The sequence below is a fragment of the Carassius carassius genome, chromosome 4, assembly GCF_963082965.1.
Source record: "Carassius carassius chromosome 4, fCarCar2.1, whole genome shotgun sequence".
Taxonomy (NCBI): domain Eukaryota; kingdom Metazoa; phylum Chordata; class Actinopteri; order Cypriniformes; family Cyprinidae; genus Carassius; species Carassius carassius.
Genome location: NC_081758.1, coordinates 1,322,832 through 1,394,920, shown reverse-complemented (window position 1 = coordinate 1,394,920; position 72,089 = coordinate 1,322,832). Strand labels below are relative to the sequence as shown.

Sequence of the window (72,089 nt, the reverse complement as noted above, 5' to 3'; positions counted from 1 at the left end):
TCGTCCTAAAATAACGATGGTCACATGTTTGCCTTTTTTCGTGCGATAAGCATAGGAGAGTTGTTCTGATTTGACACTGGGTTTTTATTTATTATTATGGCATTGAGGGATTATGATGTTGATGTTGTCAAGGTACAAGCCAGTTTTACTAACTGTACTAAAATGGGAATTTTTGAGTGGCTTGATGAATGAATGATGATTATGATTAAGACATTTTCCTTTTCTCCCGCCCACATTTTTTTATTTGATGGTTCAGGTCAAGTTTACAACAAAAAAAATATATATATATAAATATGACAGTATTCGAGCAAAACCTTTGAATGCCGTTAATAATAATTTCCAATTCGTTTTGCATACACTGCCACTAAGAAGACGACTGTTAGTTGACCTCCTCCGCTTCAAAACGACTTAATATGATATAAAGTTTCGAAAAACTGATTTATTCTTTTCAATTGCTCCATGGTTCTCTTTTTTATTTTTGAAAAAAAAGAAAAGTAAAAGGATAATGGCAGATTTTAGTATGCAAACAGGCCCGAATCCAAGTGATTTGCTGCTCCTCACGTGCTCACTTTGAGACTGTTATCAGCTGTAGAATCCAACATTATGTGTGGATATTTCTCGAACTATTATTATTTCTCAGTGAACGTGGTAAACGTTAAGCTATTTGGAGCTATGGGCTAGATGAGATCAAAGTGAACTGGACAGAAATAGCCTCCTAAATGCATAAAAATGCTGTATGTCCTGTTAGCGGCGGGCGACTGCTGGGACTCCGTTGTTTGGGCCCGGTGGGGTGACTCAAATGCACTACTCCTGTTCCTAAAGCCCCACCTGGTGGCTCAAACCGCCGTCCTGGTTTTTGCCTGATGGGATATACAGAACAAGGCAACATCTACCGAACCACAATAAAATCAACTCGGTCACTCTTCTTTAATATACCACAGGGAGAAAACTCTCCAAACAATAAGAAACATTCCCAATTTTACCAGTATCTAGACATCGTTTGTGTATTACGGAAGTGAGTTGAAAAGGTTGTATTTTTGGTGTTATGTCACTCAGAAGCTCTGTGTTCATATTTGGCTTCGTTATACATGTATTTTATTGATATTAAAGATCCGCCGTGCAACTGCAATCTGGCAACTTTGCTCACTTCTCTGAGATGAGATACACCTTGGAAGTGTAGTTCTAATGATGACAATTCATTTAGACCTTTTCCTTTTTGGAAGTTGTAGGTTTGAAAAACAGTGCTACTTTGCACATTTACTTCAAAATCCTGTGCTTAAGCATCGAATTGTTTTACTTAAGAAATTAAATTCTATGATTTTCTTTTCATTGTTTATAAAGGAAATATCTTTTCTTAAAAGCTTGATAAGAGGACTGCATTGTTTTCTTGCATATATGTTGCACTGCTTAAACCAATAAGTGCACTACTGTTACCAGAGATGTTCTAGTTTTTAGAGATAATCTTTTTTTTTTTTTTTTATCAAATATTTGGTTCTGTAGTTCACTTGTGTTTGAATAGCTTTGTTCCTTTTTTGATTAGATTACTTTTTCTTGGCTTTGTTATCATCACTTGCTGTTGTATTTTCTTTGTGCTGTTTATGCAAGCATTTTCTGTACTTCTCCTCTTTATTTATATTTAAAGCATTGTGAGCTTATCCCTGGTCAGATCCTAATGATGTACACCACTTCCATCCCCATCCCAAAACTATCCCAATGCAGTTTATTCATTCAAGCAAATGCTCCGTTTTCCTCTCATTCATACCAAACTAAAAAAACAAACAAAAGCAAAACAAAAAAAACATCAAAACCATAAAACCACCAAAAAAAAACAAACAAAAAAAAAGATTGGTAGTGTATGCATAATTATATGATACATGTCTTTTAGAACAAGTACGTTTCTACAAGAAGGTCTTTGTGCAAAGCTTTTTAGTGCTGTCTAGGGATCAAGCACATGTCTGTATGTGTTTGTATGAGCATGTGTGTGTGTGTGTGTGTGTGTGTGTGTGTCTCTATGTACAATTTGTGATGCCTGAACTGTAGGGCTTCCTTTGCAATATGCAGTACAGGTACGGCAACAGTGACAACAGTTATTTGACATACTTAGGAGTACATTTGGTAACTTTCTCAAGAACAATTATTACAGTGAATAACATGAGGAACGTCATGCTGTTAAGGCCCTTGCTTTATAAGTCTGAATAATATGATCTGGCCTAACCCAATACGATGAATCTGTATGGTTCTCCAGTGCTTTTTAACTCCGTAATGCTGCAAAGTTTGGCCACAGGCTGTGTTGGATCGGTCTGAGGTGCTGCCTAAGACAAGCACACTTGTCGGATCTACATCTTGTGTTATTTCAGCTTGGTGTACCATTTGTCGGTTGTATTGTTGAGTAGCGAACTGAGAAGAAGAAGAATGTTCCATTGGTAACATTCGCTCTTGCTGTTATAGTTTTGATAGTTCTGAATCGTTGTGGTGCACTTGTTATCGTCCAGTAGATAATCCATTTTTCCAATTCAGGAACCGTCCATGTGAATTTCAACTGCAGCAATTCACCGAAACGTTATACCGGATCACACATATATGTGACCCTGGAGCACAAAAACCAATCATAAGGGTCAATTTTTTTAAACTGAGATTTATACTTCATCTGAAAGCTGAAATTCCATTAATGTATGGTTTGTTATGATCGGACAATATTTGGCTGAGATACAACTATTTGAAAATCTGGAATTTGAAAATATTGAGAAAATCACCTTTAAAGTTGTTCTTAGCAATGCATATTACTAATCAAAAATCAAGTTTTGATATATTTACGATCGTCATGGAACATGATCTTTACTTAAAATCCTAATGATTGACCCATACAATGTATTGTTGGCTATTGGCACCCAAGAGACTCAAGACTGCTTTTGTGCTCCAGGGACACAGATGTCTTTAAAAGAAGAGTCAGGCCTGCAGAAAAAAATCACATTTCTACACATTAAAGCACTTGATGAGCGCCACCAGAGAGCAGAGAAATCAATATCACTTCCGAATAGTTTTCTAGATAAGGTATATTGTTCAATTAACATCCATTTGGTGGGGGGGGGGGGCTTATATTGGCCATCAGCTGTGTCTTTACAGATAGCCTTAATCAAGTTTGACTCAAGCGACCAAATGCACTATTGCTTGTGAAGGTGCTGTTGCAATTTCTAGTGTTTCTTTTACACAACCGGATTTATAGTTAAGAGAAGGGCAGAGAAAGCAACCTTGCAATACAGAATTGGATTTATGAAGTACATATAGCTTCATGCAAACAGCTGACTTCTCTTCTCGGTATCGAACCATGCGTTTTAACCATGCATGAAGGCAACAGCGTGACCGGTCCTAGTATCAGGCTTCATATATATAAAGCTTACGATATTAGCTTAAGATATTACTGTTACTCTGTCTTTGTTCATATGTAAAAAAGAAAAGCAACAACAGCAACACAAAACAAAAAAAGATGATTTATTTCACAGAGACTTTGTCTAGCCAACATTGTGTAGTTTGTGAAAGTGTAACAAATGTCATAAATGTCATAGTCTACTATCTGTTGCATCTAGACTGGACACCGAAAAGCACTATGACGATCACTTCTACGGCTAGTTCAGACTTTTTCACATTACTTACAGTATATATATTTACAGTTCATAATAGTAGAGTTAGCTTTTATTTTTGTTTTCTGCTTAAAATTGTAATTTTACAATACATATAAGTTTTCTTCAAGTGTACAGTATAGATACAGCCTTCTCTTTGCTATTACAGTGAGTTTTTGTTGTAGGACTAGCACCTTCTTTTTTCCTTGCTTTTTAACAAAGGTACTTCATTTATAAAGAATATCTATTCCTAGAGTATAGGCTTGTGGGCACAGAAAAGACCTTGGAAAACATCACAATATTTACGTAGGAGCGCAGGAGGTTTAGAGTGAATATTACTTCGAAAAGTTCAATGATTGATTGTGTTGTATGCGCAGAGACTAAGCTTTTCCATAACGTACAAACTATATCATAATAAGACCCCAGTGAAATATTTTAGTCCGATTCAGGCGGTGCATTCTCCCGTCTCCATCCATATTGACTCAATCTAACATCGCTGCATTGAAAGTTGTTTTCTTCTTCGAACGAACAAACACCAAACTAATTCACGACAAGCTAGAGCATCCATGTCTTCATCAGCATCTCCAGCAGATAGTACTGTAACCAAAACAACACCTAACACTGTACACGTGGAGCTTTACAATGCCTCTCCTTTGTAGAAGAAAAAAAAATGATGATGAAGTGCCTCTTTTTACAGATCCAAGCTTAATGAAGCTCACGATAACACTGTTATTTTTATTCTGTAATAATAATGCTTCACGAAACAATAAAAACGAAACAATATCCACTGCCTAAAACGAAACACACACATAGTTTTGTCGACAGATCCCAAGCATGAGGACTACCAGCAATAATAATGACAAAAATAGATCTGAAATGTCACAAAAAGGACGTTTAAGGACCACTAATAAGTAAGGGTGTTTTATTATGTTTTAACCCCTGAAATCACCAAAATGAAGCTTATTTTATACTACAATATACAGTGTTATATTGTGTCCAAAGTGCCCCTGTTAAAATTATGAATAATAATACAAATTTGCGTATGTGTTCATTTAATTTCGTATTTTTCAAACCTGCCTTTAGAATTTTATAAGTCGCGTATTGTAAATGCCCTATTCAAAATGTCTGCATTTTCATATGCATTTTATTGGACGTTTATGTATGTGTACAAAACTAAAACAACAACAAAAAAAAGGTTCTTCCTGCTCTATTTCCTCTACTTCCTCTCTTCTACTCGGTTCTTTCCTATAGATGCTGAATTTTTCCTTTCGAAGATGTTAATGCTGTGTGCTTTTGAGCAGTCGTTGTAATACATAATCAGCATAATATTGTGTGCACCGTAATCGATATTTTCGATGGTTTATGTGAAAGGAGGTCATTGTTGTTCTGTGATAAGATTTGCTGTGTAAAGGCGAGATTATACAGACTACTTTGTAAACTAGAGAATATAAGAGAGAAAATGAATACCGTTTTAATCTTTGTAGTCGGTAGACAACTATATCATATGTTCAATACCAAATTTATTTAATCTTTTTTTTTTTTATTCCCGCCAGAGGCTAGATATGTAAGCATGCTTGTGATTACACACTTTTTCCAGCACTTCTCTTTCTGTGTTACAGCTCTGAATGGTATTCACTATGGATTATATGATATTCTTCTGCTTCTATCATAGGCTCAAATCCAAAGACAAAGCATTTACTCTATTTATGACTACAGAGTTTGTTCGTTTGTTTTTCAGAAACAATAGACAATATATTTACAGGACAAACTACAATGCAGATTTTAACAGGAGAAGCAAGCAAACGTAAAATATCTTTAGATGGATCATATATATATATATATATATATATATATGATATTTCAGATACTGCAGTTTCTTTACTAATCACTCAAGGCATACTTTAAATAATAATGCTGACTACACAGTTTTGAAACATGATGTGCATGAAAACACAAGTGTGCTCATGTCATTTGCCTGTTGAGGATGGCTTTTTCTTGGCCACTGAAACCTGGAAGTCCATCTCCCGTAATGAGCCTAGCTGGGATTTGGACTAAGGAAGCGGATAGTTTGCATGTTTTTAGGGACACCCACAGTTTGCAACAAGGCCATTTGCAAAAAGTACTCAGTGGATTGTATTTGAGGGCCGGCAAGGAATGGACTTAGAGGTCTGTGAGCTACATGTTTTGTGCTTTCTCTATCTTCCCCAACCACTGTATACACGCAAAAGCATCAATCTGCTCTGTTGGATGACACATTACGCCTCAGTTCACCAGTAACCGTGTGTTTCTGTATAATTAATCAAACTATTAATCAACTAAACAGTCAGTTTATGAAACCGATTTTCTTCTGCTACTACAGTTCCAGACTCATAATGAAAAATTCCTAAACAAATACATTTTTCTTATGGACAATAATCTGTTGTCGTATTCACCCGGTTTGATTAAATTCAAGAATAAATGTTTCTTTTTTATTTCAAAAAGGCTTTGGGAAACTTTGCATCATATCATAACCAGTTTTGCATAGTTCCCTTGTATTTGTTTTTTTTTTTTTTACCTTATCCTTCAATGTTTTACCCTTTATTTTAACCATTCTTATTGTACCAAATGTGCTATTGTTTGAGCAACACAAAGCAAACCAATTGAATAGTCCAAAGCCCCTAAAGTCATTTGAACATAATTCATTATTTTTCTTTTTTCTTTTTGCATGTTTATTATTTGATCTCGGACTCTAAAAAGTCAAGTCAGAAAAGCTGAGTTTATGTTAACACCAAAGAATTATGTTGAAGAAACACAATGCATAAAACATACTGAAATTTGATCATATTTTGAGATATGTGCATCATTTTTCATTAAGTGCTATGATAACTTGTTTTTTGATTCCACAGTGACTCCTTTCATCAGTTTTCGATTTGTAAAAGTTAATTCTTCAGTAAATATTATTTGCTTCTGTAACATCAAACATGAAATCAATTGCACTGATGCAAGATAAACTGATGTGTTTATCCTCATCTTTTTCTTTCTTCATTATTTCAGCTGCTCTGCTTCTTGCGGTGGATGTTTAGATCCACATGTTATTTGTCAGCATGGACCAAGGGTTTTATTTCTTTTGTTTGCACGTAACTGTTTCATTTACCAAAAGCTGACGTTTATAGAACAGCTCTAACAAATTTGAAAATGAAACATCAAATGAAATATTAAATACAATTAGTAATGGATTCTTTCTGCATAAATCAACATAGAAGTATGTGAGAGATTAGTATCACCGTTTTATCTTTAAGGACCAATTTCCCATTTTTCTTTGTGACATATTGTGATGATATCATATAATAATAAGTGTAAAGTGTCATGTGAATATTTGGATGGAAACAGTAGGACGTTACCCCTTGACAAATAGACGATGTAGTAAAATAGCTTGTTTAGCTCTGTTGGTCCAGATACACATTAGGAAGACTTTTATCCCTATTTTTGTGCTATAAAAATGTTTAGGTGACTACATAGAAACCTAGCTGATCTAACAATCAAAGTTTTCAAAAAAGATTTGGTATTTTTCACTATTTAAAGCCATATCTTAAGCCTTGTTTTATTCTTGCACTAGCACATCATTTATTTTCACAAATTTCACATTGAAGCATTCAAACTGAGTGAATGTGGAGCTGTTGTAGTAAAGGTATTAAACATCTTACAGTATTCAAGCAACCTTAAAATGAAAATCTGCAGTTGTCATTTTAATTTGCGTTTAAAGTTACTTTGTCCAATTTCTATTATCGTTGTGAAAAAGTTTGTTTGCTTTATAATACCTGCTGTTTAGAGATATACAATAAGGTTTTTTAGAGTGTGCAAAAGGCCATTTTATCATTTATTTTTATATGTCAGACACTGGACTACAATAATTTTTCACAAATTTGTGAGACATCAGTTAAGCCAAGTCAAATTGTAATTTGATTTGTATAGGGCTTTCATGAACACAAAACAGCACAGCACACAGATTTCTTACACGGGGATGTCTACATTCAACTGTCTCTAAATTCACATTTTGTAGGGAAAACGCCAGTTTTCAATCATCCTGAATTTTCCACAATCATTCCACAAAATCTAAGAAAATGTAAGAATTGTAAAGAAAACCCCTCAGCAAAGTTATTGCATGATAAAATGTCAAAAGCAAACCACTTCCACCAAAACAACAACTGAGAGAAACCACTACGCATAAACCACAGTTGATCCCTGTAGCAATCCTCATTGACCACTTATCAAACCAGAAAAGAATTTTGCACTAAATTATTCCTGGTCTTCTTCGATAAATAGCAATAGAACATTTAACATAAACTCGAACCAACCACATATAACAGCGGAGGCTTTCTGTGCTCTTTAAAGATGCTGTTTTCTTTCTTTTTTTAAAAAGACATTTGCGTTATTTGTTTATACAGATACAACAGTGGAGATGTGTAGTGATGCTGAGGCTGTAAAGTTGGGTAGAAATGCTGTTAAAGAAAACACATATAACATGTCCGAGTTTTAGGTCCATTGAATGATATGCTTCCTGTTTCCTCTTGCGATTGTTCTGAACAATTCTTTTACAAGCTCCGAGGAAAAGAAGAAGGCTGTCCCAGAAACATGAAGACACTTCTTTTTGTGGTGTTTCATATCCATATAGGCCAACTTGCTTGTCTCTAGGGAGAGATGTGAGAGTCGGAGACCTTCAGTTGAGTGCAAACATATACTTATTGCTTCATTTTATTAAATGAGTTGATCTTTTCCAAACACTTTGTCAGTACTGTTGTGTTTCTGGGACTTAATTTCAGAGAGGGATGTTTTGTCACAGGTTGGTTTCAAGCCGTGAATTGAAACGGTTCTTTTCCTTTTCGCTACTTAAAGTCCTTATCCATAAAGGAAGAAAGCATGATTGAAACTGGAACGTCAAAGGTTTCCTATGCCTAACTATAGGTGATCAGTAATAACTTCTAGCAATTATACGTAGTGATGGTTTTTTGGTTTTTCTGGAAATAGTGGCTTTCCTGTTAAAACTGCTTCGTGGTGTTGTTGGAAGGTGTTGCAGTTTGTCTCAATATGTTGAGTGTTAGAGGAAGCATAAGTATGTGCCTTCATGTAATCTTCTTGGTAAGCTTGTTTTTATGAAGAAGCTGAAGCCAGCCAGTTGTGTTTGCACTAAAACCAAATTGCTTTCGTGATGTTGGTTATTTGAGCAAGCTTGTTGCGTCACTTTAGCAGTATGCATGAGGGTGAGCCTTGGTAAGTTCTAGGGATAGAGCTTGTGTCTTTTTACTTCTAAACTAGTGCAGCTTAGGAAATCCCCAAAATAGTATCTCTGCTTCGTTCTGTTTCATTTCCACCAAATCATCCAACCACGTCATCGTGTCTTGCAGTGACATATTCCATAATGTGCATACAAAGAAATATAATATTACATACCATACGATATTAGAGTATTTAACACGTCTGTGGAAAAGACTGTCACACATTTCTCTGAATAAGTGGGAGTGCATGAGTTCATGAGGTCGCCTCAAGACTATTGGTCATGTTATTATTGGTTCTTTTGTGCTGTTTTAACTAAGTAAGTTTGTGTTGCATTTGTAATTTATTTCTGTTTTGTTCATTGAAACCTAAAAAAGGCCTACATGCTTTTCAGTCTTACAAATGCACCTTATTCTCACCTGTCTGAAACAGACGGGCCTTGTAATATCTCTAATTTAGCACCTTACTACACAGCATGATTTCACTTTATGCCAGTTTTGCTATACTTCCATGCATATGATTTGAAAGAAAAATAAGACCTTATATATTTTGTGAAAATATTTAAAGGGATGTGCCAAAGTTTGGAGGCGATCTCCCTTGTTTGTATGTTTATGACTTTTTTTTTTTCTTTTCCTTCTGCTTCAGTTATTTCAGTGGTATCTCATGTAATCTTTCTTACAAATGTGTTTAGAAAAGAAAATCAGCAAAACAGTATCATTACTTGCCATTTTACAGTAAGCCCTGTATTTTCACGTATATTTACCAGTGATGTGTATTTGTTATTAAACAGAAAATAGCTGTAAAAGCTTCATTATGTTACATAATATTGTGACTTTTTTCGAAAAACTGTGAAGACTTGCATATACTTTATACAGAAGTATTAAGCCTTAATGCAAAAGACTAAAAAAAAAAAAAAAGAGTGGAAGAATAACTGATTGTTGCAAAGTAAGGATGATTTTTTTGTAAATGTTACCAGCACCTTTTTTTGTAATTTTCACTCTCTGAGGTATTGTAAGTTCACTCTGTTTGTGAAGTTTGAATATGAAGGAATAAAAAAATAGTACTTTCCTGTACATTAAATAATGGAATGTTTTGTGTGTTTATTTCTGGATGTGTGACTGTATTATAGAAACATGCTAACATGCTACTATTCCCTTTAGATGCCATAAACTTTTCTCCTTTTTTAAAAAAAAAGTTTCTGTAACACAGCTTTTGGTGGATTTTGTTCAAATATCAATGTCCATATCAACAGAAGAAAATACAACTAACACATAATAGTCTTAAGTTATATTTAATTTGCATATTTCTCAAGTATATATTTATCAAGTATTCTCAGTTTTCCTAATTAAAATTGTTATAGTAAAGTCACAATCAATAATACTGAACCACTGTTTCATATATATGAATTACTATTATACAGGTTTTCATATATTTTTTTTAATCAGCTCATCAACACAGATCAGAATAGACTGCAATGGAAAGGAATTGATCCAGAGGCCCATTAGAGAGGTCATCAGAGAAAGGTGTTCATTAAAGACATTTTTGTCAAGAAAAGCAGCAAGTTTTAAAGTACACACAGTAACATTTACAATATTGACTATATACTCAGAATTGATATTTGACATTGATGACATTCCAACATTTCATTATGCACTGAATACTATAGATATTGCAAGAACATTGGATTTTTGTTATGATTGGACAATGTAAGTGTTTTGCCTAGTGATGCAACTTTACATTTTCAGAGCTGATCCAAACTGATCAGAACCACAGCTTAAGTGTTTACAATATTTCTCTCTCACACACACACACACACACACACACACATACACACACACACACACACAATGACAAGCACTTTATAAATAAAAATATATAAAAACCTAAACACTATAAATTTATCAAGACCCCACCCACATACTCGGTAAAGCTATAGAGTTTCAACATGGCTATATCTGAGGTCATCTGAGTTCCCTATCAAACAGTCACTCTCGTTGCATCGTTGATGCTAGGGGAATGCATCCAGCAGTGCCATGCTATGAGCAGATGCAGAACTAATCTTGTTCTACAAGCCCAACTCAGGATCACTCACTAGAGGGCCCCGTAAGCCTGAGCCACAGAAGAGACCCAAGTCATTAATCAGAGGTCTACTTAAAATTGTCCTTTTCCATTCCAAGGGGGAATGGGTAGATTTAAGCAATCATATCCATGTATGCAGGGCAACGACATCCCAATTTTAAAATCTAGCTTAGGTAGACGGTGATGACCAGCTGTTGACCTCACAAATCTCCACAATAGAGATCCCACTGGACCATGCCCAGGAGGAGGCCATTCCTCTGGTGGAATGGGCCCTCACACATATAGCGCATTGCAAGCCAACTGCTGCATAAGCCAGGGCTATAGCATCTACTATCTAATGAGAAAGGTCTCTGCTTTGGAACTGGCAGCCCATTTGAGCAACCTCCAAAACACACAAACTGCTTCTCTGATTGTATGAAATTTTGAGCCCAAAATATTGAGCCCAAAGTGAACACAAGAAGCAATCTTGAAATCTGTTTTGCATCTAAAACTGTTCCCAGAAAGGACAGTCTCTGTCTGGGAATCAGAAAACTCTTGCCTGAATTGATACTCAACCAAAGGCACTCCAGGTAGTTGAGCAACAACGACCTGTGAGCGATAAACTCCCGTTCTGATCCAGCAAGCACCAGGCAGTCGTCGAGGTAATTCAGAATGCAGATTCCCATCTGTCTCAGAGGGGAAAGAGCTGTGTCCATGCACTTCATAAAAGTGAGAGGGGCCAAGGACAGTCTGAATGGCATCACTGTGTATTGATAGACCACTTCCGCAAATGCAAATCTCAAGAACGGTCTGTGTCAGGGGGCTATTTGCAAATGAAAGTATATGTCTTTCAGGTCCACAGACAGAAAACAGTTCAATTTGGCATGCCCAGAATGGCTTACCACATGAAAGCCGGTTCTATTTTTATAAATGACAGTGCATTGTGCTGAGACGGGGAAGTGACATACGTAATTAGAGGTTGAGGAGGATAGTGGCTCCGCTATCACAACAGTCATTTTTTGAGGTACATGCTGAGCTTGAAGGATGTGGGGGAATGATCGCAAGCTTTCTTCGAGGGTGTTACATCCCCGGTTAGTCTAGGGCTATAGGACCACATAACAGAATAAGAAAAGGTGATGTGTGGAGGCAGCAAGGTTCGATTCCCAACCCCAGAGCTTTAATAAAAGTCAACAATTGACTCAATATCAAAAACAAGGCCTTTTATTTTACAAATATGGGAGGACGTCAAAACTTCGGGAGGGGGCAAGGCCAACATAACAAACAAAAACCTTCTAACTCTTGGGTAGAAACTAACCAAACTAACAAAGGAAAGAAACCAAAAATACAATAAAAATAAACTAACTCCCTAACTAGCATAAACAGGATAAAAGTAACATGATAAACAAAAATGGCACCCACCTCTCTACTAACTTTCCCAATAAATTAACAATATAAGCTTAATAGATAACAAACAATAACATAAGTACAGACAAACAAATAATAATGTTCAGAACAAACCAGATTCCTTGTCATAGGCTCCAGTTATCACAAGGGTGTTAACACATTAACACTGTAAAGCAGGGGTGTCAAACTCAGTTCCTGGAGGGCCACAGCTCTATAGAATTTCATTCCAACCCTGTTCCAACGCACAAACCATGCAGTTTTCAAATCTGCATGGACTTGATTAGCTGGATCAGGTGTGTTTATTTAGGGTTAAAGCTAAACTCTGCAGGATTGTGGCCCTCCAAGAACTGAGTTTGACACCCCTGCTGTAAAGGAATTAACCAAAATCTCAAGCTAACCAACTAAAGCTTTCTGGGTTGAGAACAGAATCCTCACGATGCAGCCTCCACACACACAGCTTGTGCTGTGCAATTAAAACCTCACGCCTTCCTCTCCTCCTGCAATACCATCAGATCACCAATTATTGGAATCAGGTGGTAGCCCTTACCTCATGCTTAGGGAAAGTAAAGGAGCAGAGAGAGAGAAACGAGGAGAAAACAAAACAATAATGTAACACCCTCACCACAAAAGGATTACAGCCAAAAATTGTAAAATAAAACATATACCACAGGGCAAGTCTCACTAATCCGGAACATAAGTTCTAGACAAAGAGTCCGCAATAATGTTCTCAGCTCCTTTTATATGCCAGATTTCGATGTTATATTCTTGCATAATAAGAGACCAGTGCATCAAACGTTGGTTAGAGTTAGACATTCTCGAAAGAAACACCAATGGATTATGATCGGTATAAACTTTAATGGACCCATCACTTCCATCCAAATATACCTCAAAATGTTGAAGTGCTAACAATAAAGCCAATGCCTCTTTCTCAATCGTACTGTAATTCTGCTGAATCTTAGAAAACTTCTTAGAGAAAAAAGATACAGGATGTTCAATGCTCACTCAATCTTCCTGCAGCAAAACTGCACCAGCTCAACTAGCACTGGCGTCCACCTGCAACTGGAAAGGTACTCCAAAATTGGGAGCAGAAAGGACAGGGCAGGTACAAAGCAGGTCTTTAGCAGCATTAAAAGTACTTATACACTCTGATGTCCACACAAATTTCCTAGATGTACTAAAGAGGTAAGTAAGAGGTGAAACGATGGCAGCAAAGTTTTTGCACAATCCACGATAGTATCCTGCCATACCCAAGAAGCGCCTCAACTTACGCTTATTAGTCGGTGTAGGAAACTCAACAGTTGCAGAAACTTTAGCTTCTACTGGTCGCACCTGACCCTGTCCTACACACTTACCAAGGTATACAATTACAGCTTTAGCAAATTCTCATTTTGCTAAATTTAAAGTTAGTGAAGCATCAGATAACCATCCAAACACTTCATCCAACTTGACCAAGTGATCTTCCCACGAATTGGAATACACCACAATATCATCCAAATAAACTTCAGTATTCTACAGTCCTGACAATACTCTGTTCATGAGTCTTTGAAAGGTGGAAGGTGCATTTCGCATGCCAAATGTCATGACAGAGTATTGCAGAAAGGCATCAGGTGTTACGAATTCGGATATCTCTGAACCACGTGGTGTTAGAGGAACTTGCCAATACCCTTTTAGCAAATCTAATTTTGTGACATAGCGTGCACTACCAACTCGATCGACACAATCTTCCATTCTTGGAAGTGGGAAGGAATCTGGCTTAGTCACAGCATTGAGTTTGCGATAATCAGTACAAAATCTGACTGTAGAGTCAAACTTGGGCAATAAGATACAAGGGGAACTCCATGGACGTTGGAGCATCTTTTGCCATTAATCTCTCCTCCTCAGGGCAATACACTGGGGGCAAAATAACAGTAGTCACAGGTACTGGCCGAGGAGAACTTGCTTCATTCACGTTCCATGCAACATAAGCCTTGAACATGTTCACATGACATACTCTGCTTTTCTTATTCCGATCAGGAGTACAAATTACATAGTTGGTGTCACTTACCTTCCTCTCAATCATGTAAGGTCCTGAGAACCGAGCCTGCAACGCAGAGCCAGGTACTGAAAGCAGGACAAGTACATACTCACCAGGCTAAAAAGTATGGGCCACACTCTTACAATCATACTGCACCTTCATCCTAGTCTGGGAGCAATCTCACAGGCCTTGTAAAGATGTTCACGAAATAACTGACATAATCACGGATGGGCATAGGTGAAGAACTTTGTGACAAGAATTTCTCACTTATCAACTTAAGAGGTCCTTGTACAGTGTGCCCAAACACTAGCTCTGCTGGACTGAAACCCAGTGACTCCTGGACACTCTCCCTTGCAGCAAACATGATTAAAGGTAAGCCCTCAACCCATTCCTTGCGAGTCTCGATGCAAAATTTTCGGAGCATCAACTTAAGAGTCTGATGAAATCGCTCCAATGCACCTTGGGATTCCGGGTGGTAAGCACTTGCCAATTGGTGCTTAACACCATACTCATTTAACATCTGTGAAAATTCTCTAAATGTAAAATTAGTACCTTGATCTGATTGGATCGCCTTTGGTAAACCAAACATAGAGCAAAACTTAATAACTTAAGACTTTAAGCCTGACGTGTAGATGAAAATACGTTACGATGCGTCAACACAAATTCATCCGCTATAACAGCAGCATCAGTAAGATCTTGCACCTTCTGTTCATTCAAATGAACAACAACACTTTCTGGGACTCAGGCTTTAAAATCTTCTAACAAGATTAACTCCCGGAGCTGCTCAAAAATGGTAATCTTGCTAGAAACACACCATTTTTCAAAAAGTGCTCTTTCTTCTCGTGCAAATTCAACATGTGTTTGTCTGGCTGTTTTTGCATGTGCCCTACACTTTTGATGGTAAGCTTCTCGGACCAGTTCATATGCTCGTAACATAGCAGCTTTCATTACATCATAACTAAGAGATTGTTCAATGGGCAAAGCAGCTGAAATCTCTTGCGCTTTACCTGTCAAATTGCATTGCAGAAGTAGACCCCACATATCCTTAGGCCACTGAAGCTTTACAGCCACCCGCTCAAACGCTACAAAATAGGAGTCCACTTCAGTCTCTCTAAATGGCGGCACAAGTCTAATATACATGCTAACATCAAAATTAAAATGCGACTCAGAAGGCATCTCAGCTGATGAACCAGCAGATCTAATCCGGGGTGAAGGGATGGGACTGCTATGTAACTTCAGAGTCTCCATCTCATTTCCATGTCGCTCACTGTCCCGTGCCCATTCAGCTTCAATTACTTGAAGCCTGATACGCTGAGCCTCACATTCTTGTGGTTTTAACTCAAGATCTAATTCTTTTAGGTTAATTGCCAATATAGCATCTGAACCAGAATCTTTTGAATCCATGTTGAGAACAGAATCAGAGCCAGCGGTCTCAGATTCTTTCCCAACCTCCCTATCTGATGCAGCCAAAATACCAGCTTCTACTTGCTTCCCATATAAATCCTCTTTGATAGCCTGTTTATTCGCCTCCTTAAGTATGCTAATGTTAAAGAAGTCTACAATAGCTAATAAATCCCTATTACGACAATGATATATATTTTTTCAGTGGGAAGTAATGTAAACGAGATTAAATCAAACTCGATATCTTAAGCACTAACTTCTCCCACATCAAAAGAGCAAAAACAGCCAGGCAAAGACAAAAGAAAAAAGGAACACTTACCATCTAAAAATTTGTTCATCCACCAGCGGAATAATGTTCAAAGTTGTTTCAAATAACACGATAACATCAATTTGTTAGACGAGCCCCCAAATTCTGTTATGTTCTCAGTTAGTCTAGGGCTATAGGACCACATAACAGAATAAGAAAAGGTGATGTGTGGAGGCAGACAGGTTTGATTCCCAACACCAGAGCTTTAACAACAGCCAGCAATTGACTCAATATCAAAAACAAGGTCTTTTATTTTACAAATATGGGAGGATGTCAAAACTTCGAGAGGGGGAAAGGCCAACATAACAAACAAAAACCCTCTAACTTTTTGGGAGAAACTAACCAAACTAACAAAGGAAAGAAACAAAAATACAATAAAAATAAACTAACTCCCTAACTAGCATAAACAGGAGAAAAGTAACATGATAAACAAAAATGGCACCCTGTGGCATAAGCCAGGGCTATAGCATCTATTATCTAATGAGAAAGGTCTCTGCTTTGTAACTGGCATCCCATTTGAGCGACCTCCAAAACACACAAACTGCTTCTCTGATTGTATGGAAAAAGTAGAGCACTCCACATACACTCTGAATGCCCTAACAGGTCACAGTAAGTTGAGACCCTGCTCACCATCTGTCACGGGGAGTGCTAATAGGGAAATAACCTGGGCTCTGAATGGAGCTGAGAGCACCTTGGGTATGTAACCGCTACGCAGTTGGAGAACTTTCCAGTCGTTAAGCCCAAAGTAAAGACAAGAAGCGTCTTGAAACTAAAAGTGTCTAGATGCAAAATCTGTTTTGCATCTAAAACTGTTCCCAGAAAGGACAGTCTCTGTCTGGGAATCAGAAAACTCTTGCCTAAATTGATACTCAACCAAAGACACTCCAGGTGGATGACCTGTGAGCGATAAACTCCCATTCTGATCCAGCAAGCACCATCCAGTCGTCGAGGTAATTCAGAATGCAGAGTCCCATCTGTCTCAGAGGGGAAAGAGCCATGTCCATGCACTTCATAAAAGTGAAAGGGGCCAAGGACAGTCTGAATGGCATCACTGTGTATTGATAGACCACTTCCGCAAATGCAAATCTCAAGAACGGTCTGTGTCAGCAGGCTATTTGAAAATGAAAGTACATGTCTTTCAGGTCCACAGACAGAAAACAGTTCAATTTGGCATTCCCAGAATGTCTTACCACATGAAAGCCGGTTCTATTTTTATAAATGACAGTTCATTGTGCTGAGACAGGGAAGTGACATGTGTAATTAGAGGTTGAGGAGAATAGTGGCTCCGCTATCACAACAGTAGTTTTTTGAGGTACGTGCTGAGCTTGAAGGATGTGCCTGGCTAGAAAACCTCCACCGCTCAGAAGTGTTCGAAGAGGTGGGGAATGATTGCAAGCTTTCTTCGAGGGTGTTACGTCCCCGGTTAGTCTAGGGCTATAGGACCACATAACAGAATGAGAAAAGGTGATGTGTGGAGGCAGCAAGGTTCGATTCCCAACCCCAGAGCTTTAACAGAAGTCAACAATTCACTCAATATCAAAAACAAGTGCACTGAGCTGACCTGATTTACTCCCCTATTGGCTGACGAAAGCACCATTGGTTTGTGCACCTACACAAACGTACCCGAATCAGGCTTCAGTATCAGAGTAAACAGGAGTTTCCCTTAGCATCAGCAACACAACGAGAGTGACTGTTCAATAGGCAATCAAGATACGGTGTACCGTGTTTGTTCACTGCTGTGTGTGTGCACTTTGGGTGGGTAAAATGTAGAGCAAGAATTATGAGTATGGGTCACCATACTTGGCTGTATGTCATGTCACTTTCACTTTCAAGATGATTGAATCAAATTAGAACCAAACTCTGCAGGCTGTCCAGGACCTCCAGGAGCAGCACTGAAAAGCCCTGATAGTAGTATTAATAAGTATTACAAATGAAATTATATTTACATCTGTGTAACAAATAATGTACATAATTAATCATAACGGGATATTATAAACTACATTCATCTTCAGGAATTACTTGTAGCATTGTAGCATTAATAGTGCAATAAAATTATTTGTTTGTCCGCAGGGCGGAGAGTGTTAATCGTTTATTGAATCTGCTCCGCAAGTTAAGAGAAGCCCAGTTTTTGGGGTGTGGAAGAGGTTTTATTTGGTTTCCCGGTAACAACCCTTTTGGTTGGATTGACCAGTAACAAGGCATTGTCAGGTTAATACTCAGAGGCAGAGGTAAGTGGATTCAACACAGTCTTTATTTAAGGGAATAGTGAGAGGGAAGGAAGTGCAAACTTGGTGCGGGGTTTTCTGGAGTTTGTGTCCGTGAAAGCCAGGTGAGTATGCTTCTGTGAAAGCCAGGTGAGTATGCTTATATATCGAGATGCAAAGCCACACAATACGAGATTCCAATCCTTGTCTCTTCTCTTGCAGTGGGAGTTCAATAGTCGAAGGATCACTTAGGCACTCAGGAGATATCAAGGCACGTAGGGGAGTTCAGATCACGGAATATGCCTGGAATGTTCTGGAGACAGGAGAACAAAGATACACAGGTTATTTTCTCAAATGTGAGTATACTTTACAGCTGGAGTCTTCGTGAAGACGAGGTGAGTCGGAGACAAGTTCACGAGGTCGATCCCTGTTGGAGGCTTGACAATGCATTGGGGTTTCTGGAGGTGTTTTATAGTGCAGGGATAATGGAGATCAGGTGCTGGTGATTAGAATTTGGGAGAGAGTGAGCGCTGGTGATTGGCTGGAACCGGGTCTGCCCGATCCCTGACAGGCATATAGTTTCAGCGGGGAAAGTGTTTCTTTGTCCTGGTGACACCTACATTTGCATGTTTGACTGGCAGGATTAACTGGTACCCCAAACTATGGTACAAATAGTATGATGCATTTTACGATCACATAGTGTACATTATTGTTTGAGGAATAAAAAGATCATTTTGATACCAAGGACGAAAACATGTAGAAGATCTTAAAGCAGAGATACACTCATATACCTGAATATAAGCATTATAATACCAAATGTATTTTCTGTATTTTTATTTATTACCTTTCTGGACATGGACAGTATACCGTACATAAATTTTCAAGGTCTTGCGGGTTTTGAATGACATTGGGGTCATTGTCATTTATTACATAATTTTCATTTTTGGGTGAACTAACCCTTTAAAGCAGAGATACAATCATATACCTGAATATAAGCATTGAGAGTCTAATACAAATAAAGAATTGTAATTAGGCTACTACAATAGTGAAACATACAAACAATACATGCATATACCAGATACATTTGAAACTGATTAATTATAGTCTAAATGAATAAAAGTGTGTGTGTTGTGTATTATGAGAATGTAAGTTGGCTGCTCAGCCAGGCCCCTTTGGTGTCTTGCATCAAGGGCTAGCTAGTTATCACGGAATATGTTTGAAGTTGGATGCGGAGACCTGTTCAGTATCTTCCAGATAATGGGGTAAACATTGCCATTAAGCACTCATATAAATGTACACTATGGGGCCAGATTCTGTAATTTATATGCAAATGTCAAAAGGCTAAAGGAATCCCTACAACATAAAGCCCAAACGATCATACATGATCCTAAGCAGATGCTACAGATTCCCCCCTTTTGGCTGACGAAGTCACCCACAGACATCGTCAGACAAGAGTTGTCATGATGGTCAGACAGCAGGTGGATCATGATGATCGGATGGCAGGTGGATCAGGAGGGCCGGATGGCAGGTACATCCCGATTTGGATGGCTGTCACTTGTACTTTGAAGACTGGAAGTCCAGCTTGCCATGTTGGTGGAGAGGTTTGCTGTTAACCCACAAAACACCTGATCTGGACACTGTGCCACAACTTTGCATCCTTAAAGGGCCATTGACCATGCGGCTTTGGGGCGTTGGTCCTCTTTACGGATGCGTTGGCTGTTGAAGGCCATAAAAATTTGGAGTCTAATTAAAGCTTGGAGGCACTTTCCAGGTTCCATTGTGACTGGAGAATCACTGGATGGTTCTGGAAGTGCAGGTTCTTTTTGTCATCTGAGTAGTTTGTGCTCTGGTGGGAGCATTGTTCTGCTGAAGTAGGCACTCCCTTTAGTTCTGTCCATATTGTTGGTGTAGACCAGCACTAAGGCAGTAGTTTTGTGAATCCAGCTGTCAGATGAAACTCTTTGAAATGAGGGTAAATCAGGCATGGCAAAGAGTGCAGATGCCATTTGAGTTTGATGTTAGGTAGTCTTGATTCAGTCCACGTAGTTAGCATTAGCTATGCGTCACTGCCTCTTGTGAAGAGCAGATTTAGCATTGGCAGTTGTCTCTTCAGAAAAGGGTGTGTGGCTCAAAGTGGGGCTGGGTTCCCTCCATTCTCTTGAAGGTGTGTGGTTGAGGGTTTGGCCACGCTGTCTGTTGAGCTGAACAGCGACCCTTTTTGTATATGCTGGGACTACAGTCTTATAAATTCACAAGAGTAAATGTCTGGTAAGGTCTTGGTAGAAAGTTCTCGCACTTGACAGGGCTTTTCAAGGGAGTTGCGATGTCTGCAAGAAACAGGAAGTAGCAGGTTGAGCTTTTGTTATTTTACTTCAGGTTAAAACGCAGGTGTCCTTGGCAGTCACCATGGTTGACAACAAGACCTCATAGGGAAGCTCATGCACTTGCTTGTGAAGACAGGTCTAGTATGTGCTTGATGCATGCTTTGAAGAGTGTGAGGCTCAAGGCCATATTCTCATCGCTGGCTGTGAGATTTTCTCATGACCTCGGTGACCTGACAGTCTATCTGGGTGAACTGTTTGCCTGAAGTGGCAGGGGTTTTGCACTTCAGCCTTGAGTTAAGGCTGTCTCAAGTTCAGCAAAGGGTCAATGTGATCCAGCAGCTCTTTATTAATGAGAAGGTGGTATGCGTGTATGACTGCATGTTCAGTGCACACCTTTGGGGCCTTAAGAGTTCAGTTCTGTTTCTGAGCTTCATCGTGGGGTCTATCAAAGAGTTAGAGGTGACATAAAAGCTGGGTTTACTTCAGTGTCATCTGAGCTCCAAGTCTCACCTTGTTTTCCAACATGCTGTATCCTGGTTGCTCCTCTTTTGGTTGGGTTCCTCAGGAATCTTAATTCAAGGTTTGTGTGGTGACCGTTATGCTGACAGGTGTTGGATTATCCTGAATGTGCAACCATCAGCTGAAGTGGCTGGGTGATGCGAATACATGGTGATGGAATGGCTGGCCCTGTGGTCAGTGGCGGGTTAGCAAGGATCTGGGGCGTGGGCTGGTCTGACCTTGAGACTGGATTCTCACGACCAGCTGAGATGTAAAGCCTGATTTTTGTGACCTGGCAGTGCACTTCAGACGAGTTGGCTGGCTGGAAAGATGAACATTCCTGCACTTGAGCCCAATTCTATGAATGCTCCAAGTCCATTTGTGTTGTGTACATGGGGTGTACAGTCTCATGGAGCTGATGGTCAGATGCAGTGGAGTTGGCCATGTGTGTATTTTGGCCTGTAGTGGGTGGTCAGCCGTCTGCTGATGTGCTGTCTGGGTGCCATGACCGTCTGGCTTTATGATGGATGTCTCTGTGGTGAGAGACTGTTGGCCGAGATCTGGGCATTTCTCTTAGTAGGAGGGCATTCTGGTAAGTTGTTTGTTTCTCATGCCACTCGTAATTATAAGGAGTCTGCTGGTCTGATCCTGTTTGTCCTGCTGGTGAAGCCACTCTTAGGATCAGTTCCTTTAATGTCTTCAGGATCTTTTCATGCTGGCCCATGTGCTCTTCAGAGTCAGTTCTGGTACTGTGCAGAGATGGGCAGGATTTAAACATTCTCTATGGAGGCAGCGCTGTGTTCTCTGTAGACCAACGTACTGTGGACTTCGGGTGGAGGGAAGGTTCTGGAGTTGAAACCTTCCTCCCTCGTTGCCTGTTCTGTCATCTGCCATAGACTCATTGTTGTAGTGGACTCGTAGTTGTAGTTTTTGTAATCCGCTTTGACAGTTTCAGTCTGCTGGTACAGGATGTTGTTGTGTCTCAAGGCTGGGGGTGATCCTGAGCAGATAGTCTGTCTTGTGTGGTCACATTGGCAGAGTTCAAGCATAAAAGTCCCTGTTTTGCAAGAAGTCAAGTGTTGTGGCCTTACGCAGTATTTAGGTCGACTGTTGTAATGTCTCTGGCCAGCTTGTTTGGTTCTGTGGGTCCACATGGTGTGTGTGTCTGCAGTGAACCTCTGGAAGGGACAATCCCCCACCCCCACTGTGGTTGCTGGCTGGGGATGTATAATGTGAACAGTGGGTTCTCGCCCCCCCTCGCAGGTTTGGACTCTTGGCTGGGGGGCCTGGGCCTGCTTGTCAGGCAAGCATATTTCAGTTTATTTGTGACATTGAGGTCACCTTGGCTTTGTTTGACATTACTCAATTGGTGTTTGGGTTGTCTTGTTGCTGAGCCAAGGACTTGGGTTTCAGCTTGGGCTGCTTGCAGGTGGCATTCACAGGCGTTGTTTCAATTCACCAAGGCCATTACTTAAGAGAGATTCAGCCTGTGGGAGCCTCTCTGGCTTCTATCCAAGCTGCTTTCTATGCTCATTGTCTGTGCAGGTTTTATAAAGGCCTCTTGAAGCTTTCCACTTCCTCTTGTAGCTCCTTGTCCTCTTCATCCACTGTCACTTGCTGGTGGATGTGGAAGATTGGTCTGAGTGAGCACCTGAAAATTATGAGTAACACAGTTGATGGGTGATAACCTAGGGGGTCATTTAATGACTTAGACTATTTGGTTTATCAACATTATTACCAAGTATTCTCTGATGGTTCAGACAGGTTCAATCACTATGAAGGTATCAAATAAACAAACTGAAATAAAATCAGGAAGAGACATAGGGAGAGCATTCCTTATTTAGTTTAGGAGATATGATTATGCAGTTATCACTTGTTAAAGTACTGCAGCATGGTCATAAAACCTATGGAGACTTTTAGCTGCACTAGCAGGGACACATCAAACACCTCAAGGTAATACACAGAAACCATGGGAAGTGTTTCTAGTCTGCTCAGGGGCCTGGTGTAAGGAAGGTTATAGACAGGAATTAGGCTACTAAAACCTGTAGCACTCATTGAATGGACAATAGTTGCTAGAACTGCCAGTGGGGTTTCTTCGCCATGTACTTTAATTCATGCAGCTAATCTGAGGTTCCTTCGTCAGACTTAAGACTTATGCATTTAAAACTGAAAGTGGGGCTTTCTTCGCCCAATATCAGATAACTTTAGTATAAAACTATTTATACACACAGCCTCTGGGATTTCTTCGCCAAATAATGGGGCTTATGTGGTTGTTGCAACAATTTTGATTGAGATTTTAAGACTCCCGGTTATCATTAAGTTCCAACGCTGACCTGCAGTACTTAGATTAATTTTTTTTTTTTGCTCCATGAACAGGTGATGGGGCACACATTAGTTAGCTATGCTAATAGTTAAACCCACGGGAGTAATAGTCTATTTGTATGATATTGGAAGGCGCAATGGCATCAATCAAGCTATACATAATTTAAGGCCTTACTTTTAAGATAGGCGAGGATCATCGCTCGCCATGCTAAAAGAGGGTTTCTTCACTCAATTTAGGGCAGTTAAAATTGCATTGAGACACTATAAAAGGTTTAGCCATTTACAGGGTCAAATTTTATAAACTGCAGTTAACGTAAGTCATTAACATTGGCTGGTTTCTCAGTGAGGACCGCGGGAACTGTTATGGCTCGGGACGTGTATAGCCTTAACATTAATTCACAAAAACATGAGTTTGGATAGTAGTCTTGGTTTGATAGAACACGCATAAAAAACACACCACGCTTACTGAGTCTGCTCACAGAACTAGGTTTAAAACGTTGCTCTAAATTCTCCACCAATTATGTAACAACTTAGCTTAAAGTGAGATGTACATAATGAATCATAACGGGTTATTATTAACTACATTCATCCTCAGTAATTACTTGTAGCATTATAGCATTAATAGTACAATAAAATTATTTGTTCTTCCGAAGGGTGGACAGTGTTAAACGTTTATTGACTCTGAGTAAAATTATTTCTCTGGCCATGAAAAATTATTTTACTACTAATACATTGCTCCCAGAGCATGTAACGAAACCGGAACGTTAAAGTGACCTCTTCCTGTGAGCAGCAAACACAGACAACCAAGTGTGAATACATATGGATATTTATTAAACTACACTACAGGGGAACATGCAACATCTGACTAAACACAAACATACACACATTAAACATAGATGCCAACAAAAGGAAGGCATGGATAGAGAGAGAGAGCGAGAGAGAGAAAGAGAGAGAGCGAGCGAGCGCTCACGTGCAAGAGAATAGAGAGTGATGGCAGTATTTACTCATAAACTAAATCACAACCTGTTAAGAATCATCAAAGAATCTATTTACCTTAATTAAAAGGGGTCAAGAGGCGCATCTAAATAGTTAACAAGCTGTTACTTGTATTGGTTCTGTAGTTGCTGAGAAAAGTGTCCTGGTGCATGTATAATGCGTATATTCCTGTTGATTCCTGTTAGGAGTAAATCCTTCGTCATTTCATCTATGCATTGACTGCTTCGAAGTGAATCAACAAAGTTGCTGAAAACAGCCAGAAGATCGGACTCCCCCGGAAGGGGAGTCGCGAGGTTTCCAAAGTGATGGGTGTGTTAACAGAACCGCAAGTTAAGAGAAGCCCACTTTTTGGGGTGTGGAAGAGGTTTTATCTGGTTTCCCGGTAACACCACTTTTGGTTGGATTGACCAGTAACAAGGCATATAGTTTCAGTGGGAAAGTGTTTCTTTGTCCCAGAGACACCTACATTTGCATGTTTGACTGGCGTGATTAACTGGTAACCCAAACTATGGTATGATGCATTTTAAGATCACAAAGTGTACATAATTGTTTGAGGAATAAAAAGCAGATCATTTTGATACCAAGGACGAAAACATGTAGAAGATCTTAAAGGGTTAGTTCACCCAAAAATGAAAATGATGTCATTAATGACTCACCCTCATGTCGTTCCAAACCCGTAAGACCTCCATTGATCTTCAGAACACAGTTTAAGATATTTTAGATTTAGTCCGAGAGCTTTCTGTTCCACCATTGAAAATGTATGTACGGTATACTGTCCATGTCCAGAAAGGTAAGAAAAACATCATCAAAATAGTCCATGTGACATCAGAGGGTCAGTTAGAGTTTGTTGAAGCATCGAAAATACATTTTGGTCCAAAAATAACAAAAACTACGACTTTATTCAGCATTGTCTTGAGCGCGTTTGCAACTTTGCAGTGTAGTGATGTCATTCGTGAACGAATCATTCGATTTAACCGGTTCTTCTTGAACCAGTTCACCAAATCGAACTGAATCGTTTGAAACATTAATCCACAAATGACTTAAGCTGTTAACTTTTTTAATGTGTCTGAAACTCCCTCTGAGTTCAACCAAACCAATATCCCGGAGTAATTCATTTACTCAAACAGTACACTGACTGAACTGCTGTGAAGAGAGAACTGAAGATGAACACCGAGCTGAGCAAGATAACGAACAACAGACTGACTCGTTCTCGAGTCAAGAACCGGTGGCATTGGTTTTCGGACCAAATGTATTTTCGATGCTTCAACAAATTCTAACTGGCCCTCGAATGCCCCACCACAGCGCCGGCGCTGAATAGGCCTACATTTGTTTATTTAGTTAACGCAGTTCATGTTTATTTATTTACAGTTTTTCTCAATTGCTTTGGCATATTTTTCGAAACAGTCTTAACATTCTCTAAACTGTGAGTGCAAATGTCACAACTGTTTGCAGGAACTTCAAAACTTTATAGCATGTCTGCAAAATGTAGTTACTCATCCAAAACATTTAATTCATGCTTCAAAACCTAGTTATTGTGTCAATATATGCGAAGGCCACCAAAATCTAAAGAATTTTTGTCATTGTGTGACCCACACTGGTAAAAATGTTTAGTTGTTTTTTTCACAACGGTCAACCATGAAAATTAAGGGTTTAAACAAAAATCTCATATTTGTTGAGAAAAGTCAATAGTATGTAGAAAAAAAAAAGTCTATGAACATTTGTATTTTTACAGTGTTTATTTTTGTACTTCATGTGTATATACACAATACAAGTGTATTTACTGTACATGTAAAGTAACTGACAAGAGTAACAAGATTTCACTTTACATTTCATATTTGTGTATTACCAACAAAAAAACAGAGATGTATAGTAACGAAGTAGAACTACTTCACTACTGTACTTAAGTACTAAAAGGCAGTATCAGTAAATACATATTTTCGATGAGTTTAATACTTTTACTCCGATATTTTTTTTATGTGCTGCATCGTTACTCGTTACAATTATAAAAAATGTTACGAATCATTCCATTACAAACCCACATTACCACTGCCAGAACTGTAGATGGCAGGTTTGATGAAGCTGGCACATCATTGAGCGAATCAAGCGATTAAGAAGACGCACGTGCGCGTGCTGACTGAACTGCTGTGAAGAGAGAGATGAACACCGAGCCGAGCCAGATAATGACTCGTTCACGAGTCAAGAACCGGTTGCATCGGTTTTCGAATCACCAGTAGTTCTTTCTGACAGTTCGATTCAATAAACCGATTGAAGAAAACAGTTCACCGGTTCTTTTGCGCTCGAGGTAATGGCGTCATTGGCGTTGACTGCAAGCCTTCGGTTTACCTGGGCTCATAACATTAGCACAGAATCAGTTCAGAATCAATCACCAAAAGAATCAGTTCGGTTCAGACGCTCTGTGTGTCGGTCTGCTTCACGCTGAATCACACATGCACATTATCATCAGCTCCTCGGTTCTCGAATCGGACGCGTCTGACAGAAACGGCTCTTGACTCGTGAACGAGTCAGTGTGTTGTTCGTTATCTGGCTCGGCTCGGTGTTCATCTTCAGTTCTTTCTTCACATCAATTCAGTCAGTGTACTGTTTGAGTAAATGAATTACTCCGAGATATTGGTTTGTTTTAACTCAGAGGGAGTGTCAGCCACATTAAAAAAGTTAAACAGTTAAAGTTAAACAGCTTAAGTCATTTGTGGATTAATGCGTATTGGAGACGCGAACCGTTTAAAACGATTCAGTTCGATTTGGTGAACTGGTTCAAAAAGATCCGGTTACATCGAGTGACTCGTTCGCGAACCGGATATCACAAACTGCTTTGTTTTGAACTTTCTTACAACAGACACGGAAGAGAAGACAATGCTGAATAAAGTCGTAGTTTTTGCTATTTTTGGACCAAAATGTATTTTCGATGCTTCAAAAAATTCTAACTGACCCTCTGATGTCACATGGACTACTTTGATAATGTTTTTCTTACCTTTCTGACAGTATACCTTACACACAGCTTCAATGGAGGAACTGAGAGCTCTCGGACTAAATCTAAAATATCTTAAACTGTGTTCTGAAGATAAACGGAGGTCTTACGGGTTTGAAACAACATGAGGGTAAGTTATTAATGACATAATTTTGCAAATTGGGCGAACTAACCCTTTAATCTGTTTTTTGTTTACAAAAAGTTACAGTCAAAGGAATTGTGATTGTTCTTTAGGTTAATCATTTGAAATAGTAAAAACAATATGTTCAAACTTTTGAGTACTTTCTTTAATAACTACATAACACAATACTTGTACTTTTACTTTCAGTACTTGAGTAGTAAATTTTCAAATAGACTACTTGCAATACTTAAGTACAAAAAATGTTGAATACTTTAGTACTTCTACTTAAGTGTGGTGCTTAAAGAGCACTTCAACTTCTACTCAAGTCATTTTTTTGATAGAGCACTTGTACTTTTACTCAAGTCTGGGTCCCCAGTACTTTATACATCTCTGCAAAAAAACAACAAATAACATTCATGGAAAAATATATATATATATATTCTTGGTGGACATCTTGTTGCTCACGTTGGTCAGGCCAAAGATTTTCATCAACATCACATCTGATGTTTTCCATTGCCCCACACCGTGGAAAAAATCTCCTTGAATGCCGCACCCATCCCCTGCAATGGTCAGCTGTGCAGCATTCATGGCATCCAACAAAGACATCTGATTTTGTGGTCTATGATCATACACTTTCCACCTCTGCTGAAAAAAAAAAAAACTCTTCTATTGGATTTAGGAATGGAGAGTATGGTGGAAGGAATTCCACTGTTATCCTTTCATGTGCAGCAAACCAGTCCCTAACATTGTTGGTTCGGTGGAAGCTGACATTATCCCAGACAACAACATAATTAGGCAAATGTGGCCTAACTAAACCTCTTTCTTGTTCTGGAATCAGGTCTCTGTAAAGTGCATTTAGGAAGGCCAGGAGAAGTTGGGTATTATAGGGCCCAATGTATGGAATATGTGTGCTCACACCGTTCTCTGAAATGGTAGCACACATTGTAATATTGGCCCTACGTTGGCCTGGTGTGTCAATTGTAGCTCGGTGTCCAATGAGATTGTGACCACGTCTCCGGCCTTTGGACAGATTAAACCCAGCCTCGTCCACAAAAACAAGAATGTGGGTCGTTTCATGTACTTCTAACTCCATGATTCTCTTTGAAGAAAAACAGAAATAAATGTAACAGTAAATGTATTTTCTTTTGGGTTTCTTTCTTTTTTTTTTTTATTAGAATATGCAAAATGTACATACAGGGAAAACAAATAAACAAACAAACAAACAAACAGCAAAACAAACAAGCAAAACAAAATCAATACAGTCAGTAACTAACAAATGCGTGCGTTTGTGTGTGTGCGTGTGTGCATGTGTGCATGTAAAGGTAACTGGGTGGACGTGTCACAGTACATACTTTGGAAAAACAAAAGGAAGCTATATATACAAATAAACATACAAACATAAAATGTATAAGTCAGTATATGAAAACAAATAACAGATATAAATAAAACAAATATAAAGAAATCAATCAGTGGTAAGGAGTGATTACTAATACTACTACAATGTCTACTGCTACAACTATTACTTCAACAACCACGACTACTACTAACATCTCTACTTCTACAATAACTGCTACAACTACAGCCACAACTACTACTACAATCTCTACTACTACATTAACTGCTACTACTACTACATCAGCAACTTGAATAATGACAATGGTATAATTACTTGATAGTAATGATAAGATAACAGAAGGATAAATCAGAACAGTAATAATAATAATAAAAACAATAGTATAAGTAATAATATTAATGATAGTAATGAAGAGGTGAGGGGAGGTTGGGAATTCAGGAAGAGGACAAATAATAATAATAATAAAAATAATAATCCTCCTCCCCATTATCCCTTCCCTTGGATATTTAATTTAAGTATCAGACACAATTTCTATCTCTTCCTAACACCCCCCCCCCCCCCTCTTGTTTAAGTACTGATGAAGGTGTTGTTGGGGAATGACTCCTGACAAAGAGGATCTTCAATAGAGATGTATTCTGTTAATAAGTTTTTCCACAATGAAATGTAAATGGTATTTCTTGATTTCCAGTTCATGAGGATAGTTTTCTTGGCGATAGTTAGGAACACCAATAGTAATTGACCATTTGAATTATTTATATCTATTGTGGATATGTCACCTAGTATGCAGAGAGAGGGAGACAGTGGGATGTGACATCCCATAAAGTTGGAGAGTGAGTCGGTAACCTTTTCCCAAAATGTTTTAATTGAGGTGCAATGCCATAAGGCGTGAAGATAAGTGTCAGGAGTGTTTTGTGTGCAATGTGAACATGTCTCTGAGGTGAAACCCATTTTAAATAATTTCTGCCCAGTTAGATGAGTTCTGTGAAGTACTTTATACTGTATGAGTTGTAAGTTAGCATTTTTAGTCATGGAGTATATGTTTTTGCAAATTTGAGTCCAAAAATCAGCATTGGGAGTAATGGATAAGTCTGATTCCCATTTAGTGGTAGGTAGAGCTAATGCGTTGTCTGCTTTTGATATCATTTTGTATATTTTTATCATTATATTTTGTATATCAGATATCATTGAGAGTAATTTTTTGGAGGAAGATATATTAATAAACTCAGAGATTTGAGGGGAAAGGTCTAGATTGATTGGTCGGTTAAGTAATTTTGATTTAATTGACGATTTGATTTGTAAATATTCCAAGAAGCAATTACTCCCAATGCTGTATGTCTGGGTTATATGGGAAAATGGTGCCAGGTTGTTATTATTAATAATGTGCTGTAGTTGTGTGATTCCCTTATCTGCCCATGTGCGAAAGTTTAGTGGCTTCTTGTTAGCTAAAGAATCTGGGTTATTCCAAATTGGGGTGTACAGGTCCTTCTAAAAAAATTAGCATATTGTGATAAAGTTCATTATTTTCCATAATGTAATGATAAAAATTAAACTTTCATATATTTTAGATTCATTGCACACCAACTGAAATATTTCAGGTCTTTTATTGTTTTAATACAGATGATTTTGGCATACAGCTCATGAAAACCCAAAATGCCTGTCTCAAAAAATGAGCATATCATGAAAAGGTTCTCTAAACGAGCTATTAACCTAATCATCTGAATCAACTAATTAACTCTAAACACCTGCAAAAGATTCCTGAGGCTTTTAAAAACTCCCAGCCTGGTTCATTACTCAAAACCACAATCATGGGTAAGACTGCTGTCCAGAAGGCCATCATTGACACCCTCAAGCGAGAGGGTAAGACACAGAAAGAAATTTCTGAACGAACAGGCTGTTCCCAGAGTGCTGTATCAAGGCACCTCTGTGGGAAGGAAAAAGTGTGTCAAAAAACGCTGCACAACGAGAAGAGGTGACCGGACCCTGAGGAAGATTGTGGAGAAGGACTGATTCCAGACCTTGGGGGACCTGTGGAAGCAGTGGACTGAGTCTGGAGTAGAAACATCCAGAGCCACCGTGCACAGGCGTGTGCAGGAAATGGGCTACAGGTGCCGCATTCCCCAGGTCAAGCCACTTTTGAACCAGAAACAGCGGCAGAAGCACCTGACCTGGGCTACAGAGAAGCAGCACTGGACTTTTGGACACATTTTGCATGTCATTCGGAAATCAAGGTGCCAGAGTCTGGAGGAAGACTGGGGAGAAGGAAATGCCAAAATACCTGAAGTCCAGTGTCAAGTACCCACAGTCAGTGATGGTCTGGGGTGCCATGTCAGCTGCTGGTGTTGGTCCACTGTGTTTTATCAAGGGCAGGGTCAATGCAGCTAGTTATCAGGAGATTTTGGAGCACTTCATGCTTCCATCTGCTGTAAAGCTTTATGGAGATGAAGATTTCATTTTTCAGCACGACCTGGCACCTGCTCACAGTGCCAAAACCACTGGTAAATGGTTTACTGACCATGGTATTACTGTGCTCAATTGGCCTGCCAACTCTCCTGCCCTGAACCCCATAGAGAATCTGTGGGATATTGTGAAGAGAAAGTTGAGAGACGCAAGACCCAACACTCTGGATGAGCTTAAGGCCGCTATCGAAGCATCCTGGGCCTCCATAACACCTCAGCAGTGCCACATGCTAATTGCCTCCATGCCACGCCGCATTGAAGCAGTCATTTCTGCAAAAGGATTCCCCACCAAGTATTGAGTGCATAACTGAACATAATTATTTGAAAGTTGCCTTTTTTTGTATTAAAAACACTTTTCTTTTATTGGTCGGATGAAATATGCTAATTTTTTGAGACAGGCATTTTGGGTTTTCATGAGCTGTATGCCAAAATCATCAGTATTAAAACAATAAAAGACCTGAAATATTTCAGTTGGTGTGCAATGAATCTAAAATATATGAAAGTTGATTTTTATCATTACATTATGGAAAATACATAATGAACTTTATCACAAAAGTTGGATCTAAAACTGTGTTGAAATCACCTGCTATTACGATTGGACAATTAGAAATATTTGAAATGGAAGAGAAAAAATTCTGAAAAAAAGATGGGTCATCTGTATTTGGGCCATATAAATTTCCTATTGTGACTGAGTTGTTTTTAATTGAAATGTTAATTATAATAAAATGTCCGTCTGGGTCTGGTAATTTTGGTGTTATGAACAAATGATATTTTTTTATTTATTAGAATACATACCTTTTTCTGTTTCATGTTGTAGTGGGCAGAATATAAATGATACTGTGATGATTTGATTTTGTTTTGATCAGATTCAGATAAATGTGTTTCTTGGAGAAGACGTATTTCTGCTTGTAATTTGTTTAAATGATTAAAAATTTTGATCCTCTTTGTCTGGGAGCCAAGTCCACGGACATTCCAGGATAGAAAAGTGATTGGTGACATTTCTCAAAAAAATACAAAATTAATAAATAAATGATATGTATGAATATTAATATATGGGCTTGTTAGTACTGCATATGTATATATTTGAGTGTATGCATTTGAAAAGGTGTGGTAGTGTACCTGTGTGTGTGTGTATGACAACGCAATGTTATTGTTACACTGATAGACGTACAATTTAGACATGGAGTTAACAAAACGTACATAATAGAACAATGACCAAACAAGAAAAAACTTAAAGACCAACATAATGTTTAAAGGGGGGGGGGGGGACCTAAGTGAAATTGCAAAAACATAACTCAGTTATATGAGGGAGCTGTGTAAAGAAATATTGCAGAGTAATGTGTTCAAAAAAGCCAGGGGGTAATGTCTTTGTCACGATATAATTGTCCATCTATGTTTAATTTGTCCACTGTTATGATTGCATGTTTTCCTTCATTCATTTTCTGTTTTCGGATTGGGAAGAGTTGTTTTCGACATTCAAAGATGACCTTTGGATATTGTTCGTTGAGACCGTAAGCTGTACCTTTAAGCTGTCTGCCTTGTTTTTGAACCAGTTCCTTGTGTTTGTAGTGTTCAAATTTTGCGATGATAGGTCTTGGTCGGTTGTTGTTTTGTTGAGAACGGATGCGATGGACACGGTGAAAGGTGATTCTTTGTACAGTTTCAGCTGGTAGTTTGAGTTGTTTTGTCATAAATTCCTTGATTAATTTTTCGGGGTCGTCTGGCGTTTGATCCGGGATGCCTGTGAACACTAGATTGTCTCTCATACTGCGTGCTTGCAAGTCCAGAATGTTTTCTTTCATTGATTTGTTTTCTGTGACAACTGAGGTGAGCTGAGCGGAAAGTGTGTGAACTGAGTCCTTTAAAAAGTTATTTTCTTTAGTGAGAGTGTCTATCTGTTCTTGGCTGAACTCTAAACTGTGACGTAGTTCTTGGAATTCCTTGTGAATTACTTCTATTAATGAGATTCTTGTGTTGAGTCCGGAAAGTTTGTTTTCAATTGAGCGTAATATATCGCTTACCTCGGCACAGCAAGATGGTGAGGATGGTGTTGAATTTAAACTTAAAGGTGAATCAGAACGGGGTCTCTTGGATATTGAAGTGGGTTTACCTTTGTTATTTGGCGTGTTCATGTTGCAGCCGAGTGTGTTGTAGTGAGCATCGATGTATTCTTCGAGTTGATCCAAGGTGAAAAAAAGGAGAGAAAATAGTCCAGTTGTGTTGATTTAGTCCAATTTTCGATGTGTGGAAGAAAAGAGAACGGTAGACAAAGAAAACACTGAGGTTGTCTTATGGGTTTCTGAAACTTACAGTAAAGTAATACAGGCATCTTAGAAAAACAGGAAAACTCACTAAGTGCACACCAATGGTTTACCTGGACATACTGGTACCGCAACGCCTTGACTCTTTCACTGTTCCTCTCAAATGGCACCTTATATAGCTGTTTCATAGTCATCTGATGTCTTTTTAAAACTCTGTCTATGGTGGAAATGCTGACAGAATTTATATTTCCAAAGACATTATTGTCATTTATGATTGCACTTTGGATCTCTCTTAGCCTGATGGAATTGTTGGCTATGACCATGTTGCAAATGTCTTGTTCTTGCAGTTGGTTAAATACTGCTGCTCTGCCACCAGTGCGAGGTTGTCGTGCAGTTCTATAGAAACAAATAGACTTGCATTTACCTTTACAATATTGTTGTTTATACTGTAAAAATACTTTACATACAGTAAAACAAAACATAAACTGTTTTCCCTACGAAAGGTTTGCACAATTGATGACAATGTGGACCTGTTTACATTAGGCTGTACTCTTCGACCAGCCTCTTCCATTGTAAAACCATGATTTATGACATGATCCACACGTGTGGCTCTGATTTCATCAGAGACTCTGACTCTTCTATTTCCACCTCTTCCTCCATTATTTCTTCCTCTAGCACCACCACGTATTCTTACACGCCTTCCAATTGCTCTTCCACGAGCATGTTGCTGCAGTTCAGGGTTGTGAACGTCCTCCATTCTCAAAAACTTCTACAGCAGTGATTGTGCCGTGAACAATCTACATATATATATACATATATATATATATACTCCCAAAGTTGATCGGTTAAATGGTTAAATGGTTAAATGGTTGATTCATATTAGAGGTCATTTTCAATTAGATTGCAAATTAGATTGGATATTGGCAGAAACTGGAACATGCTGTCATATACGCCGACCCAGAGCATCCCAAACATGTTCAATAGGGGACATGTCCAGTGAGTATGCTGGCCATGCAAGAACTGAGATGTTTTCAGCTTCCAGGAATTGTGTACACATCCTTGCAACATGGGGTCATTCATTATCCCAGCCGGCACATGACCGACCTTCAACGTTGAAATATGGTTGAAATAAGGTCAGTTGTGGTTTCAACGTTGAAACAACGTTGATTCAACGCTTAAAGCCTAATGGTAGAAAAACTTCCAGCACATGACCAACTTTCAACGTTGAAATATGGTTGAAATAAGGTCAGTTGTGGTTTCAACGTTGAAACAACGTTGATTCAACGCTTAAAGCCTAATGGTAGAAAAACTTCCAGCACATGACCAACTTTCAACGTTGAAATATGGTTGAAATAAGGTCAGTTGTGGCCAAGAACACCACCAGGCCCTGCTGGACCTGCGGACCGACCAGGACCACCGGTTCCAGACTATGATGCGGGTCCAGCAGGAGGACCGCGAGCTGTTCCGGAGCTTGCTGGACTGGGAGGGACGGATGGGGACGGCCTCCCCCAGCGCCCCGCCCGCCCACATGCCGCTCACCAAGATGGGACCCGCCGACGATCCTGAGGCTTTCCTGGACCTGTTTGAGCGGACGGCGGAGGCATGTGGGCGGCCGATGGACAGCTGGCCCGTCCGGGTGATCCCTCTGCTGTCAGGGGAGGCCCAGAAGGCGGCCCAACAACTACCCGTCCCGAACCTCCTGGTCTACGCCGACCTCAGACAAGCCATCCTCCAGAGGGTCGGCCTCAGCCCAGAACAACAAATCGCCAGTGCTTCCGGTCGCTGGAGCTGACCGATGCGGGCTGACCCTTTGTGTTGGCGCAGCACCTCCGGGACTCGTGCCGCAAATGGATGCTGGCCGGGGACGGCGACAGCGAGTCCATCATCAACGCGGTGGTGCTGGAGCAGTTCGTCTCCCGCCTCCCAAAGAGGACCGCCCAGTGGGTCCAGTGCCACCGCCCGGCGTCGCTGGATCTGGCCATCCAGCTGGCTGAGGATCAGCTGGCGGCGTGCTCCAGGGTCGGCGAGCCCCTCCCTGCTGTCTCTCTCTCTCTCTTCCCCTGTCTCCCCTTTCCCCCCCGCTCCGAAATCTCTCCCTCTCCCTAGGTCCCGTTGGGTGGGGCCACCGAGGGCTGCACCCCGCTGGAGGGTGGCGATGGAGCCTGCGGCCGGGACACAAGGGATGGCCGCACCCCCGCGACGGGGGAGTGAAGACCATCCGGCTGCTTCCCCACGTCAATTCCCTGAGCCACTTCCCGCCACTGGGGCCGCCGGGAGAGCCGGGCCAGGCTGCTGGCGTTGCGGGGATCCGGGCCACTTTGTGGACAGGTGCCCGATGATGGAGGTGGGGACTCTGGTCCAGATCCCGGACGACCCGCAGGCTGCCCCCGATCAAGCCGGGCTGTACCAAATACCTGTGAGTATTAAAGGGGGTACCTATCAGGCTCTGGTGGATTCAGGTTGTAACCAGACCTCCATCCATCAAAGCCTGATACAATCCGGGGCATTGGATACGGGCCGCATGGTTAAGGTGAGGTGCGTGCACGGGGATATAAGGGAATACCCATTAAAAGCCATAGGCATTCAATTTCGGGGCCAAAAGCATAGTGTGGATGTGGCCGTTAGTCCGCGCCTCCGGCATCCGCTAATTTTGGGGACGAATTGGCCTGCGTTTCAACATTTACTGGGGTGTTTGACAGCGGGTGCCGTCGAGGGAAAGAACCGGCCGGGGATCCACCCTGGGCGTCCGCTATCCCACCCGTATTTTGCCGTTATTAAAGACAGGTTGTATCGAGTGACCCACGACGCTCAGACAAAGGAAGATACAACCCAGCTGTTAGTACCGCGGAGCCGTCGGTAAATGCTTTTCCAGACAGCGCATTGTAATCCTATGGCAGGGCACTTAGGAGTAGCAGCAACACTAAATCGTCTAACGACCCGATTCTTTTGGCCGGGCATTCACGAGAACGTGCGCAGGTGGTGCGCGTCTTGTCGGGAATGTCAGTTGGTAAACCCACCGGCCGTTCCAAAAGCGCCTTTGCGCCCTATTCCTCTAGTGCAGGTCCCCTTCGAGCGAATTGGTATGGACCTGATCGGGCCGTTAGAGCGATCCGCACTGGGACTTGTTTCATTTAATCTCCCGCGTGGGAATCCCAAAGGAGATTCTCACGGACCAGGGCACCGCGTTTATGTCAGGTACGTGCGAATTGTACGGATTGTTGGGCATTAAAGCGGTGCGTACCAGCGTCTATCACCAACAAACGGACAGTCTGGTCGAATGGTTTAATCGCACATTAAAAACCATGATCCGGAAGTTCGTACAAGAAGACGCGAAAAATTGGGACCGTTGGCTAGAACCCCTCTTATTTGCTGTGCGCGAGGTCCCCCAAGCCTCCACGGGGTTTTCCCCCTTCGAGCTTCTCTATGGACGTCAGCCCCGGGGGGTGCTAGACGTCCTGAGAGAGACTTGGGAGGACGGACACTCGGATAGCAAAAATGAAATTCAATATGTCCTGGACCTGCGCGCAAAACTCCATACACTGGGGCGGCTCTCTATGGAGAATTTGCTCCAGGCCCAGGGCAGACAAAGCCAGCTATATGGCCCGTCCGGGTCCAGCCATATAGAGGCCATGCTGGGGATGGGGGTAATCGAGGAGTCACACAGCGATTGGGCGAGCCCGATAGTTTTGGTGCCCAAAAAGGATGGCTCGGTACGGTTCTGTGTAGACTATCGCAGGGTGAATGCAGTTTCCAAATTTGATGCTTATCCAATGCCGCGAATTGACGAGTTGCTTGATCGGTTAGGCACGGCTCGTTTTTATTCGACATTGGACTTGACCAAAGGATACTGGCAGATCCCATTATCCCCCATGTCCAAAGAAAAGACAGCCTTCACCATGCCGTTCGGATTACACCAATTTGTTACGTTTCCGTTCGGCTTGTTCGGGGCCCCGGCTACGTTTCAGCGCCTCATGGATCGAGTGCTGCGGCTCCATGCTGCATATGCTGCAGCCTACCTGGATGATATTATCATCTATAGTGGGGACTGGCAGCGGCATATGGAGCATGTGAGGGCGGTCCTCAGGGCGTTGAGACGGGCAGGGCTAACGACCCGAAGAAGTGCGCAGTTGGGCGGGTGGAGGTAAAGTCTATGGGCTTCCACTTGGGCCACGGGCAGGTGCGTCCTCAAATTGATAAGACGGCAGCAATTGCAACCTGTCCCAGGCCCAAGACCAAAAAGGAGGTGAGGCAGTTCTTGGGGCTGGCGGGATATTATAGGAGGTTTATTCCTCATTATTCGGACCTCACCAGCCCGTTGACTGACTTCACTGAAAAGGAGGTACCGGATACGGTCCAACGGACGGAGCAGTGCCAACGGCCTTTACCCGAGTTAAGGCGGCCCTGTGTGGCGGGTCGCTCCTGCACTCTCCTAATTTTGCTCTCCCCTTTCTTTTGCAGACCGACGCGTCGAACAGGGGGCTTGGCGCGGTCCTGTCCCAGGAGGTGGGGGGGGGGGCGGTGCTGTACATTAGTTGGAAGCTCTCAAAGAGAGAGACTAAGTACAGCACCATAGAGAAGGAGTGTTTGGCCATCAGGTGGGCGGTTCTCACCCTTCGTTACTACCTCCTGGGATGGTAGTTCACCCTCTGCTCGGACCACATGCCCCTCCAGTGGCTCCACCGCATGAAGGATACCAACGCGCGAATCACCCGTTGGTATCTAGCTTTACAGCCGTTTAAGTTCAAGGTGATTCACAGGCCGGGGGCGCAGATGGCTGTGGCCGACTTCCTCTCCAGGAATGGGGGGGGGGGCTGCAGGCCGGATGGCTCCCCGGTCTGAGTCGGGCGGTGGGGGTATGTGGCGGGGGAGGCGTGGTTTAGCGAAGTCTGCAACGGGAGAGCGAGTGAAGAGACGAGCGGCGGTAAGTGGTTCAGGTGAGAAACAAGTAACAGCTGGATCTCGTTGCAGTGATTGGCGTGGGGAACCAACATTTAAGGAGCGCGACAGCTAGCGAAGGACGAGAGAGACGGGGACTTGTGAGAGCTAGAAGCTGGAGAGTGGCTCGGCAAGGACTGCAGTAGTGACTCCAGAGCGAGATTGTGAAGTGCGCGCACCTGCCGCGTTTTTGTTTTGTGTTTTTGGGAAATTCTGTTAAATATAGTTTCTGTGAGTGAGGCGGCTGAGTGTGAACTGCTGCTGGTTATAACTGACTGCTCGGTCGGTCCCGAATTATTTAATATTTGCCTGTTTTTTTTTTTCATTTTGAGCGAATTTGAGTCGTGACATGTCAAAGGAGAACAAAAGCTGTGAACATGAGACGGGTCAGATAGTTGCTATTTGAGAAGTGACTGCTCTTTCTATCGGTTATAACAATTCGGTCTCGTCATAACATTTATTTTCCTCATTGCAACATATGGAAGACACTTTAGCAGTAAAACGTGTGCATGATTACACAAAGCCATATGTGCAGGCGGATAAATCAGCTCTTTCAACGTTGCCTGATACTCCCACCAAGAGTCCACAATCGAAGATGCAACGCCATACTACAGAGCCATTAAAATGCTGTTCTCTTGGAAGCAATTGAGAAACTAGGGAAAAAACAAGACGATTTTTTAGAGAAATTAACGGCAATTGAAAACTCTGTCTCCCGTAACTCAAACCACATCGCTGAACTCGGAACTAAAATGGATGCGACCTCTGACAAGGCCGATTTTGCCGTTACAAACTCCAGTGTGATGAAGGATCGAGTTACATCGCTAAAGACCGAAAACAAACAACTTTGGGAAAAGCTGGATGAATTGGAGGCATACAAAAGACGGTGGAACTTAAGGATTGCTGGTATTCCTGAAGTGGAAGGTGAGAATGTAAAGATGGCTGTGATGGAAATATTGCGCTTTGTTTCACCATGTCTAGCAGATGTTCTCCAGTCTTCCATCGATGTGGCCCACAGGCTTGGGAAGAAAGGGCTCACTCAGCCACGTAGTATTATTGTGCAGTTCACCTCTCGCACGCACCGTGACCTCATCTGGGCCTATGCAAAACGTTCCGACATTCTCAAACAAAAAAATATCAGGATAACGGAGGACTTAACACAACGCGCAAGGGAGGCCCAAAACAAACTGTGGCCACTCGTGAACCAAGCTAGACTGGGAAAAGGTAAACGTGCAGGGTTTCAGGGTTCAGCTGCCATCATCGACGGGAAGAAAATTACAATTGACAAATTAAGTGACTCTTTACCGTGACTAACATTCTGTGAGGTTTTTAACCCTCATGGAACTTATTTCTTGTAAGGGTTCCAACATAGATTAGAGATGTCACCAGATGACCACATGTTGTGGGGCGGAACTAAAATTACAGAGGTTTGTTTCCCATAAGGAGGAGGCATTAAAAGACGGACCAAAACAAAGCCGGCATTTTACACGTGATGTCCTTATCGCTGACGATGGAACGGTGGACCAGACTGCCCTGACCACTGCGAGAGCCCTTTGGAACAACATGATCCAGTCATTTGGTTACCCTGAAGTGTTGCAATTCTGACCAGGGGCCAAATTTTGAGTCGGCTGTGATCCGGGAGTTGTGTCAAGTCTATGGGTGCAAAAAGACACATACCACACCTTACCAACCCCAGGGGAACGGGGGGTGTGAAAGATTCAACCAGACCTTGCTGAGCTTGTTGGGAACTTTGGAAGTGGACCATCAGAGTAGGTGGATGGAGTACCTCCCCTCGTTGATTCAGGCATATAACAACAGCGTCCATAGTTCCACCAGTTACGCCCCCGCCTACTTGATGTTTGGACGGCATGTGCGCCTTCCCGTTGATTTACTCCTGGGCACAGCTGGGTCTGAAGGAGTCCGAAGCCTGACAGAATGGATGAGTCAGCATCATCAAAAACTAGAGTATGCTTATCACAAAGTTTCTGAACATCTAGGGGCTGCAGCAGCGCGGAACAAACATCAGTATGATCGGACGGCCCGAGATGCACCTTTGCTTCCTGGGGAGCGAGTGTTGGTCTTAGACAACCGTCGGCAAGGGAAAGGAAAGCTCAGTGACCGCTAGGAGCAAACACCATATGTGGTTGTGAGCCGTTCTAGGCCAGACCAGCCAGTCTATAAGGTGAGACCTGAGGGGAGATTGGGACAAGACCGAGAATTACATCGTAATTTGTTATGGCCATGCCCCAACTACCCTGAAGTGACCCTCAGGACACAAGGACAGCCGGCATCCACACCAGAACCATTGATGGCATGGGCTTGGGCTCCAGTTACCATGGGGCCAGCAGAAGGAGGAAATAACCCGGACCTTAAGCACGGTCCTCTGGATGAGAACATTTGGGTGGGGGAGGATGTCACCAGGTGACCACATGTTGTGGGGCGGAACTAAAATTACAGAGGTTTGTTTCCCATAAGGAGGAGGCATTAAAAGACGGACCAAAACAAAGCCGGCATTTTACACGTGATGTCCTTATCGCTGACGATGGACAGGTGTGCAGGAGGAAAGTGTGGGGTTTAATGATTGGCTAACAAGACTCGTCATTGTGTTTTTAAGCTTGCGACTTACAGTCCTTGAGAAGGGAGAGTGTGGGGTGAGACGAATTAGCGGCGAGTTCTGGAATTCCGATCAGGGGCTGGCTGGACACACTGGAGATGCAACGGTGGAGTTTGTAATAAAGAGAGGACAACGAGCACGAGTGACTTGGAAGTCGGACGGCCTGGGGCTGTGGATTATCCAAATCTGACTAGTCGAGGGAGAGATCGGCTGGTCTACGATAAGCTAAGTAAACATTCCTACACAAAGATACTGGATGTGTATACTGCTGTATTGCTAGTACTGTAGCCAACGAGTCACCTGCCCCATTGCACTGTTCTTTTGACTTCCATACTGGATGTGCATACTGCTGTCTTGCTAGTGCTGTAGCCAACGAGTCACCTGCCCCATTGCACTGTTGTATTGACTTCCATACTGGAGGTGCATACTGCTGTCTTGCTAGTGCTGTAGCCAACGAGTCACCTGCCCCATGGCACTGTTCTATTGACTTCCATACTGGATGTGCATACTGCTGTCTTGCTAGTGCTGAAGCCAACGAGTCACTTGCCCCATTGCACTGTTCTATTGACTTCCATACTGGATGTGCATACTGCTGTCTTGCTAGTGCTGAAGCCAACGAGTCACTTGCCCCATTGCACTGTTCTATTGACTTCCATACTGGAGGTGCATACTGCTGTCTTGCTAGTGCTGTAGCCAACGATTCACCTGCCCCATTGCACTGTTCTATTGACTTCCATACTGGATGTGCATACTGCTGTCTTGCTAGTGCTGAAGCCAATGAGTCACTTGCCCCATTGCACTGATCTATTGACTTCCATACTGGATGTGCATACTGCTGTCTTGCTAGTGCTGAAGCCAACGAGTCACTTGCCCCATTGCACTGTTCTATTGACTTCCATACTGGATGTGCATACTGCTGTCTTGCTAGTGCTGAAGCCAACGATTCACTTGCCCCATTGCACTGTTCTATTGACTTCCATACTGGATGTGCATACTGCTGTCTTGCTAGTGCTGTAGCCAACGATTCACCTGCCCCATTGCACTGTTCTATTGACTTCCATACTGGATGTGCATACTGCGGTCTTGCTAGTGCTGTAGCCAACGATTCACCTGCCCCATTGCACTGTTCTATTGACTTCCATACTGGATCTGCATACTGCTGTCTTGCTAGTGCTGAAGCCAACGAGTCACTTGCCCCATTGCACTGTTCCATTGACTTCCATACTGGAGGTGCATACTGCTGTCTTGCTAGTACTGTAGCCAACGATTCACCTGCCCCATTGCACTGTTCTATTGACTTCCATACTGGATGTGCATACTGCTGTCTTGCTAGTGCTGGAGCCAACGAGTCACTTGCCCCATTGCACTGTTCTATTGACTTCCATACTGGATGTGCATACTGCTGTCTTGCTAGTGCTGTAGCCAACGATCCACCTGCCCCATTGCACTGTTCTATTGACTTCCATACTGGATGTGCATACTGCTGTCTTGCTAGTGCTGTAGCCAACGATCCACATGCCCCATTGCACTGTTCTATTGACTTCCATACTGGATGTGCATACTGCTGTCTTGCTAGTGCTGTAGCCAACGATCCACCTGCCCCATTGCACTGTTCTATTGACTTCCATACTGGATGTGCATACTGCTGTCTTTCTAGTGCTGAAGCCAACAAGTCACCTGCCTCATTGCACTGTTTTATTGACTTCCATACTGGATGTGCATACTGCTGTCTTGCTAGTGCTGTAGCCAACGATCCACCTGCCCCATTGCACTGTTCTATTGACTTCCATACTGGATGTGCATACTGCTGTCTTGCTAGTGCCGAAGCCAATGAGTCACTTGCCCCATTGCACTGTTCTATTGACTTCCATACTGGATGTGCATACTGCTGTCTTGCTAGTGCTGAAGCCAACAAGTCACCTGCCTCATTGCATTGTTCTATTGACTTCCATACTGGATGTGCATACTGTGTCTTGCTAGTGCTGTAGTCAACGACTAAATTGCCTCATTGTGCTATTCTACTGGCTTCCAGATTGGGCGTGCATTGCTGTTGTGACTCACCAGACTTACTGTAATATTCTACCCTGTGTCTCGTTATCATCAGTCTGCATTGCAGCTTAAGGATCCCAGCCCTCTGCTCCAGCCATGCAACTGTAAATCTATCATCCAGTTTGTCTTCTCCTCCCTGGCATGCAAATAGTGGAATAGTCCACCTCAGTGTCGCCGGCGCGGCCTGCCTGTTATTTTTCCGAGTCGACCGACTGCTGATTATTGGTGTGAAGATTGTGGTGAGACCTCACTTGAACCTTGGTGTGTTGCGGTGTTTTCTTTTGTTTCAAAGAGTATTCTACGTTTGCTGTGGATTTCCCCCAGGCTTCGTTGACGGGGGCCGTAGCAGACTAAGCGGTCAGCTGAGGGTCAGGGAGCAAGCCGGTGACACCATACTGCTAGTTACCTGCTGTGGGAGGAACTAATTCAGCTGGGTGGCAGTACCCTCTAAGTGGGGGAGCGTGGAGGAACTTCGGACCTAAGCCGGGCTTGGAGACACGACGGGGAGAAAGGCAGTTGTTCTGCTTCCAGAGATACACCATAGTAGAAGACCGTTGCCTTGCTTCAAGAGACATTTTAACTATTGAGACTTCAATAAATTATTTTTTTTAAACTCACTTGACAAGCCTCTGAACTTTATTGGGGGGTGTGGTCTGCTCCTCGGGGTGGTAGGTTAAAAGAAAAAGGGAATAACACAAAATGTTAAACTTGTTCTTACTACAGTGAGGAGGTCTGGATAAGTCTTGCACTCACTTTTTTTCTACCTTAATCCATATAGAAATTTTTGTTTTATTTACTAAACAATAGATTTTGGTTACACGTTCTTGTTGTTTGTTTTATGTCATTTAAGTTTAACTGTTTTTCACTTAATGTTAGGGGAATCCGAGACTTAGCCAAATGTAAAGCTTTATTTATTTTTTGTAAATCAAAATGCAGAGATGTCTATTTTTTACAAGAAACACATTCAGTTATGAAAGACGAAAGTTTCTGGTCGAATCAGTGGGGGAGTAAAAATATCTACTGTCATGGTTCCAGTATTTCTGCTGGGGTTATGATTTTATTTAATCAGCACTTTAATTACACTGTACTAGAATCACATTGTTCGAATGAAGGCAGTTGCTTGATTATTGTTATCCAGTTTGGGGAAAGCATTGTTATTCTAGCAAATGTCTATGGCTTTAACAGATCCAGTCTTAATAGCTGTCTCTTTACAGATTTAACCTCCAAATTAATTTCTTTAAAAACAAAATACCCATCTACATTACTAATTATGGGTGGGGACTTTAATGAGGCTCCTGATTTATGCTACAATAGATTTCTTCCAAAATATGGCACTACTACTGTTAACAAAATAATTAGTGATATATGTTCCAGTCTCTCCTTGGTAGATATTCATAGATTCTTACATAAGGACTCTTTCCTTCACTTGGTTTAAACCTGATTTGACACAAAAATCACGTATTGATTTTTGGTTAATATCTGATAATCTGATTCCTTCGGTTAAATCATGTTCTATTTCCAGTGCACCTTTAACTGATCATGCAGGTATCGAGTTAGAAATTTCTGACCTCAATTATAACTTATCTAGGAAACCAGGGTATTGGAAATTGAATAGCTCTTTATTAAACAATTCTGATTATTGTTTGGGTATTAAAGGCATAATTGATTCTTAAAAAAAAAATACTAATATTTCTCATACCTTAATCATATCTGTCACACAGTCTGGATTTATGAAGGGAAGAAATATTTCAAACAATATTAGGCTGGTATTAGACCTTTTAGATCATTCAGATTTGGTAAATGAGGAAGCTCTTATTTTGTTTTTAGATTTTTGTAAAGCTTTCGATACAGTAGAGCACAATTTCATGTATCAAGCTCTTAATCATTTTGGTTTTGGCCAATTTTTATTAGTAGCCGAAACTTTGAATCTTTACACTCTGTATTGCTCCCAAATCAAAGGTATTGAGATAGGAGACTTCAATTTAACTATTAGTCAACTTGCTGATGACACTTGTTTATTTTTGAAAAACAAAGATCAGGTCCCTGTTATTCTGGAGGCACTCAAATTGTTCTCTGATGCCTCAGGTCTATCTGTGAATCAGTCTAAGAGTGAGATTATGGCTGTACACCAAATAGAAGACTCAAGTATATCTGGAATACAGGTTAAACAATTAGTTAGATACTTGGGTATTGTAATTAGTAAATCAGATAGAGAGAGACTAACAGAGAATTTTTCGCAAAGATTACAAAAAACAAATATCTTTAACTGTTGGCTCCAAAGAAATGTATCTATTCAAGGTCGTGTATTGATTTCAAAGGCTGAAGGGATCTCCAGAATTGTATATCCAGCATTATCTCTTTATGTAGATTTTAAAACCTGTGCCGCAGTTGATAAAATCTTATTTAAATTTATTTGGAGAGGCAAAACAGAATATATTAAAAGGAAAACCATAATCAGAAGTGTATCAGAAGGAGGACTAAATGCTTTAGACTTTGACACTATCAATAATATATTTAAAATTAATTGGATTAAACACTGTCTTTGTTAAAGTAACCTTCCATGGTTTTTTATTCCCAATTTAATCTTCAAAGAAAGTGGTGGTCTTAATTTTCTACTTGCTTGTGATTTTAAATGTAATAAACTCCCGATTAAGTTGTCCAACTTTCACAAACAAGCTTTGAATGCATGGAAATTAGTTTACAAACACAATTTCTCTCCCCATTCCTGTGTTATTTGGAATAACCATATTATTCAAAAACAAACCATTTTTTGGAACGATTGGTTTAACAAAGGTTTAATTTTTGTTACAGATTTGATAAATCAATTAGGTGACATATATAATTATAATGAATTTGTTAATTATCTTGCGACGAATGTATCTTCTAAAGAATATTTGAAACTCATTCATTGTATCTCCCCGAAACTACTTTATCTTGTAAAAAAAGAAAAGATGTATAATCCTGTAATTGGTTCTCTTCCTAGTCTGACTGTTGGGGGCCTTTCCATTACAGAAAAAAAATTTAATAATATATATATCAGAAGAATTTTAATCAAAGAAAAAAGTTCTTCACCTAAGGCAATGGTGAAGTGGAAACAGGATTACCACTCCCTTGTTTTTAAGAATTTGTGGTCCGATATAAATAAATATGTAATTCCTAATAAAGTCAAAGAAACTCACTTTAAAATAATAAACAGATACTATCCATGTAATGACTTTATTAGTAAGTTTAAAGAAGGGTTTTCGCCATTATGCAGTTTCTGTAAAGAAGAAGATGAAACAATTGTACATTTATTTTTCAGATGTAATTACACTAAATTATTTTGGTCCCAAGTTTCTTGGTTTCTTTTTGAGCTATTTTATAAGTTTGTTACAATAACTGATGTAATGGTCTTGTTTATGGATTGTGATGCTGGTTTATTGGAAATGGATAATATAATTAAACTTCTTAGTAGGAAAATATCATATACATAAAGCAAAATGTATATCGACTGTACCAAATGGTAGACTATTTTCCACTGATCTGAAGATTTTTTTATGACTCTCTAACTTCAATACAGAACAATCGAAAAGCTCTAAAGACATCTAAACTGTTGAAAAGGATACTTAATGTATTAGAAACATGATTGATATGTGATATAGGATGCAACATTGTGATCTTATTGTTTTACGGATTCAAATGTCTCTGTATTCCCCTTTTCTGTTATCTCAAAAAAAAAAAAAGAAGGGTCAGATGTGTTCTGCGAGGTCCTGCAATACTGGCAAAATGAGGTAAGAAAATCGCTATTATCTTTTGAAAATAGTAAAGTATAACCAGAGTTTACAAATGGGTAGCTTAAAGGACATGTAACCTGCAGATAAATAAATACCCGTGTGTGTATTTTGCATTGCTTTATCACAGATGATCAAGTTAGATGCTCACCTAATGTGTTTCTGGTAAGTTATGTGTTAATGTCTGTCTTTTAGAGATTTTTCCACATTTTCATGATATGAATCCCATGCATTAAGTGTGTTATATATGTTTTTATTTTAATAAGGGTTTCAAAGTGTTTTCTGAAACATATAAGTGCAAATATCGGTACAATTTTAATGAATTGAAAAATGAATGAGGATTGTTTAAAGCAGTGGTTCTCAGTGTCAGACCCTCTCTAGTGGTTACGCATGTGAATCACTAAATTAAATATTAATGATAATACATTTTCATTCAATCTTTGAGTAAGATTTTTTTTTGTACATTTAAGTACAGTTAATGTACAGTTAAGTTATGTAACTTTTGTTATAACGCATTTCAATTTAAACTTTAAGTTTTCATTTCCCTGTACGTAAGCACAATGTAGTGTTAATGTTCAAACTGTATTTACCATGGTAAAGTGTCTGACAACAATTAATATTCTTATAAGAATAAAACTGCCTCATTTTTTAACTGTAGAGCTGTAGCTGAATAGTTTGGCCTACTACGCTGCTGAAATTTAATGTTGGTCATTATGGTGGAACTTAATATTTAATAACAAATATTTTCTGAAGTGGTACTTGGTATAAAAAGTTTGAGAACCACTGGTTTAAAGGAATGGTAGAAAATTAAATCCTGCTTTTTAAGAACTTTTCAGTAAACAATTTCTTCTTTCCAAGGATCAAGGATCCAGCTTATTACAGAAACATTGGTAAGAAATTGTTCATCTGCTACATTGCACTGTCACTTCTGCTAGAGATGCTTTGACCTTTTGTGATAGGTTTTGATTGTACTTAGTTTAATAAAAATCTACTGAATTCGATTTTACTTGTTTTACTATACTGTATTGCTGGTGTTGTGATTAAAACAGTGTAACTGGGGGCTCTAAAAACACTGCTTGTGAATAATTTGTGAATTGTAAACTTTCATCTGAATACATTAAGTGTAGAAGTTTGCGCTCTGCAAGTGAACGACACCTTGTGGTGCTATCCTAAAGAAGTTCACAATCACTCTCACGATCTTCTCCTGGACTGTGTCCAGCTGCTGGAATCACCTCCCAATCTCAATCAAGTCTTTATTCATTTTCAAGAAACATCTAAAGACCCATCTTTTTCGCCAGCACTTAACCAGCTAATACTAGCACTTTTCCTTCTTTTCTTGTCTTTCATATAAAAAAAAAAAACTGCTATGTGTTCTGTACTAGACTAACTGAGACTTGTCATGGCACTTGTGTACTGTTGTTGTTCTCTTGTTGACCTGACTGCTTCTATTGTTCTCATTTGTAAGTAGCTTTGGATAAAAGCGTCTGTTAAATTATTAAATGTAAATGTTTATACAGGACGTTACAGAAAGTGCACAAGTGGGAGAGAGTGGAGGGGACGGCGTCAGAATGGACCTAGCGCTGGGACTCTTTCAAGGATCAGCCGAAGCACAACCACACTGTATGCACGAGGCTGTTGGTTCTAACATTTTAGAGTCCCCTTTGGTAGAAATCTCGTATCAGTCATAAACGTACAAGGTTTCTCTTGCAAGTGCCGCAAAAAATATGCATTTTTATGCCAAATTATTTTACAAAAACCTTTAAATTATTGTATTATTGTATTTGGATTGTTCTACTACATGTTTTTAACAATGCATACTCTGCAAAAATAAAGTTTAGGATTATTTTCATCTGTTTTATACAGTATGTTTCCAAAATAAAACTGCTGTTATACAATTTTGGGCATGTGATAGTTTATTGAAGTGGATTGTAAAGCCATTGCTGCCAGTAATTTGATTTTTAGCCTTTATCCTGTACTGTTGATTGTAACGAATACACCTTCATAATCATCGGGAAGAAAGAGGCGGGAACCGGCAGACAATCAATTCAAACTTTAATAATAAAAATAAAGACAAAACAGCGCGTCAGCCCCTCATGGCCAACTGCCGCGCACAAATAAAAACCAAACACAACTAAAAACCCAGGCCTAGTCCTCTCTCGTCCGTCACTGTCATCGCTCCGGTTTTATATCCCTCCATCTCCTCCGTGGGACTGGAGACCGGTATGTTGAGCAGGTGTCGCTCATTTTCTATCACTCCACCGGCCTCGCTCCTGTTCCCACGTCTCTCGGCCCCGCCCCACTCGTCACATTGATCTAAATGCAAACTAGGATCTAATTGAACATACAAGTGTGTATTTATACATGGTGCCAGGTACGACGGTGAAACAACATCGTCTTATCAACGTGTATTAACTTTTCAAAATCAACACCTCATTCAGCGTTAATCCAAGGTCGGCAGAACGACCGTAATTCACCCGTGATGAAGGTAAGACGGTGAAACCGCGTCGCGATTTCAACAGTGAATCAACGTAGTGATTTCAAACGTGCATCAACGTAGTGATTTCAACCGTGTATCAACGTCTTGATTTCAACGTTAATCCAATTTGCAAAATCGAAAAGGTAATTCAATGTTGATTCAACCATGTTACCTGATGTTGTTTCAACGTTGAAATGCCGGCTGGGTATCATGCTGCAACAAGAGGTGATGGTCGTGGATGAATTGTACAACAATGGGCCTCAGGATCTCATCACGGTATCTCTGTGCATTCAAAATGCCATCAATAAAATGCACCTGTGTTCGTTGTCCATAACATATGCCTGCTCATGCCATAACCCCACCGCCACTCGATCTACAACGTTAACATCAGCAAACCGCTCACCCACACACGATGCCATACACACTTTCTGCCATCTGCCCTGTACAGTGAAAACCGGGATTAATCCATGAAGAGAACACCTCTCTAAAGTGCCATCGAATGTGAGCATTTGCCCACTCAAGTCGGTTACGATGACGGACTGCAATCAGGTCGACTCGAAACCAATGTAACACTAATGAGCGGATGGTATTCAGCCATCTGTTCCATATTAATGAATCCTGACTCTCTAACACATTCCTGCCTCAAAGACCAGATCTTGAGTAAACAAGGATCACAGGTCAATTTAGCTCAAAGGGAATCATTTAAGATTTTAAAGGGAATTTGAACAGAATCACTGTTTCACGGCTGATCACTGAGACGCCCTGCGATTCACTGACGTTTAACATCAAATCTGCGCTGGATATTAATATCCAAAGTATAGTGAAAACACTATCAATTAGCACAGTAACAAGATCGGCAGTTTAAGGTATTACCTTGTTGTGGAGGCGGAGGCGTGGTTTAGTGAAGCCTGCAGTGGGAAAACCCGGAAGTGTTGATAGTTTATTGTTGCCGGTGTGAGAGACACCGTTGTGTTAGTTTATTTCCTTAATACAATCGTCAGCAGTCAAGCCGACCCCTCGTCCTCTTCCTTTCCATCCTTGAACCTTTGTACACTTTCTACCCGGGAAGGAAGCAGGACCGCCACCGCCGCCATGCAACACCCATCCTCCACGCCACTCGCAGACATCATCATGTCCCCTGCGGTCCTGCATCGCGAACAACACCAGGCCCTGCTGAACTTGACGACCGACCAGGAAAGGCGGTTCCAGGCCATCGTACAAGCCCAGCAGGAGGAGCGCGAGAGGTTCCGGAGCAGGATCGACCGGTAGGTTCGCAACCGAGGCCACCGGGCCGCCCACGGTCCCGGTGCATCTGCCGATGCACAAGATGGGACCCCAGGACGATCCGGAAGCATTCCTGGAGCTCTTCCAGAAGTCAGCGGAAGCGTGCAGGTGGCCCCGCGAACAGTGTCCGGTGCGCCTCATCCCCCTGCTCTCGGGCAAGGCCCAGGTGGCCGCGCAACAGGTCCCGGTGGGGAACCTCCTGGTCTTCGACGACCTGAAGAGGGCCATCATCCAGTGGGTCGGCCGGATCCCCGAGCAACATTGCCAGCGCTTCCGGTCCCTGGACTTGGGGGAAGCCGGTCGGCCCTTCGCGATGCCCCAACAGCTCTGGGACTCCTGCCGCAAGTGGCTACTGGCCGAGGGAAGTGACGTGGAGCACGTCATCGACCTGGTGGTGCTGGGGCAGTTCATCGCTCGGCTGCCAAAGAAGACTGCCGAGTGGGTCCAGTACCACCGTCCCACGTCGCTGGACTCGGCCATCCACCTGGCGGAGGACCACATGGTGGCGTGCCCAGGGGTCGGCGAACCCCTACCGTCTGCCTCTCTCTCTTCTTCTTTCCCCCCCTCCTTCTCTCTCTCACCCTGTCCCTCTCCCTAGGTCCAGGGATCCCACGCGGGTTCAAGAGCCCTGCCCAGGGGGGCAGTATTGATGGACGCTGGAGGGGACAGCGCTTCGGTTTCTCCGCTCTCTCCACGCCAATCATTCAACCCACTCCCTGTCACTGGGGCGGGGGGAAGGTCTGGGCTGGCCTGTTGGCGTTGCGGGGATCCGGACCATTTCGTGGACTGATGTCCAATGATGGAGGTGGGGACAATGATCCGGGTCCCGGACGTCCCGCAGGTCACCCCCGGTCAGGCCGGCCAATACCAAATACCTGTGAGTATCAAGGGGGGTATTTATCCAGCCTTGGTGGATTCAGGATGTAACCAAACCTCGATCCATCAAAGCCTGATGCAATCGGGGGCATTGGATACCAGCCCAATTTCGGGGTCAAAAGCATAGTGTTAAGGTGGGCGTTAGTCCGCACCTCCGGCATCTGATAATTTTGGGTACGAATTGGCCTGCTTTCACGGCTCTATTGGGGTCTCTGTGCGCAGATGCCTCTTGGGGAAATAAGGCCCGGAACGGGAGCGCGCGGGTGCAAGTGGGAGAAACTGAGCCGGGACCGCCGGGCCCTGCTCCAGGGGAACCGCGTGAGGTCAAGAGATGGGGTCTCTCGGAGCGTGATGACTTTCCTCTGGAGCAGTCTCGGGATGAAACATTGAAACATTGAAACAACGGCCAGCTTCTCCAGCCTACCCAAGCGCTCTCCTATCCGTATTTTGCCATTTTAAAAGATCGGTTGTATCAAATGACCCAAGACGCTCGGACAAAAGAAGATACAACCCAATTGTTAGTTCCAAGGAGCCGCAGGGAAATGCTTTTCCAAGTGGCTCTTTCTAATCCAATGGCGGGCCACCTGGGACAGGCTGCCACACTAAATCGCCTCATGACCCGTTTTTTTTGACCGGGCATTCACGAGAATGTGAGCAGGTGGTGCGTGTCTTGTCCTGAATGCCAGTTAGTAAACCCACCGGCCACCCCAAAAGCGCCATTGCGCCCCCTCCCATTAATGCAGGCCCCCTTCGAAAGAATTGGTATGGACCTCATTGGGCCATTAGAGCGATCCGCAAGGGGACATCATTTTGCATTAGTCATAGTCGATTATGCAACACGATATCCTGAAGCAGTGGCCCTCCGCAACATTTCGGCTAAGAGTGTTGCGGACGCACTGTTTCGTTTAATCTTCTGGGTGGGGGTTCCAAAAGAAATCCTCACCGATCAAGGCACGGCGTTTATGTCTTGTACGTTACGCGAACTTTAAGAAATATTTGGCCATTAAATCGATTCGGACCAGCGTCTATCACCCACAAACTGACGGCCTGGGCGAACGCTTTAATCGCACGCTTAAGTCAATGATTCATAAATTTGCGTAGGAAGACGCCAAAAATTGGGATAAGTGGTTAGAACCCTTGTTGTTCGCAGTGCGAGAGGTCCGCAAGCCTCCACGGGGTTTTCCCCCTTCGAGCTTCTCTACGGACGGCAGCCCCGGGGGGTGCTGGATGTCCTGAGAGAAACTTGGGAGGAGGGACCGTCTCAAAGCAAAAATGAAATTCAGTATGTTCTGGACTTGAGAACAAAAGGTGAGGGAGTGAGTGGAAGCTGGTGGAGCTGCTCAGGGAGGAGAGACAGTGGAGAGAAGAGCACAGGAGATCAATGAGAGAATAAAGGGAATGTTTTAAAGGGGTTAAAGGGGTCATATGATGCGATTTTTTTCTTTCTCTTAGAAGTGTTACAAGTTGATTGTACATAGATAAGATCCCTGAGTTGTAAAGACTAAAGTCTTAAAACCAGAGATATTCTTTATCAGAGTTAAGACTCTGCCACACCACCCTAAAACGGTTCCTTCAAACATGCCCCCACATGTCTACATCACAATGTGTGAACATTTGCGTAATGGTGCCCAAATGTTCACGCAAAGAGAAATGTTCACGTGGTTTCAGTAACACAGTTAGTGTTGAAGCAGTCATGTCAGGGAGAGGCTGTGTGTATCTAGGAGAAAGCAAAAGCACTTTATTTGGTCTTCAGAAAGTAGATGCATTTAGGAATCTTTAATATTATAACAACAGAACAGCAACACATTTTATGGACGACCGTTTAGTGAACCTAGGAGAGGAGATAATTCTGACTTTGCTACGACAATCTTGCACTTTTGAATCAGCTACTGTAAGTATGTTTTCTTATTAGTTTAAGTATTTGCTATTGACTGTTCAAATGCAGAGTTTTGCGCATTGTGTGTGTGTGTCTGTGTGTGTGTGTGTGTGTGTGTGTGTGTGTGTGTGTGTGAGAGAGAGAGAGAGAGAGAGAGAGAGAGAAGAGATAGAGAAAGAGAGACGGTTACATCACAGTGAAGTCAACTGTCTTAACCGTCCGTGGCGTGTGTACTGCAAACACATAAGAGCTTCATCACTGTGTCCGTTTACTGTTTTCAGTAACTTTTTTTAAATGTTGCATTGTCAGTGAAACAACCTAATTTCTGTAGTTTATTTTATTTTATAAGCCTGAGTACTTTCTGTAATTTTTTTTTATTTGCATATTCACATGTGTAAATAAAAGAGTAGTAAGCTTGGGTTTAACATCAGAAAAACCCTGAGCCCTGCCATGTGTTCTGGGGTCTTCAGGAGGTCAATCTCTTGGTGAATGGCCAGCAGCTCCTCAGAGACTCTGAGGATAATGTGGTGGACAGTGGAATGAGGCACATGTCAAACACTCTGGAGACCACTCTGTATGATGTACCACTAGCAGACAGAAGAGAAACACCAGGGTCTGGATTGTGGCACCCATCACTGTTGATGTTCACTTCTCAGAAGATCCAGCAGCACTGTCAGGGCCTCGCTGCTCAGCCCACAACCTTAAACACCTGTCCAGCACTGGCACATTCAGCTTTATCCTGCAGTACAGGGGTCTGGTCTGATTACGGGGAAAGAAAGAAAAGAGAAATTGTTTAGAGCTATTACAATGTTATTAGTAAAATAAATATTGAGGTACTTTAGTAAACTACTTTTAGTATCTACTAATACCACATTGGGGAAAACCTACTCATATTTAAAACCTTAGCTAAAGGGAAAGTTCACCCAAAATTGGAAATTCCAAACCTGGAATAACTTAAGGGTGAGTAAATAATTACTGTGACAGCTAACAACTGTGACAGCTGCCACTGAACACTGAGCTGTAAAATGCTTTATTTTTTTTATTCACAGTTTTATTTTTGCTAACCTGTCTACATATGATCACCATGGTCAAGACAATAAACTATATAAAATCGCACCTTTGTAAGATATCATTCAGCATTTAAACTGCTATGTGTGTGTGTGTGTGTGTGTGTGTGTATATTTTGTTATTTTTCATATGTATCATTACATTATTCAAGTAAGCTCCAAGCCATTCCAAAGCAAATTCCTGCCTTCCAAATTACCGCTGGAACTGATTGCGGTTTCTGCATGACTTCTGAGTTGAGACTTGCAGAATGGCCATAGCGTGCAGAACAGAAGTGGCTTGTCAATTGTAAGGCATGTAACCCCTTGCCATGAGGGATCAGGACAACTTGCATGCCCTGGATAAGAGACTACGTTTTGTAGACATAAATGCACCACAATCACTCTCTCCACCTAAAGATGTTCTCTGAGTATCCCTTCTCCACACTGCCATCGAGAATGATAAGAAAGAAGGAAGACCTGGTGTATCGTGTCCTGGTGGGAAATCTAGTAAAATCGTCTATCTTGTGGTGAGGGCTCAGCCGAATCTTCAGGGTCAGATGGCTCTACCCCAGCATCAGCAGCGGCAATCGACAGTTCATCTTCATTTTGAGCCCTGAATGAGAAACGGAGTTCACCCTGAGGCCCGGTTTCAAACCCGTCCAGAAACTCGAGGACATGTGTGAGTGGAGGAATGGAAGGTCTACTGGGATTTACCTTTTACCTTTTACCTGTTTTAACAGTTCACCTTATACATTAGGACAATACATAGCCTACACTACCCACACAAAAACTGTTAAATGTGCACCTCTCTCATAATAAAACATATGAAGAAAAGTGAAAGTGAAATGTTTAGAGTTTCACACAATTATGTATATAATGCAGTCGGTGCAGATGGTGGCGTAGTGCACTTTTATCTAGTTAATCTGGTTAAAGAAGAAGAGACTGGAGTTTCCGCTCACTCCAGCACAGGAGGGGGCGCTCTGCGCTGAGCGGGTGTTGTGTGCAACACACAGAAGAATCATTAGAGGTTGTGTTTATACAGTCTATTTGGAGACGCACAGAGAGAAATTGAGCTCGCCGCCTGATATTCTGTCTTTTAGCAGTTCTGATATCATGCTGGGCTTTTAAATCGACGGGTATATTACCGGTGGAAACCTCTGATTTCCTCAATCACATCAGAGAGTGAAATAAGCAGCTTTCTCAGTTCTCCCGGACACGAGGTGAAACACGTGGTTAGGTCAGGCGTTCTTCACAAGACATTAAGGTCTGCTCCGTGTCTTCTCTCCTCTTGTTATGCATCGTGTGTGTTTTTTAAATGAACAATAGGGTTATTTTCTGATGTTCTAGTTACCAGCACCGACCTAAAACTTCTTAATGTGATTCCTGTGTGTGTTCCTCACAGTCAGTGAAGGTGTAAAGCTGAGCTCATGGCTGCTGATGAAGAGGAGCTGTCCATCAATGATCAGGCCATCAGTGCCAGTGAAGATGAGGTGAGGAAGATGTCAGTCTTACTCTCTTTAGATGAGGATGTTAGGAGCAGTGCGCTTCAGAAAGCCGTTGTTTCCTTGTTCCTATGTACGTTTATTTATCTAGCTTATACTTTATCTTAAATTGTACCTGTCCCAGTGTAATTATACATTTTAATCCTGAGCAATATAAATTAACGTCCTGATTTGGGGTTAGTTGCATGTAGTTGTTGAGCTATACCATGTACATGTAACGAGGACAGTGTCTAGTGCTAGTTATTAACTGATTTAATTAAATCTAAATTAACTGATTAGTAGAGTATTTTATGAACTGAGCTGTCTGTGTCCAATATGCAACTCAATTTCCAACTTCAGGAATGTTTTCACCACCCCTGATCTACAGCAGTCAACATTAAAGGAGTAGTTCACCACAGTTAAAACACTTGGACAACAGGACATTCTGTGAGGAAATATAGCACCAAATTTCATCAATTTCTGATGATCTGGGCTTGCAGCAAATTCTGTGACTAACAGACGAGGAGCTGTAATACTGAAGTAGTCCACAAGAGGATGATACGTCACTTTACATCTAATCTTACTCCTTCAGATTCATCAAACCCTAAATAATCTAGAGAAGGAGCTAGACGACTAAAGACTTGGCAGTAAAAACTCATATCTGGACAGATGACTGGCAGTTGTGTCACCTAGTTGTTCACATGAGCCGTATATATATATAGATATATAGATATTTTATATTGCTTTCTTTTTTCATTTAAATGCAGGAGGGCAGTGATGATGAGCGAAAACACAAGAAGCTGCTGGAAGCCATCAGTTCAATGGGTGGAAGAAAGAGGTGCGAGATGTTTGAGATTGATCTTTTTAGTGCTGGTCCACCTGCATGAAGAAAAATTTGACTGACAACTGCAGTGTTTGGAAGATGAAATAAGTACTTCTGTTTAAACCATGGTCATAATAACCATCATTTTTATTTGTAGAGTCAGGTTTTGCACTGAAAGCACCAATGACAGCTGGCAAGTTAACATGCACAATTGAATAATGCTCTCTTTCTGCCAAACATTTTCAGTTGTCATAATTTTGATGCATCCCAATTTTTTAGTGTCATGCAAAATAAAAAGCTCTAAAATGGAGTAAATTAATAAAATGTTGTCCAAATCTGCATTTTTAATCAATTGATGCTTGTATATCCAAGGAAAAAGCAGAATGAGCGCTCTGAAGCAAGCGTGCAGGTCTCCGAGTACTTCGTTAATGCCGAGGGTAAATGCAGAGTTTTTCCCAGCATGTCCTTGACTGAGATGGAGCATCAGTCGCAGGTTTCATCTGTTCTATTTCTACAGGTACAGGAGACAAAGTCAACCTCTCTGACCTCCTGGGAACTGTGGAGAAGACCTCAGGAGCCTCCAACAAGACCAAGAAACAGCTGAGGAACCTGCAGAGCAGTAAAGGGACTTTGGAGCTGCCTCTCAACAAGCAGCAAACAGAGAAGGTGAACGCTGAACTCTCACTTCAGTTACTCGCTCTGCAATGAACCTGGGGCTTGTCTCCTGTCCAAAAACTTGCCATTTCAGTTGCAGAGTCCATATAAAGTTGCACTCACACAGTTTTAATGTGACTAAGTACTCTTCTGAAAAGTCTCTGACACACTTGAGGGTTTTAGCAAAGTCAGCCAAGAGATCCTTAACATCTATTTATCATGGCATTAAAAAGCAAATAAACACAGTTTATGTCTCAAAGTGGCGTGGGCTTTGAGATCAAATCAGGAAAGGATTTAGTCTTGTTTTTCTCTCTGTTCTGTCCACAGATTCAGAGAGGTATAGCATATGAGAAGACCACCACAGAGGTGTCGTGCTGGAAGAACATCATACTGCAGAACCAGAAGGCCGAACAAATGGTGTTTCCTCTGAACCAGGAGTCCTCCGCACCTAGACGTGTGGAGCAGGTGGTGGCTGGATGGAAGGTGCGCGCTTCTGCGGCACGATTTGATTCGAAATTGAATTTCCCTAGCCTTTAGTTTAAATGCAGACACTTATGTTAGCCTACCTAACAATGTCACTTCTTTGTTTTGTCTAATTCATTGATTAAATGTTTCAGTGATGCAGAGAATTACTATTTACTGAAACGATGTCCTCAAACGAGATTCTCTCTCTCATACACACACACACACACACAGAGAAGTACTGTACCTTTAAGAACTATAACTCCATGTGTGTGTTTTCTCTGACAGGTTCAAACTCCTCTCGAACAAGAGATTTTCCGACTCTTGCACGGGAACAGCCAGCCTGTCAATGACCCTGTTTTGACTCCTGTAGAGGAGCAGTCGCTTAAAGCCATGAGCTTGGAGGAGGTATGACTTTCCTAAAGCCTCTGTTCTATCGCCGTAGAGGTTTACAGATGCTTTTGTGACATTAAGTTATTAATGGTTAGAGAGCGATGTCGCTACATGGGTTTAGTGAGTCACTTTCTCTTGTTCACGTATAGGACGCATGCTCAAGGTGCAGAAACAAGCAACAAATGCATTAATTTACTAGCTAACCCTGTTTAGCTCCAGCCGTGATCAAACACACCAGCAGCTAATCAAGGTGTTGAGGATTTTTTAATTGGTGGATGTTGTTGGAACTGAGTTCTGCAACCAGGTAGTCCTCCAGGAGTGTGGTACCCTTAAATACAGGGTTCCCTTTAAAGCCTTAAATATCTCAAATGGCACAATGAAAATTCAAGAGGTATTCGATTGGGGGGTGATTATGGATTAATGTGTGGATTAAGTATGCAATAATTTATAATAAAAGATTTGAAGGCTAAAATGTTATGTCTATTACTTTTAAGTCTTTTTGTTTTGTAAAAAGTTTCTAAGTAAATCTGAAATCCACATTTTAGGGCAAGTGTAGCAGCTGATACATTTACTGTTGTGATGTGTGTGTGTGTGTGTGTGTGTGTGCTTCCAAATGATTGATTATGATTGGTCACCGAGCAGCACATTCTTTATTCTATCTTTGTTATTAGTTCTCATTTACCATCAGTGTATATATGATCGCTTTGTGACCATTAGTTTTGTGTGGCAGGCTAAGATTCGTCGCGCTGAGCTTCAAAAGGCAAGAGCGCTGCAGTCGTACTACGAGGCAAAAGCCAAAAGAACCAAGAAAATCAAGAGCAAAAAGTGAGTTGCATCAGCTAAACATGTCTAACAACTTTTTGTTAGCCTTTCTTTTATCTCGAGTGCAAAAATGCATCTTTCTCAGGTTCCACAAGGTTCAGAATAAAGCCAAGCGTAAGGATTTCCTGAAGCAGTTTGATGAGATGGTAAAGACGAATCCTGAAGGAGCTCTGGAAGAGCTAAAAAAGATGGAGCTGTCCAGGATGGAGGTGCGTGCTGAACTCTTAAAGAAAGACTTAAAGAAAGATTCTGAATGACTGAGAATTATTTGGGCGTAAATATATTTTCCCTCACTTTCTCTGCAGGAGAGGATGTCTCTGAAGCATCAGAACAGTGGCAAGTGGGCAAAATCAAAGGCCATCATGGCCAAATATGATGATTCGGTGAGAGTGGTTGATCACGGAACGAGGCTGGAAATGTTCTTTGTCATCAGTTTTATTATCTTAACACATCTGGGTGTCTCCCCATGCTCTTCAGGCACGCAAAGCAATGCAGGAGCAGCTGCAGATGAATAAAGATCTTACCCAGAAGATCGTGGTGCCCTCTGATGACGAACACGAGAGTGTCGAGGAAGAGTTGGAGACGGTTCCTGACTTCATGAACGACCCTGAGCCAGTCATTGACCCGGTCAACCCCTGGATGAGAGGCCAGCTTACACACGAAGAGCCCGAGGTCAGCTGTGTCCCATCTGAGGATGTGCAGGCCGCAGGAGAGGAGAACGAGGAGGAGGAGGAACTCATCGGAGCGTTTGAGAGGAAGAGGAAGCTGAGGCAAGCTGATGAAGAGGACTTGATTCCTGCAGAAGAAGAGCGTAAGAGAGCAGGCTGAAAGAAAACACCACACCACACAAGAAAGTGTGTGGTGATCCTCATCCAAACTCGTTTCTGCTCTTCTTTTTACAGAACCAGCGAGCGAGGTGGTTGAGGCTTCTGACGAAGAGGAGGATGATGATGATGATGAAGACGAGGAAGAGGACGTTTCTGAGTTCAACACCCTGTTCAGGCTCATGAGGAGTGAGAAGACGCTTGAGTGTTCAAACCAGACACGAGAAGGGTTGAACACAGAAGATGAGGAGGGACTTCTGAACGAAGGACAGATTCGCGTCAGGAATATAGAAGACCTGGAGGTTTTAGACGAGGTTGTCGACGGCCGACCCGTTGAGGAGCCGTCAGGAACACCGAGCGCTGCGGCGGAGGCCACTTCTGAGGCGCCTCTTAAAAAGAGAAGGGAAATCAGCCTCAAAGAAGTCCTCACCAAAGAAGCCAAAGCCGTCAAAGTACCCTTTTTGCCCACAGTGGTTGATGAGGAAGTGAGTTGAAGTTTAAATGTAACCAATAGACCTCAGTGAGGGAAACACCACAGCTGCTCCCAAAATCACATGCTCTTTTAAATCGGTTCTTCTTTTGAATAAGTGATCACTTCACGTCCAGGTCTTCCCTCTGTTAGCTTTGACATTTAGGGCCATATTTTAACGATCTAAGCACATGGTCTGAAGGGCACTTTAGAGCCACAACGGTCTGTGCACCCGGTACGTGGTCTAAAATGCTCGTCCCTGTTCTCTTTAATGAGTCATGGCCGTGTTTGGGACGTAATGTGCCATAAACCAATCAGATACTCCTATCTCATTCCCTTTAAAAGCCAGCTGCTTCTGCTCGGACCATCTGTGGTGCACCATAACAATCTGTTACATTGTAAACCTGTTTAATTTGTAATATTTGGCATGTTTGTGTGCTGCTGTGTTTGTGTAATAAGCAGAGTGTATTATAGGTGCATATTACTAATGCACTCTTTAAATAAGATTAAAAAAAACACTGCATCATTGACTTTAGAGGAAGTTTCATTTGCTCAATGGCACAGTCTATTACGTTTTTGAGTTGTGTATGCTGCATTTTCCTCTATTTAAAATGTTTCCCTATTTTTTTTTTTAGGAGCGTGATGAACAGATCTCCATCATCAAGGAGGCGTTTGCCGGGGATGATGTGATTTCTGATTTCATAAAGGACAAAAGCAAACAGGAAGCGTCCGGGAGGCCAGAAGTGGTGGACCTGACTCTGCCGGGCTGGGGAGAATGGGGAGGAGTCGGGCTCAAACCCTCGCGCTGGAAACGCAAGAGGTGATGCTAGCATTTAGCAAAATGCTAACATTTTTCTTTCTCCCGTACTAGCTTAAAGTTCTGTTTAGTCATTCTTTATTGAAATGGTATAAAGAAGATGAGTATGTCTATTTTTCTTTCTCCTAACACTGTAACGGTAACACTCTAGCACTATTGGTTCATTTGTCTGCAGATTTAGGATACAGATGGCCCCACCTCCTCCACGACAAGACCAGAAACTGCCGGATGTCATCATATCAGAGAAAAGAAACTCATCGGTGGCTTCTCATCAGGTAACAGATCGTCTGATGGCGCTCAACAGAAGCAGACTTCTGTGAAATAGAGTACGAGAATCTCCTTCACTCATGAACGCATTGAATTCCTGATTTTGGGACGAGATGCTAAACAAAATAGAAACCAAGCAAACGGGAAGTTTGTTGAAGCAGCTAAATTGGTGTATTTTTGAGGGAAACAAGTGACAGAAGTTGCATTCAAATGCCCTCTCATAACCTGAAAAGAAAGCCCGACGCTGCATCGCTCTAATTATTATTCCTGTTTGTTTCATAGGTCAGTCATCTGCCGTTCCCTTTTCAAAACACTGCACAGTTTGAGTCCACCATCCGGACTCCCATCGGGCCGACGTGGAACACACAGAGTGTTGTGAAGAGTATGACGAAACCCAAAGTTATCACTCAAATGGGTGCAATCATTGAGCCTATGGTCAAAGAGGACTACATAAAGCACAAGAGCACAGCTCCAGGGGGTAAAGGACCAGCGATCATGCTGGGGGGAAACAGACGGGCGAGAGAGGGCACAAAGCAGTCTTCAGAAAAGCGTCGAGGAAGAAGATCCCAGAAGAGGAAAAAGTCACAGGCGTGAAAGATCGTGTGGCTTCAGTCACTGCATAAATTGATTTGATTTGTGAGGTGAAGTGTTTTAAGAGGATTTCTCTCTAATAAATTACCAAATGAACTTTTTGTAAAATGTCCTCGTACATTTATTTGTATACTTAACTGTTTTATGAGTAATAGATGAGTTTGCCTTCTTAAATGAAGAGTAGTTACCACCTTGTTTTTCTGTCCAGCTGCCTTAAAAAAATAAATTTTTAAATCTGTTTTGTTGCAAACCCTAATGAGTAGTATTTTATTGTCTCCCTGATATTTGTATTATTGTCTGAGCAGTTAAACCAAATATTGCAAGAACAGGAGAAGGATTAATAGATAAATACAGAACTCCTGAAAGCTGCTTTGATTGAGATCCTATAATATGGCAGTAGTGGCAATATAATTATTACAGGTCCTTCTCAAAAAATTAGCATATTGTGATAAAGTTCATTATTTTCCATAATGTAATGATGAAAATTAAACTTTAATATATTTTAGATTCATTGCACACCAACTGAAATATTTCAGGTCTTTTATTGTTTTAATACAGATGATTTTGGCATACAGCTCATGAAAACCCAAAATGCCTGTCTCAAAAAATGAGCATATCATGAAAAGGTTCTCTAAACGAGCTATTAACCTAATCATCTGAATCAACTAATTAACTCTAAACACCTGCAAAAGATTCCTGAGGCTTTTAAAAACTCCCAGCCTGGTTCATTACTCAAAACCACAATCATGGGTAAGACTGCTGACCTGAAGGCCATCATTGACACCCTCAAGCGAGAGGGTAAGACACAGAAAGAAATTTCTGAACGAACAGGCTGTTCCCAGAGTGCTGTATCAAGGCACCTCTGTGGGAAGTCTGTGGGAAGGAAAAAGTGTGGCAAAAAACGCTGCACAACGAGAAGAGGTGACCGGACCCTGAGGAAGATTGTGGAGAAGGACCGATTCCAGACCTTGGGGGACCTGTGGAAGCAGTGGACTGAGTCTGGAGTAGAAACATCCAGAGCCACCGTGCACAAATGGGCTACAGAGAAGCAGCACTGGACTGTTGCTCAGTGGTACAAGTACTTTTTTCGGATGAAAGCAAATTTTGCATGTCTGGAGGAAATCAAGGTGCCAGAGTCTGGAGGAAGACTGGGGAGAAGGAAATGCTGAAAAGCTTTATGGCGATGAAGATTTCATTTTTCAGCACGACCTGGCACCTGCTCACAGTGCCAAAACCACTGGTAAATGGTTTACTGACCATGGTATTACTGTGCTCAATTGGCCTGCCAACTCTCCTGACCTGAACCCCATAGAGAATCTGTGGGATATTGTGAAGAGAAAGTTGAGAGACGCAAGACCCAACACTCTGGATGAGCTTAAGGCCGCTATCGAAGCATCCTGGGCCTCCATAACACCTCAGCAGTGCCACAGGCTAATTGCCTCCATGCCACGCCGCATTGAAGCAGTCATTTCTGCAAAAGGATTCCCCACCAAGTATTGAGTGCATAACTGAACATAATTATTTGAAAGTTGCCTTTTTTTGTATTAAAAACACTTTTCTTTTATTGGTCGGATGAAATATGCTAATTTTTTGAGATAGGAATTTTGGGTTTTCATGAGCTGTACGATATGATATTGTTAATCTAGATACTGAAAAGACTAACCATACATTAACCATAAGATCAACCACCTCCAGGTCTTCACCTTTCCTGTAAAACATGCTGCAAGTGTACATTTGTTAAGGTTTAAATGATGATAAATTGATCAACATGAAGAAAACAAGTATAGCATCAATATTACTGTCTTGATGGAAAGTCCACTGTAGGTTTGTGTACATTTTCTGATTACAAATGCCTTTAACATAAGTTTCAGCGTTTAATATTTTATAAATGTTATTGCACAAAGTAAAAAGACTGTTTCTCAAGCACCTGCTCTTATATGTCGGCATCCAAACATTAAAACAGTGGAACAGTGCATAAGTAGGGCAAAGGAAATGTACATTTTCCATGCTCTGCTCATCTACTTCCCGACAGAGGACGTCTTTGTTTCTTTGTCCAGATTAATGACAGATTCCTGGAACTGAAGGTTTTTTTCTCTCTCTCTCTCGTTGAAAACCATCTCACCTGACACCATGTGAATATTTTATGCAGGGGAGTGGCAGTGTAGCGCGTTGCCATGAATTTCCCATTTTTTATACAATTGTGACTCAGTAAATGCAACTTTCAAAAGTCGTTTGTCCACTGCTAGATCTGGGAATGTGTGTATAAGTTTTGTATGTTTGCATACGAGCTGGCCTGTTTCGGGAATCATGGATGCTGTGTTTTTGGGGATTGTTATACTACAAGTTTTTACATCTGTTCTGTCCTTTGATAACGGGGCCCCAGCTTCAGCTTGTGTGCATATGATGCCGGAGCACAAAGGGGTAAAGCCACAGCCGAACCCTGCTCCATACACCATCCAGCCGAGCAACACGACTTTCCAGACCGGAAAACCCATCACAGGTAGGGGATAAAGCCGGTCTGGATGGGGTAGTTTCACAAGAGACTTTTAGTAAATTACTTCATGAAATTCTACATTCTTTTTTATTTATTTTTTTCAAGATATGCATGTCTGAATCCAAAGCTCTTACGTAATTCATAATTGCATTCCAAGGAAGTGTAATAATATGGAAAATCTCCTCAATTAAGAAATACAAACACATTGTTCATAAATCTATCTTTTATATTTACCTTGTTTTTAAATGCATCTTAGACACTTAGAATGCATTTATACTTTAACTGCATTTATAACAATAATTTAGCTATTTAATTTAATGTATGTATATCACAAGTGGCTAAAATGAAGATAATAGCATCACTGGTTGTAATGTTTGTCCATCTGTTGTTTGTCAGTTGTAATCAAAGGTCCAGACTATAAGGGTGTGCTCCTTGAGGCTCGCTCTGGATCCAACTCCGAAGCAATAGGAACCTGGCAGACCCCTCCAAATAACACAAAGTTCTTAGTGGTGAGACTTTGGACTGTATAGAGTCAAATATCATGCTTCTATTTTACTGCAATATTTATATCTGAAATAATCAGATCAGATATGATTTAATTATGCAGAAGCTCTTTTTATAATGTAGAAACATTACACCTCTTACAACAATTTACCATTGTGATTAAAGCTTCGATGCACCATAGTTCCTACTACAGTTAACACTACTGTCACTCGTCTTATATGTAGAGGAATCATGGAAACTGTGATGCATATAGTGAATTCTTAGTCACTGAGGGTCATACACTTGTGTTCTCTAGTGTTCAGGAAAACAGCAAGGTGCCATCACTCATGCAAACACCGGCATAAAAAACAACTCCACCGTCTACACCTGGATTCCACCAGATACAGCGCAAAACATTGTCTTCATGTAAGAGTGAACAAAAACCATCTCAGATGAATACCGCATGACTGTACTAATGATGTAAGATGTAGGTTTGTGCAAAATTATGTCATTTGTACGCTAAGACTGTTGTTCATTATAGATAAGAAGTTATTTCTCCCAATAATCCAGAGAAATTATTAACACTTCAATATTTGTCCTCTTCATCCTTAGAGCGACCATAGCACAGGACCGCACTGTGTTCTGGGTAAAAGTGATGTCGTCCGCTTCAAGTGAGTAAATATGGAAATCTGGAATCCCTTTTGTTTTTTGTACAATGTGATTCTGGACTACAAAAAAACAGTTATGTGTATTTTATTTTATTTTTTAATTGAGATGTATACATCATCTGAAAGCTGAATAAAGCATCTCTTCATTGATGTCTGGTTTGTTAGGAACACAATATTTGTCTGAGATACAACTATTATAAATCTGGAATCTGAGGGAGCAGAAAAATCTAAATATTGAGAAAATCATCTTTAAAGTTGTTCAGATGAAGTTCTTAGCAATGCATATTACTTGAGTAATACTTAAGTTTTGATATAATTACGGTAGAAAATTTACAAAATATCTTCATGGAACATGATCTTAACTTGATATCCCAATGATTTTTGGCAAAAAAAATATTGAGGAATTTGAACCCATACAATGTATTTTTGCCTATTGCTACAAATATACCCCAGAGACTTAGGACTGTTTTTGTGCTCCAGGGTCACACACACACACACACACACACACATATATATATATTAAAATGATGTGAAATTGTAATGACATTCTTACAAATAAGGAAACGTCCATGCACCATTGATTAAATAATTAGACTTTTGTCTCTTAATTATCAGGTGGAGGAGGAGGAACATCACTTGATGTACATCATAGTGCTGAAAGGATTGTCACACTTCTCCTGATGCTTTCTGTTGTTCTGCTGGCAAATGTTCAATTCCTGCTTGCTTAAGAATGGTCCAGACTGATTGAATTATACTAGGTCAGTTACTGCGCATAAAATATTTAAACAGCATTAAACATTTAGGCACTCAATTTTATTTGCCTGACTCATGTTTAGCAGATACTTACATGGAAATTTAAACAAAAATAACGTCAATAAATATAATCCACCATAATGTTCTTGTATGTATGTTTTTTTTTTTTGTATATACATTATCTCCTATAAATTCAAATTTTGTTAGGCTACTCTGGTGAACATTATCCTGCCGATTACACAACGATTTACCAAGTGAATAAATAAGTGATTTATATGGAAACAACTTAAATTTAAGAATGAAGACACATGAGAGCATATGAAAATAAACTAGACACAAGGACTGTTTGGGACACAGTCACACAGGCAATATTTTTGCAGCTTCTTTGCCAAGTTTACCAAGACCCATTGGGTGATTATTATTATTATTATTATTATTATTATTGTTATTCTCAGGACCAGTTCTCACTATTAACTATATATAAACTATGACTTCAGTAAACTCCTAATTTGCTGCTTATTAATAGTTAGTTAAGGTAGTTGTTAAATTTAGGTATGTTTAAAAAGTAAGGGATCTAGAATATGGTCATGCAGAAAAAGACATGAATATGTGCTTTATAAGTACTAATAAACAGCCAATATGCTAGTAATATGCAGGCTAATAAGCAACTAATTAATAGTGAGAATTGGTCCTTAAAATAAATTCTTATTCAATGCAGAAAAATAAATTAATTACTTAAATGCTGCATTACCATAATGTGCTGTCTAATCTGAAAAACTGCTTACTACAAAGTTAATACTGCCTACTATTTTTTCAAAGCATGTGAAACCTTTCAAACAATAATATGCTACATTATTTCCACAACATTACTATGTTGCATATTTAATTCAGTAGATTCTCTCAAAAGTATTAGCACAAAAACTTAAAGGCTTTCTTCATTTCTGATGAAATACAGAGCAATGTTTGATAGCGACAACCGGTAATAAAACGTAACACACCACGGAAAACTGTTTACAATTATGTTTGTTGTTTTTCAATGATAATGATAATGTATTGGACTGTTCTTATATAACAAATCAGCCCCAATTACAATGAAGGGGGGGGGGGTGTACTGACAGAAATCAAAGATTTGTGTTTGAAATAAAATGTAGTTACATTTTAGTTTAGGTTTGGAAGTAAAATTGACAAAAACATCATTATAGTATAAATACATCTTAGCTTCTTGTATTCTAAATCAAATAAAGCCTGCAGCTCTAATTACTTCCAGTTCATTTAATGCACATGGTCCAGCCAAGCACATTGTGGTTTACGGTAATAAGTACCAGTGATAAGTCAAGGAAGAGAAGAAACATTAAAAATGAATACATTATCTTTTAAAGGCAGGGTAGGTAAAAAAATGTATAAAAAACTTTTTTTCCAAATTTGTTTAAACTTTATTTATATATCAATACATAATTAAAATGTAAGTACTCTGAAAAAGAAAAGTATAAAAATCGAGTGTCTGTAGACCTCTCACGACTGTTTTAAAGACAGCTCATTATTTCCATTCACTCCACCCCCTCCCTTCTGGGCTCCTTCCAAAGCCTCTACTACGGCTCGCTAAGTAATGTTATGTTAGCTATATTACGCAGCTACGTGTGCTAATGACACATGCTTCATGAAAAAATAAACAAAAAAACATGTATGATCAAAATACAAAAAGAAAGATTTACCTGCCCAGCCGAAATAAAGCCATCAAGGAGTCACTTTTCAGCCCCTTGAGTTCCCTCAGTTCTCGCCATCGCTGGAAAGCCACGCCGATATAAACTCGCGTTTTATTTCTTTATTTCATTGCCTTTTCTTGTACTGTTTCTGTCTTCCTTTTTTTGCCTGGTTTGCCTTCACTATCTGCATAGGCTGGTACTGTGAATTTTGCTTGCTGTTTCTCTGCCATTGTTTTGGTATTCCTAGGATCCGTGCCTGTTGAATTCCTCAAATCAAACGTGCACGCGCAAGTGGGCAGGTCATGTGTGGCAAAAGGGTGGTTGCCATGGTTGCGAGAGAGTGACAGTTGCCTAAGCCAATCCTATGTTTCGTCCCGAAATGGAAATAATGAGCTGTGTTTAATACAGATTAAACGGTCTAGAGTCACTCGATTTTTATACTCTTTTTATCAGAGTACTTACATTTTAATTATGCATTGATATATATAGAAAGTTTAAACAAATTTGGAAGAAAGTTGTTTATACATTTACTACCTACCCTGCCTTTAAATAACTTATGTATTAACAACATATGTACTTATGTACAACACTAGTCAGGCTTCATCAGTCAACAGTCTCCTCAAACAGCGCATCCTTGTGGCACCGAGGACACAGAAGAGCACACACAGCACAGTGATGACAGAGGAGACCGTTGACAAAGGAATCATTGAATAAAGTTGTTATTTTTGTTTTCTTCACTTACAAAAAGTGTTCCCGTCACTTCATATAACCCAGATTGCACATCTGATGGCAGATGAAGTATTCTGACGACTACTTTTCTTACCTTTTTTTTCGGACCGTGACACTGTTATTTACTTGGCAGTCTATGGGACAGTCTCAAGCCTCCCGGTTCTCATCCAAAATATCTTAAATTGGGTTCCAAAGACGAACAGAGCTTTTACAGGTTTGGAACAACATGGGGGTAAGTGATTAATGACCTAAAATTTTCATTTTAGGGTGGAGTATCCCTTTAAAACATAGTTTATTTGTTTTTCTTCAAAAAGTGAATTCTAAAAAAGTATTCAAATGATCTTCTTGAGCTCATCGTACAGAACCAGGACGAAGGCTCCACCCATGCCTCTAGCACATTGGACCTAGTACCCCTGAAGAACACCTTGCCAAAATCATCACATGCAATCTTCCTCCAGCAGTCGATGCTGCCACTGTACACTATGTCAGCAAAAATAAATAAAAAAAGGCCATCCAAGATGATAAAAACAGCTGATAAAAACTTCACAATAATCCACAAGTATTCCACAGCACTGTAGTCCAGCAGTTAATAAGTGAAAAACTATGTTTTTGTAAGGCATTTCTTAAGGCATCTTAACTTAGGGGAAGTCGTGGCCTAATGGTTAGAGAGTCGGACTCCCAATCGAAAGGTTGTGAGTTCGAGTCCCGGGCTGGCAGGAATTGTGGGTGGGGGGAGTGCATGTACAGTTCTCTCTCCACCCTCAATACCACGACTTAGGTGCCCTTGAGCAAGGCATTGAACCCCCAACTGCTCCCCGGGCGCCGCAGCATAAATGGCTGCCCACTGCTCCGGGTGTGTGCTCACAGTGTGTGTGTGTGTGTTCACTGCTCTGTGTGTGCACTTTGGATGGGTTAAATGCAGAGCACAAATTCTGAGTATGGGTTACCTACCATACTTGGCTGAATATCACTTCACTTTCACTTTTTCACTTTCAACTTTAAAATGTTGCTTCTGGCCAAAATCCATAAACCATAATAACCATTATAGTGAAAAAGTCCATCCCCTGTCCATCCTCTCAAATCGAAATCCACCAAAAATTTGTTTAGAACGGACTATTTTCGCTGGTGCAGGAATGTGCAGTGCCCATCTGGAAACAGCAGTAATTCCCCCTCTGTGAGGTCAACTATAAAAGAGTGAAGAGATGCAGATATTGATCCATTGAAATGCACTGGTTTCAGTTTGTAGACACTGGACATCAAGCTGGGCCAGAGGTGGATCTGGCAGGCTTTAGTATGCACTGAATAAGTATCCCAAGGGTAAGAAGAAAGGCATAAAGACTTACATTAGCATAGATTATATTAATTTAATTTAAAGCAGAGTCACCATCCTTTTCTCCACTCCAGCTCAAGGACTGATAATCAAAAAAGAAAAAATGTTTAGTATGTTTTTAAAGCCATTTGGTTCATGAAGAGGACACAGGAAGTGTTCTTATAAACCATGTTTATGTTGTATTACCCATGTCATTATACATCTCATAAACCATGTATTCAAGTACACACATATAATTGTCTGGTCTGGTGGACCTTAATGCACAAGACTGGATGCACTCCTCTACACTTTCCTTGGGGTCTCCATTGTTGATCTCTAGCAATGTATGTCCTTTGTTGTTAACATGCAAGACATGTTTTTCTCCCTCAGACTTTTTCCTGCAAGACAAACACAAGTCACTCTCAAGGTACTGTAAGTGTTTTCATTGACCACTGGGTCCTTTATACCATAGAAAGAGGTTAAAGAATTCAGTTCAAAACTCATCCACCTTGCTTCAATAGCATGCTTCCACTGTGGTGAGTTAGGGCAGAGTGCACTGTTAGAACAGGAACTGCAGTTCCTTTGGGAAAAAGTACTGGAACTGGAGTCTGGATTCTACAGCTGTTATTTTTTGGTTTCCAGATAGTTGTGTCTGATTCAAGATCTGTGTTGTCTGAACCATACTTTGAGGAAATACAGGTTCAAGATGTTCAATATTATTGTATCACAAATTAAGCCACAAGATTGGTTTGTTACAATAGATCTACAGAATGCACATCTTTAATATATAAATCCTGCAAGAACACAGGAAATTGCTTAGGTTTGCTTTCAGGGGCAAAGCATACCACTGTTCTTCACTTTAGTCTAGCCTTGTCACCTCACACCTTCACAAATAACATGGATGCTGCCCTGGCTCAGCTGTGACTCTGTGGCATTCATGTTCTAAATTACATTGTCAAATGGCCTCCTTCAGACAATTTTAATCTTTTTTATGCAGGTACCATTTTAAGGTCTTGTGGTGAAGATGACTTGCTGAAGTTCAAACCGAGCATCAGAATGGGGAAGAGAGGGGATTTAAGTGACTTTGAACGTGGAGTGGTTGTTGGTGCCAGACGAGCTGGTCTGAGTTTTTCAAAAACTGCTGATTTACTGGAATTTTCATGCACAACTATCCCTAGGGTTTACAGAGAATAGTCTGAAAAAGATATCCAGTGAGAGGCAGTTGTGTGGACAAAAATTTTATCATTAGAAATCGTAAAAGTAGTGATGATAGAAACAAAGCTTTCTGAAATTGTAAATCAATTGAACCAACTGCTTCACAAAATTATTAATTATTCGAAGGGTTGGAAGCACTACACAAAATGCTCAAAACACTAACGGTAACTCTGATCAATTGCCATGAAAAATGACAGGAGCAACAGAGTGGATCATCGTCCCAGAGACATGCCTAACCAGGTGCGTGAGCCGAAAAACACCGTGTATTACTGTAGGATTCCTAGTGGAGATTGAGGGAATGCTCCCTCTCCCACCACTGAGGGTGAGCTGAAAGAAGAAGAAGATTTCATAGACTTAGTTGGGGAGGTTATACTGTCTATGCTTGTTCCGTCCAGCTCTCCTGCCTCTCCTGTGCTCCATGTGACTCTCATGCTCCCACCCAGCCTTGTTCTCCTGTCTCCTCTCTTAAAACCAGCCACTTCCTTAGCCCTGTCTCTGCTGGTTCCTGTCAGTCCCTCAGCTTACCCTCAGTCAGCACCATCCAGGCACTCTGATCCGCCTCTGGCCTTCCAGTCTCTAGCTCTCCCCGGGCATGAGGATCCCTTGTTTCCACCTCTAGCCTCCAAGGCCCGAATT

The 72,089-nt window shown here is 41.0% G+C and overlaps 3 protein-coding genes across 6 annotated transcripts in view; all 3 read left to right on the top strand.

Annotated features, from left to right (window-relative positions):
* The window catches only part of LOC132132166 (zinc finger and BTB domain-containing protein 20-like), a 52,264-nt gene extending 51,857 nt beyond the window's left edge, over window positions 1-407 (top strand). For both annotated transcript variants that reach the window (XM_059544470.1, XM_059544478.1), the window contains exon 4: window positions 1-407. This exon is cut by the window's left edge and continues 1,219 nt beyond it. The gene's annotated coding sequence lies outside the window, so the exon portion shown is untranslated.
* A 55,086-nt stretch (window positions 408-55,493) lies between these two features.
* Window positions 55,494-62,292, top strand: si:dkey-251i10.3 (uncharacterized protein LOC553498 homolog). Of its 3 annotated transcripts, none has more exons than XM_059544447.1 (15): window positions 55,494-55,733; window positions 55,899-55,986; window positions 56,745-56,815; window positions 57,173-57,237; window positions 57,318-57,466; window positions 57,782-57,937; window positions 58,205-58,324; window positions 59,040-59,134; window positions 59,217-59,340; window positions 59,437-59,514; window positions 59,609-59,942; window positions 60,034-60,440; window positions 61,060-61,244; window positions 61,417-61,516; window positions 61,791-62,292. In XM_059544447.1, exons 2-15 carry the CDS (start codon window positions 55,924-55,926, stop codon window positions 62,100-62,102), a joined length of 2,259 nt encoding a protein of 752 aa, XP_059400430.1. In that variant the 5' UTR covers window positions 55,494-55,733; window positions 55,899-55,923; the 3' UTR covers window positions 62,103-62,292. The 3 variants fall into 3 exon arrangements, with proteins under 3 accessions (XP_059400430.1, XP_059400423.1, XP_059400416.1); XM_059544440.1 differs by having other exon boundaries at window positions 55,494-55,760; window positions 55,844-55,986; XM_059544433.1 differs by having other exon boundaries at window positions 55,495-55,760.
* A 1,546-nt stretch (window positions 62,293-63,838) lies between these two features.
* On the top strand, window positions 63,839-66,500 carry LOC132129097 (putative defense protein 3). Its single transcript, XM_059540547.1, has 5 exons — window positions 63,839-64,599; window positions 64,990-65,102; window positions 65,393-65,502; window positions 65,689-65,747; window positions 66,360-66,500. Exons 1-5 carry the CDS (start codon window positions 64,407-64,409, stop codon window positions 66,470-66,472), a joined length of 588 nt encoding a protein of 195 aa, XP_059396530.1. The 5' UTR covers window positions 63,839-64,406; the 3' UTR covers window positions 66,473-66,500.
* The last annotated feature ends 5,589 nt before the right edge of the window (window positions 66,501-72,089 follow it).

Bases quoted from the DNA above. Each gene is read 5' to 3' on its own strand.
- si:dkey-251i10.3 (XM_059544447.1), top strand. From the start codon at position 55,924: ATGGCTGCTGATGAAGAGGAGCTGTCCATCAATGATCAGGCCATCAGT. The intron at 57,238-57,317 runs GTAAATGCAGAG...CTATTTCTACAG, and splicing joins GTACTTCGTTAATGCCGAGG to GTACAGGAGACAAAGTCAAC. The intron at 57,467-57,781 runs GTGAACGCTGAA...TTCTGTCCACAG, and splicing joins ACAAGCAGCAAACAGAGAAG to ATTCAGAGAGGTATAGCATA.
- LOC132129097 (XM_059540547.1), top strand. From the start codon at position 64,407: ATGGATGCTGTGTTTTTGGGGATTGTTATACTACAAGTTTTTACATCT. The intron at 65,503-65,688 runs GTAAGAGTGAAC...CTTCATCCTTAG, and splicing joins GCGCAAAACATTGTCTTCAT to AGCGACCATAGCACAGGACC. The intron at 65,748-66,359 runs GTGAGTAAATAT...CTTAATTATCAG, and splicing joins AGTGATGTCGTCCGCTTCAA to GTGGAGGAGGAGGAACATCA.